The 64,310-nt window shown below is 39.8% G+C and overlaps 1 protein-coding gene and 1 long non-coding RNA gene across 4 annotated transcripts; both read right to left on the reverse strand.

Annotated features, from left to right (window-relative positions):
• Positions 1-17,633: 17,633 nt before the first annotated feature.
• LOC147638516 (uncharacterized) lies at positions 17,634-21,142 on the reverse strand. The gene is made up of 3 exons (XR_015265914.1): positions 21,005-21,142; positions 20,863-20,914; positions 17,634-17,767 (listed from the first exon to the last, which is right to left on the reverse strand). It is a non-coding gene; the product is annotated as an uncharacterized LOC147638516 (long non-coding RNA).
• Positions 21,143-21,853: 711 nt separating this feature from the next.
• LOC147638517 (peroxisomal acyl-coenzyme A oxidase 1-like) lies at positions 21,854-31,172 on the reverse strand. 3 transcript variants are annotated; one of them, XM_086798432.1, is made up of 13 exons: positions 30,869-31,172; positions 29,922-30,030; positions 29,474-29,535; positions 24,949-25,158; positions 24,721-24,808; positions 24,455-24,617; positions 23,867-24,263; positions 23,648-23,779; positions 23,296-23,416; positions 22,987-23,097; positions 22,822-22,891; positions 22,512-22,695; positions 21,854-22,413 (listed from the first exon to the last, which is right to left on the reverse strand). In XM_086798432.1, exons 1-13 carry the CDS (start codon positions 31,028-31,030, stop codon positions 22,195-22,197), a joined length of 2,028 nt encoding a protein of 675 aa, XP_086654558.1. In that variant the 5' UTR covers positions 31,031-31,172; the 3' UTR covers positions 21,854-22,194. The 3 variants fall into 3 exon arrangements, with proteins under 3 accessions (XP_086654558.1, XP_086654559.1, XP_086654561.1); XM_086798435.1 differs by having other exon boundaries at positions 22,036-22,413; positions 22,512-22,591; XM_086798433.1 differs by lacking the exons at positions 29,474-29,535; positions 29,922-30,030; positions 30,869-31,172 and adding an exon at positions 28,345-28,465.
• Positions 31,173-64,310: the final 33,138 nt, after the last annotated feature.

Genomic DNA, 64,310 nt, shown 5'->3' on the forward strand with positions numbered 1-64,310 from the left:
AAGGGTTATAGACCCACTAGGCTATGTATTTTCATAGTTTGGAAGGTTGAGACAAAACTAGACAAGGTTGAATATGTTGGTCATGGCCAAAAATCCACTGGTAGATAAGTGCAACAAGCTATCATAAAAACAACTTAAAAACTCATGAATTTCACCACTTAATGAGTTGGTCTTTACACTAGAGTATTTCCAAGTATAACAGATATATGCATGGAAATAATTAATACAAAGAATATGTTTAAACTTTGGTAAAATCGATGCTTAAACTATTGTAAAAACATGGTGATTTTTTTAGAACATGGTGGTTTTTAAAACAGTAAGGTTATGGGCATTTTAGAGGTATGAAAGGGTAAAATATCCCATGTACGAAGGTTGACATATAATGATATATACGGTTAAAAAATAAATAAATCAAGAGCCATATGATTAACATCATCCTAGAATGGGATGAAGGTATGAAGGGATTGGTGCTTTGCAACGTTGCGTTACATTCAAGAAAACAATTAACGGTAGAGCAGGTATAAAAAGATTGATGCTTTTCAATATACTTGTGTTACATTCAAGAAATTAATTACAAGAATTCAAGTTTTGAATTTTGTTAGAATATCTTTAGCATTACCATGTCCAAATAATTAAAACCCAAATTTAAAAAATAAACGAAACCATCCAAACTATGATTTTATATCATTGATGTGTATTTTTATAAAAAAACAAGATATAAAGACCCATAATAGTGTATAGCATATGTTTCCAAATATTGTGATATTTCCATGTAAAATAACCTCTTTGGACAATTATGTCTATGCTAGGTTGTAGACCAGCATTGTCCCAATTGTTGATCTAAGTGTGTGAATAACCCTATTTTGAGTTTGGATGTAGGAGGTGACCTTGAGAAACATAGCAACTCACCTCATTATAGAGCATGAAGAGGGATAATTCATTACATAACTTAACAAGGCTATCCAAGAGCACCAAAAGTTTATGCCATTATATTGATTACTAACTACAACATTTATCTTCTTTAAGCTCACCCCATCAAGGCTTGGATTCCAAAGATGAAACCTACTTCAAAAAAGGACATCATGTTTTGTACCCAAGCTTTTATAATATTGCATCATGTTATTATTTTAAATGTATTAAGTAGTGGGCTATTAACATAAGCCATGGTCATTATTCTATAAGATCCTTAGTCTCTACAAAGTCATTAGTCATGGTTATTAGTCTATAAAGTCCTCGAAGGTCTATAAAATCCTTGTAAGGCTGTGATTATAAAGCTTCTTCACTTTTTTGCCTTTTAAGTGGATGTTTAGCCAAGTGTGAACATGTGGATGTCTAGCCTCTTCACTTTCTAGCCTTTTAAGTGGATGTCTAGCCAAGTGTGAACATGTGGCCAAGTATATAGTTGACTTTTCACTTATCAATTGTAGACTTTACATATAATACAATTGAGCTCTTGGTAAACTCATGTGAGAGTGTGTGTGTGTGTGCCCTTGAGAGAGTTTCTTCCTATATGTTATACCTCTACTAACACTTACATTTGCTTGTGAGTGTCAGAGATAGAAAATCTAGACCTAGTTGAAAGCTAAGGAGGATTAAAGTAAATGACCACCTTCATAAGGAAAAGATTGGGTTAATTAAACTTGATTAAATAGAGTGTACACAATAAGACACTAATTATCACTAATGATTCAACGACCTTCACTTGCATTAGCTTGAGGCTCTTAAATAGCCAAGGATGGATACATCAAGGAGGGCCAAGTACATTCCTCAAATCATTTCCTAGAATCTCTCATGACCATGTGATTCCCCATGTGCTATCCATGTGGCTATGGCATCATTGCTTATATCATTTGAAATATTCCCATCTCCTTTTACATTCACCATTTCCCTTTTACCTTTGGACCATTTAACCTTTGATTTGTGGAACTTTAAGCCTTACATAATTTATTTTTCTCTAAGGTGCATACTCCCTCTCGCTCTCACAATGTACCCTATCATCAACTTGTATTTCTTAACACTCACCCTCAAGTGATGATTCCATGCCCCATACATGTGATTCATTGTGTCTATACTCCTAGTCACGTGCTAGAGTAGTCTAGCTCCGCTACCTTTGTTTCCTAGGCTCACTATGTTGGTTTTAGTTTGAGAATTTACACTTGGGTAGGAGTTAGGGTTACACATGGGGGTGAGAGTCATGCCCCTTTTCTCTTTACCACCTTTAACAATAATTGATTGTTGGGTTTATTGGCTTATTCTTTGCTTTAGACTCTAAGGCTTTGAGCTTGGTCTTCTTGTTCTTTTCTTTAGACTCTGAGGCTTTGAGCTTGGTCTTCTTGTTTGTGCAAACAACTTAGTGGTTGTGTTCCTAGACTTTCTTGAGAGCTATTTCTTTTCTCCCACACATACATAAACTCATTCCACATGTGCTCATTGTTTGGCCATGGAATTACATCACTTTTTGACTCATGGTTGATTCTCTGCCTACTCATATTAGTAGCATTTACAAATGTTATAAATTTTTGGTGACTTTTTTTTTTCATGTCAATGATGCACAAGATGAAGAACATGTTGAGTGATGATGTCCTTTCTAAAGACATGTAAATGGACCCCATGATACCCACGTACAATAGGTTTTTATTTCCCATGTGAACAAGGGCCTTTTTTTAAAAAAACCTTTCACATTTTTCGTTTACGATAATCTTAGGGTTAGTGAACCATGGAATGAAAGGGAAATAGCTTTGAAGGTTGCCATAATTGTATGCTAATGCAATTGTAACTTAACTATTAATGCAATCAAATTACAATTGGAGGGGCTCCACTATTGGTAAAGGCTCTAGTTCTCAGATTGTATGGAATCAATAGCTTTGGAGGTCAAGGGACTGTGAGCTTTGTTAGGAGGTGGTATGTTGCCACAATTTCTACTCGTAGAGCATGCTGTGGAAGAGCTTGCTATGCTATACACGAGCTAGCTTTGAGTGTTGTTGAAATGAGTAGCTTTCAACTTGGAGTGCTTGACTTGCACCAAATTTCTACTCGTAGAGCATGCTGTGGAAGAGCTCGCTTTGAGTGTCGATGAGATGAGTAGCTTTCAACTTGGAGTGCTTAACTTGCACCAAAATCCCCACTCTATGTGAACTTCTTTATTTGGAAGATTAACTACTTTATGATGTTTGAAGGCAAGCCTGCCTTGTTTTTATCCTCCATGATGATCTTAGCGATGGTGGTGGGCTGGCTGTTTTCAAGCCTATCTGCTTCTTCAAATCATGAATGGCATCTGGTAGAAGCTAGGGAAAGTGGGGAAGATATGGAGGATCTTGGATCTTTCATGATTCTTCTCCTTGAAAGCCTTTTTTGGGGTTGACTTGGGAGCTCACAGAGATGCACCACCCATGAATGTTGTAGTGAAGTTCCAAGTCTAGTTGTTGTGTGTGCAAGCTTTAGATGTGCAGATTGTTAATTCTCTCTTGAATTCAATCACAAGCACAATCATAAGCAGATGCTTAATTAAACCCTAATCACAAACCTTGGTCAATCCTAGGGGATCTAATTACCTCCTAACCTAGCTATGCAAACCCCAAGCTTTGATACCAAGATAAGAGATCTAAATCTAGTTACAAGCTACTAAGGGATTATTTGGCCTTATGTATACAAGCAACTGTGGTGAGTGACATGCCAATAGAGTGCACTAAGGGGTTAGAGTGACCAAACAAAAGTAACATCTTAGATCTTGTCTCAATGCGAGTAACAGAGATCTGTAGAGCTCTTTTATGCATATAGGTCTACCACTCATCTACCATCACTCTCTCTAACATGCACCACCCTTGTAGCACTAAGGGGTTAGAGTAGGTATACCACTCGTCTATCATCACTCTCTCTAGAACTAAGGGGCTAGAGTGACAAACAAAAGTAGCATCTTAGATCTTGTCTCAATGCAAGTGACAAAGATCTGTAGATCTCTTTTATGGATATAGGTCTACCACTCGTTTACCATCACTCTCTCTAACACACACCACCCTTGTAGACACAGAGATGCCCCATCCTAGTGGCTAGGGCCCACATGGGTAAACATGTCCCACTGCTAGGTATGGTAGCAGCTAGTTTGGTTAACATCATAGAGACCAAGGCCACATGCGAGGAGAGGACTACCCAATTATTTCACCTTGACCAACAAGTGCACTGCGGGGTTAAAGTGACCAAATAGAAGTAGCATCTTAGATCTTCTCCTGATGCGAGTGATGAAGATCTCCATAGCTCTTTAATGGATACATGTCTACCATCACTCTTTCTAACACATGCCACACATGCAAGCATAGAGATTCCCTAGACTAGTGGCCAAGGCCCACATGGTTAAACATGTCCCACTACCAAGTATGGTAGCAACTAGTCCGCTTAACACACACCACCCTTTGAGGCATAGAGATGCCCCATACATGTGGCTAAGTCCCACATGGGTGAGCATGCCCCACTGCCAGGTATGGTAGCAATAAGTCCTGTTAACATCACAGAGACAAAGGCCACATGTGAGGAGAGGACTACCCAATTATTTCACCTCGACCAGTAAGTTAACATCAGAGGGGTCACAAGCTTAAAATATATAGGAAACCCTGGGGTGGATCCATGAGGTAAATTTTCTCACATATAAGCTCTTTAATACACCTACACTACTCCAAGAGATGGTGGGTAACATCAACATGTACATAGATACACAAAAAAAGTAGTGCAATCTACATAGCAAGCCCTCCTTCTCTCCCAAAACATAACGTGAACTTTCTCACACATGAGCTCTTTAATGCGACCATCAAAAATACTCGTGTGAACTTTTTCACACATGAGCTCTTTAATGCAACCATCAAAAATACTCATGGGGCCACACTACTCCAAGAGATGGTGGGGAACATCAACATGTACATAGATAGACAAACGGAGGAGATGAGGTCTACATAGCAAGCCCTCCTTCTCTTCTAAGACACTTGCTACCAGTTGGAGCCATAAAGAATAGCCATTAAACAACCAACTATGAGTGTAAGTCCCAGAGGCCAAATAAAAAATTTCAAGCCTGAAATAAGTATAGGGAGAAAAAAGTACTACAAAAACAGAGCTTGAGGAAAACTAGGCGGCTAGTAAATCAAGCCTAAGATGAGTTCAAAAGGACACAAGATGAGTTCATATGCGGTTATCAAAGTAAGCCTAAGATGCATTCACAAAACACAAGATGAGACAGACACAGCAAGCAAAGCAAGCCTAATATGAGTTCACAACAAGGACACAAAGGTTGAGAAGTATACTAAACCAACTATTAGAATAGAAAGAAGCTCTTTACATAAACACTTTGAGGGAGAATGATAGAACTATCCAGATAACTTGAGGAGAAGCTTATAGATGCGAAGGACATCCAAAGAGGATGTGCTGATGGATGTGGTGACCAACCTCCTTACCCTCACTATTGAAAAGATACAGGGAAGAAGGGAGCTTGAGCTCTTGCAAAAGTACACACACACTCTCACAAACCCTAGAAGAACACACAAGGTGAGAGGCTAAAAATTCTTCTTCTTCTTCTTCAACAAAAGAGGTCTACAAAAGAGATAAAGTGACTAACACACATACTAGAGTATATACAATCGATCCATAATGTGAACACACTAAAGTGGAGTAGGTAGGTGTGGACTAGTCAGTGTAGTCCCAGCTGTAGAATCTCTGGCAAAGATATGTCAGTGCTGCCAACTACCAAACCCGCCAGTGATGTGAATGTCAAACGGTCATGCAGGTGCCTCGTGAGTGTCATCTCATGTTGAGCTTGACATCTCAACACTCCCCCTCAAGCTCAACTCCAACTCGTGAAATCCAAGCATATCTCAAAATCTGTGGAGCTTCTCAGCTCCCAAGGCCTTCTTCAAGATATCAACGACCTGATACTGTGTGCTGACATAGGCCAAGTCGATGTCACTGCCAAGACTCTCTCCCTGATGAAGTGGTAGTGAACCTTTAATGTGTTTTGTCCGCGCATAGAAAACTGGGTTCCTGGCCAATTATATATTACTAAGATTGCCACAATATATGACAGCCTTTCTCTCCATGTGCAACCCCAAATTAGCAAGTAGATTACGTAGCCAAACTACCTCACACGTTGCCACCGTAGCTCCTCTTTACTCTGCCTCTATACTTGGTAAGGCAATTGTGGGCTACTTCTTACCGCTTCATGTCACAGTAGCACTCCCCAATGAAAACATAAATCCACTGGTAGATCTCCTATCATCTGAGATGCTACCTATCCAATCTGCATCTGTGTACCCATATAGCTCCAATAGTACACCCGATGCATAAAACAATGCATAATCAATAGTGGCCCTCAAATACCAAAATGTGCCCCTTAATTACCGAAGTATGCGTCGCACACTGTCAAGATGTGGTTTGCGTGAAACCTGCATAAACTGGCTCTCTATGCCAACAATGTAACTCAAATTTAGCCTGCTGATCGTGAGATAGATCAAACTCTCCACAATCTTCTTATATATAGTGGGGTCCTCCAACACATAACTTACATCCACACTGAGCTTGCCATTTTGATCTAATGGCATCAATATTGGCTTACAACCATACTTGGTCAACATGTCCAATACATCCTCTCTGTGACACCCAAATACCATCAGGTGTGCAAATGACCTCAATGCCTCCAAAAAGTAGTGTAGATCTCCAAAATCCTTCATGTCAAACTTCCTTTTGAGATGACTTTTCACATGCTCAATCTCTTCCAAGTTGTCACTCCCAATAATAAGATTATCTACATAGATGGTGATGATCACAATACCCTTATCACTCTTGCGCACATACAAAGAGTGATCTACATCTGTCATATAAAAACCAAAAGTGACAAGATACTTAGCAATCTTGTCATGCCATGCTCGTGGAGCTTGCTTCAGCCCATACAAGGCCTTATGAAGCTTACATACATACTCTGGGTGACTTGTATCCTTAAAACCAGGTGGCTGATCCATATACACTTCTTCTTGTAAGTCACCATGCAAGAATGCATTTTTTACATCCATCTGATGTAAAAACCAGCCTTTAGCTATAGCCACCACAATCATAGCTCTCATAGTTTCCATCTTTGCAACCAGAGCAAACGTCTCCTCATAATTCCATGTGTCTATGCATATCATTTGGCTACCAATCTAGCCTTGTATCTACTTACACCACCATCACTGTTATGTTTCACCTTATATACCCACTTATATCCAATATCTTTCTTGCCTTCAATGGCACCAAATCCCAAGTCTCAACACTCTTGTTTGACCTACATAAACTGTTGTATTCTTTGCAAAACGGTACTATGCTAGACTCAAACTGTCACAACCAGTGATCTCAACTTGCATACATACACTCAATAGCACCTACTGTAAGGCGCCTCTTTATAGTACACACAGTGTCTGCACAACCAATCACCCTTCTTGCAGTACCAAAAATAGAATTCTACAGAGAATTGAAACTTACCCGCAGTGCCCGTGAACGCTTGCGAACTGAAAAACAGAGATCCAAACGCGCCCAAAACGCGTTTTCAGCTTGGAATATTTTATCCAAAAGACCTTATAGTTGCTCTTAAGCTCCGCTCCCGCAAAGAAAGTTTCTCAATTGGAGTTTGTTTTTGTCGATGCTTCCTGAAGAGCTCCCGACAAGGGTGTAGTAGCCAACACAAAGGGGGAAGAGTAAATGAAGTTCTTATCCTCGTACCGCTTCTTGTGCTTCTCTTGCTTGCTACTAAGATCTTAGCATGAACCAGACTCTAATACCATGAAAAGATACAGGGGAGAAGAGACCTTGAGCTCTTGCAAGCACACACACTCTCCCAAACCCTAGAAGAGAACACACAAGGTGAGAGGCTGAAAATTGTTCTTCTTCTTCTTCTTCAACAAAAGAGGTCTACAAAAGAGATAAAGTGATTAACACACATACTAGAGTATATAAAAGAGGTCCATAATTTGAACACACTAAAGTGGAGTGGGTAGGTGTGGACTAGTCAATGTAGTCCACCTTGTAGAATCTCTAGCGAAGATATGTCGGTGCCAGCTACCAAACCCGCCAGTGATGATGAAAATGTCAAACGGTTATGCAGGTGCCTCATGAGTGCGCTCATGTTGAACTTGACATCTCAACAACTATCCCTCAATAACCCCCTACAAACCTGCTTGACAACTACAGGTCCTTTGCAAACTACACTTCTTACATCATAATATCTTCACCAAAGATGGCATAACCTTTATTGCTTACACCCACATCCTCTCTAAGGTCCTTTACACCTCCTAACCTCCTCCACTATTACTTACAACCATATCCTCTCCAAGGTCTCCCCATATACCTCCTTACCCTACCTTTTCATGATTTATTATCTCCACCAACCCCACAACCCTCTTTTTATATGCAAAGCCATAGTCTAGCCTTTGCTTGGAGAGTTGGTGCCACATCATCACATATTTAAAAAATTTGGATGAGGGGTTCATAGTGCCGAAGGGCTATTGTATCTTACTTTCTTTGCCCATCTTCTCTCTATGATCATCAAATGGACCACATTCATCTTGAGAAGAATGTGAGGGAGAGGGTGAGCTTAAGCTCCTTGCAAGTAAACACAAGATTAGACAAGCATACAAGAGAGATGGATAGCTGAATTTTCTTCTATTATCTTCTCTTCTCTACATAAAGATAAGAGTATATACTATAAGGGAAAGTACTCTCCTCTTATAACATACTCTAGTAAACCAAAATGAATTTCACTTAGCTTGTAAACCATTGGTGGAATATCATCGATAACATAAAGATAAGAGTACATACTATAAGGAAAATTACTCTCCTATTATAACATACAAAGGTCGGTCCAGAGCGTGTATAGGAGCTGTTATCCTAGCGTATCACCCATATCTTCACTAGTTGAGCTCGATATATTAACACTTCCTCTCAAGCTTAACTCCAGTCCTTACACTCTAGGTAATCTCTTGAACCTGCATGAAGCTTCTCTGTACCTAATGCCTTTGTGAAGATATCAGCTACCTGATCCTCTGTGTGTTGACATACACCAAATCCACATCACCTACTAGAACCTTTGCCCTCACAAAGTGATAATACACCTCAATGCGCTTTGTTAGCATGATGCACTAGGTTACTCATATAATACCCATGTTGTCACAATAAATAACAATAACCCTATACATGGGCTCACCCATATCTACCCTAGCAGCTTTTACAAAATAAGCTACCTCACATGCTTCCATGATGCAGCACCCCTGTATTTAGCCTCTTTACTTGACAAAGCAACCATCAAGGTTGCTTCTTGCTGCTCCAACTAATAGCAGCACTCCCAAAAGAAAACATAAAGCAAATCCCATCATTTCATCTAATCACCTCTATACCCAGACAATATCGTACCTCACCCAAATCCTTCATTTCAAACTTCCTTTTAAGAAGTTCTCATCTTCACCTCATGAATGTCAATGTCACTTTTCCCTATGAATAACAATGAAGTCATTTTAATATAGATGAGTACTAGAACAATGCCCCTGTCAGTCTTTTTCATATAAAGTAAAAAATTTGATATAGATATATGAATGACAATTAAGTCATTAATATAGATGAGTACTAGAACAATGCCCCTATTAGTCTTTTCATATAAGTAAAAAAACTGATGTAGATATATGAAATCTAATAGCGATAAGGTATTCTCCTATCTTTATATGACCATATTGTAGGTGCCTATTTCAACCATACAAGGCTTTTCACAACCTACAAACAAAATTTGAATGTGCATGGTCTTTATATCCTAGTGGCTACACCATGTAGACCTCCTTCTCTAAACCACCATGGAGAAATGCATTCTTTACATCCAATCTAATATAAAGACCATCTCTTATATGCAGCCATATCAATGAGATTGCTCAAACCATCTCTTGTATGCAACCATATCAATGAGATTTCCATCCTAGTAACTAGACTTAGGTCTCCTCATGATCAATGCCATAGATCTATGCATATTCCTTGGCTACCAATCTTGCCTTATACCTGCTTATAAACCCATCTAAATTTTGTTTTATTTTATAGACTCACTTGCATCTAATTATCTTCTTCTCCTTATGTAGCAAAGGGACCAACTCTGATGTCTCATTTACATCCACCAATGCAATCATCTCTTCATTCATGTCATCTTTCTAATGTTTATGTCCAAAAGCCTCCTCAAAACATGTGGGCCCTATCCCTTGTATTTCTTTGAGTATGTAAGCATAATGATGGGCTATATATCCATTATATAATCATAATGATGGATTGTATACCCATTATATCTCAACCTATCTACTGGATATTTGATCCTCAGATACTTGCATGCACCTGGATCACTACCAAGTGTTCTAAACACTACTTTAGCTCTTTGTATACCTGGTATAACAACAGCTGTGATCCCATACTTCTTATCAATGCTTTGTTCTAAGCCACAATCCTTATCAACAAATGAATGACTCGTTAAACATCAAGTATTATGAAAGGCTAATCCACCTTCTCTTTTCCCTTACGTGATACATGTGAATTTATTGAATTCTCAGCACTTGTAGTATCACCAAATGACGCGACATAATTTTGGAATTCTTCCTCAACCTTCTTGACCAAGATCTAACAATAGACCCACTACTAGAGAGCTCTCCAAGTTCACTAAGTACATGTGATTGGCTGCTCTTATAGCCACATTATTGTTTACATCAACCTTTATGGAATCCTTTACTGGAGTATACCACCTACTCGTCTCATCAAAGATAACATCCCTGATCACTCACACCCCATGTGAGTAGTGGGGTTAAGTATCTAATAAAGATACATTTTTGTACTTTAGGACCTAGTTTTCTTCTCACTTCATTTGGCACATGTACATAGACAATGTAGCCAAACACTTTCAAGTGTTTCAAATCTGGTTTTTTACCGCAGTAAACTTTTGTTTAGGCATCATGCCATGAAATACTAGAGTGGGAGTCATGCTCATAATGTAAATTGTAGTTGCTATAGCTTCAACCCAAAAATAATGTGGCATTTCTTTCTCATTCATCAATGCACAAGCAACTTCTGTAATATGCATGTTCTTTCTTTCTGTAATTCCATTTTGTTATAGGATGTACTTGCATGTAAATTTTCTCTTTATTTCATGCTTTCTTAGATAATCATAGAATTAATTGGAGAAATATTCTCCCTCACTATATGATCTTAAGAATTTTATATGCATGCCTTTGTCTTTCTTAACCATAGCCTTAAAGATATAAAAGTGCATAAATACTTCACTTTTCTCTTTTCATAAAGTATCGCTCACATCTCTATCATGTGGAAATGTATACTTAGACTGTTTTTCCAATAGGCATGCCTCACATACTTTGTGCATTTGTCCACTTTGAACTTTAGCAAACTTGTAATAATGTTTTAGGTCTGCCTATTTTGAAGCCCTGCTCAGTATTGACATGGTCATTCTTACTAAGGAGCATTATTAATGGAAATGAGACTAGAACCATTACTCCTGCTATAGATACTCCAAAAGGCAAGTTAGTAAACCTTGGTGGAGTCTCTAATGGAGAGACTTTACAAAGTGCTACAGAGAGAAACAAAGAAGATTTGATAAAAAGAGATGCATACACTCTTTGAAAAGATTGGGAGAGTAGAGAGAGCTTGAGCTCTTACAAGCACATACAGGAAAGAAACAAAGAAGATTTAATAAAAAGAGATGCATACACTCTTTGAAAATATTAGGGGGGGAAAGAGATCTTGAGCTCTTGCAAGCACACACACACACACACTCTCTCACACAATAATGGATAAGAGATGGAAGGCTAAAATCTTCCTCTACCTATTGCTCTCAAAAGAGGTCTACAAAAGATAAGTGAAAACCAACATAAGTACTAGAGTACTATATGTATAAGCGGTCCATAAAGTGAACATGCTAACTAGGTGAGCCAGCGAGATAAGTGAAAACCAACATAAGTACTAGAGTACTATATGTACAAGCAGTCTATAATGTGGATACACTAAGTAGGTGACTTAGCAATATAAGTATGCCATAACTCGATTGGACTAAGTAGTCCAGTTGTAGAATCACTGGTGAAGATCCATTGTGTCAGCTACCAAATGCACGTGGTGTAAAGATAGAACAATCACCCAAGCACCTCATGAGTGTCAGCTTGTGTTGAGTTGACATACCTGCTCCTTTGTGCTGGCGTACATGATATCAACATCTTCTACTAAGACCTTCTCTCTAATGAAGTGATAATGGACCTCTATGTGTTTGGTCCGTGTATGAAACATTGGGTTCCTATGGCCAATTGTATGCTACTAAGATTATCACAATAGATGACAGCTTGCATGTCCACATGCATTCCTAAATCTCCAAGTAGCTTATGGAACCAAGCTACCTTACATGCTACTATCTCGTAGCACCCCTATACTCTGTCTTCCTCTGTACTCGATCAAGCAATCGTCAAGTGGGTCAGGCTGCTTCTTGTTGCTCCATGTCATAACACCGCTTCCAAAGGAAAACATAAGACCATCGCTACTAGTAGATGCTACCAGCCCAATCTCTGTATCAGTGTATTCATACACTTGTAACTATATATAACAGCCTCATAGAAGTGGCCATATTCCACTGTGGACCTCACATATAGCGTAGTGTGTAGCTCACACTATCCAAATTCATTTTCCACCGAGGAACCTCCATATTGGCTCTCCAACCCAATTGTGTAGTTCTTGTCTAGCCTAGTGATCATCATGTAGATCAAGCTACCCACTATCTTCCTGTACATAGTGGCATTATCCAAAATCTCACATGTGGTTTGCACTCATCTTGCCATTATGATCCAATGATACAAAAATGAACTTACAACAAGCCATGCCATATTTGGACAATATACCCAATGCTTACTATCTGTGTGAGACAACCATATGTCCTTACGTATCATGAGATGACCTCAATGCCAAGAAAGTATCTTAGCTCACCCAAATCCTTCATGTCAAACTTCTTAAGGAGACCCTTTACATTCTCAACTTCCTCTTTAGTGTCACCCCCAACAATCAAGTCATCCACATAGATGATGATGATCATAATCCCCTTATCACTCTTTTTGCACATAGAGTGAACTATTAACATCTACCATATAAAAGCCAGTGGTGATAAGATACTATGTAATCTTATCATGACATGCTCTCGGTGCCTACTTCAAGCCATACAAGGCTTTACATAGTCTACACACATAGTTTGGGTGACTCAAATCCTCGTAACCAGGTGGCTATTCCAAATATACGACTTCTTGTAACTCACCATGCAAGAATGCATACTTTACATCCATTTGATGTAAAACCCAACCTTTTGATACAGCCACTGCAATAACAGCTCTCATGATTGGCATCTTAGCAATGGGGATGAATGTCTCCTCATAATCAATGACATAGGTCTAAGCATAACCTTTGACAACCAATCTTACCTTGTATACCTACTAATGCTTCCATCTGAGTTATGTTTCACTTTATAAACTCACTTACTTCTAATAGCCTTTTTACCCTCAGGCAAAGGCATAAATTCCCATGTCTTATTTGCATCCAATGCAACCATTTCTTTCTTCCAATGTACATGCCTAATACCATCCTCAAAACATGTAGTTTAACCTCCTTTGCCATGTATGCATAATGGTGAGCTACAGAACCATCATATGTCGATAATTGAATAGGTTTTTGACTCTACTCAACCTACATGGTCGTGGATCTCTCCTTGGTGTCCTTGCGACGATTGCCTTAGTCTTCCTTGCACACCAGGTGCCTGATAGAGCTGGAATCCTAAACTATTTATCAAGGCTCTAATGTGGTCTTGGATCTATCCTTGGTGTCCTTGCGATTGTCTCAGTCTTCGTTGCACTAGGTATCCTGATAGCTGAAATCCTAAACTCCTTTATCAAGGCTCTACTCTCCATCAACTTATGAATGCCCAACTGACATGTCAAGCATACCAAGAGACTCATAAACCTTCTCTTTAGCTTTATGTGATGTACTTATTGAATCTACATGACTGATAGTTGGAATCCCAAACTCCTCATCAAGGCTCTACCTATGAGTCGCTAGACTCTCCATCAACATATGAATGCCCTGATCACATGTCAAGCATACCAAGAGACTCATCAATCTTATCTTTATCTTTATGTGATGCACTCATTAACCTTATCTTTACCTTTATGCACTTACTGAACCTATAGGATTGATTTTCTGATGCAACATGCCACTCCATGGTCTATCAATAGACCCATTGTGAGAGGACTCTCTTGGTCCACTTAATGACTGTGATTGTTAACCTGTATTCTATGCAACCACCTTCTCTACATCAGAGTCTTTTATAATACCATACCAATTGTTTATCTCATCAAAGATAATATCCCTACTCATCCTCATCTCACGTGGGACAGGGTTATAACATCTGTATCCCCTTTTGCTTAAGGAAGCAACCAATGAACACATATTTTTTAACTTTGCGTATCTCATCATGAATGTGTACATATGCAATGCATCCAAACACTTTTAATTATGACAAATCTAGTTTTTTGCTAGCATACTTCTTCTCTGGAATCACACGATGCACTGCCACACTGTGGAGATCTCGTTCCTAATGTAAACTACTTTAGCTCAATAATGGTGAGGCATGCTCTTCTTAGCCACCATCAATGCACGAGCAACCTCTCAATGTGCTTATTCTTCCTCTAAATAACACCATTTTGTTGCGGAGTGTACTCACTTTCTCAAGTACTCTCGCGTTGAACTCATTGAAAAAGTACTCTCTCCTCTCTCCATCTGATCTTAGGCATGTGCAAGCCTGTTTACTTTTTAGCAACATTTTAAAATTTTGAAAGTAAGTAAACACTTTACTTTTCTCTTTCATGAAATAGACCCACACCTTTCTTGTGTGGTCATCATCAATGAAAGATACATAGTAACAACATCCTTCTTGATACTATCTTTACATCTAAGTGCACCACATCATGTTCTCTTACTTACATTCCTATCATGTGAAAAATCATTTTTTGTTTGCTTTTCAAACTGACATGCTTCATATACTTTATGTATTCCATCCACCTTAAACTTTGACAAACCTGTAATAATTTCTAAATTCTACATAGACTTCAATCATTTTCTCCTCATTCACATGACTAATACGTTTGTGCCAAATATCTGTATCGGCCACTACACTTATATCTTGTGTAAATATAGCAACTTTCACCTCATGCATGCTTATATTCAAAGTAAACATTATGCCCACTCTTTTGCCTTTTACAAACAAACAACATCTGTTGTTGTTGAAGTCCTCAACATAGAAGCTCTTAAGGTTGAAGCTTACTTGCAATCATCTGTCCACCAACAAAAACCAAATTCTTTGTTATATTAGACATATGAAGTACATTAGCCAAGTATCTCATCTTGCCATCTTGATAGCCAATAACACATTCCCAATGTGAGTAATAGGATGAGCCATGTCATTTTCTCTCTACATAACTTGGTTTTTTCAAATTTTTAACATCTCTAAACCACTCACTATGATAGGTCATGTGATTAGAGGCTCTTGAATCCATATACCATACATCATTAGTGTTTGTGGATACACATGCAATCACAGTAAATTTAACATGTGCTACATAACAAACAAATGTTCACATGTATCTTCAACCTACTTGCTTAAAGATGCATAATTGTTTTGCAATAACTTGCTACTTTTTATGTCACTTTGCTTTGTGACATTCTATTGAAAAGTGAACTGGTTTGCCACAATAAAAGCGATCCTTTGAACTTGATCCTCATTATTTTTGCCAATTGCCTTGATCTCTCTAGCTTCCCTTGCCTTGAGACTAGCCTCTTCCACCTATGTGTGTTTGTTGCTGCTCTATGAGTCATTGGACTACTGCTATCTATAATTTTAATTTTTAAAATAGCTGTTTGTTGCTGCTCTACGAGTCATTGGACTACTGCTATCTATAATTTTGATTTTCAAATTAGCCACACCACCTTGGCCTCGACCGTGACCTGTACCTTTATCTAAATTTGAGTATAAGGCCTATTCTGAAGTGTTCTTGCTTTGGGACAAAAGGTCTTCACCCAAAGACTTCTCTTCTATGATTAACATAGACACCAAATCTCGAAAGTTGAGAACATTCTCTTTTATAACAATAGAGATCTTGAATGAATTGTAGTCTTTGCCAAGCCGATTTAGACAGACAATCACCAAGTCATCGTCTTCCATTACTAAGACATTAATAGATATAAGAGATTCAACAATACTCTACTCATTGAGACATGTTTTTCTTCTCCACTGTATACAACTCCTGCTTTAGCTACAACTTGCTTGCCTTTGTGTCATCTTCCCCAAGTTTTGTCATGCAACTGTTAGAGTGTTGACATCTTGAATATGTCTTATCATATTGTATGTCACACTAATTGAAAGCCAATACATGACTTTTCTTGCATTATGGTTCTAGTCTTTGAACACCTTTATCTCTACTGAAGTAGCGTTATCTTTAAGCAATCCCTAAGGCTTCTCATTGTCTCCTTCAACAGTCCCAAAATCCTTTTCCCATCAAGAAATTGATCATTCTGATAATTTGGTTGATGTTGTCGAACATCTTTGCTTACAACAACCAAAAATCTACATACAATTTCTATATACAACTTGTAATACAACACTATCTATTGTAACTCATATAGCAACACTTTTGTACAATCTATATGTCACAACACGTGACCAGAGAGTAAATGCACATACTCATAATTAACAATATATATGTAATCACTGTGTCTACACACCCAAAATACAATATTGTAATATACTCACCAGAGTTTGAATAGAGACAATTCCAAACTAAAACTTTCCAAATGTGTCCAAAAACACCTTGCAATGGATAAACAAAGGACGAAACGTGCTCGAAACATAAATACGACTGCATAACTTCAATACAAAGTACTACGCACAATACAAGTACCTTCGCACCTGTGAAGCTCCTCAATATTTAATGATTAATTAAAAGATAGTTATACAAGGTATCTCTTTAGTGACTGATTAGAAGGTAGTTATACTTGGTACCTCTAGATTGAAGCTTTCATATAACCCATGATCTCACATTTAATCATAATTTTTCTTAAACAAGCCCATATATTTTTTATGCCTCAACAAAGTAAGATAAGTATGATAAAATCTTGTGTTTTTTTAATTACTACTTTAATACATAATATATTTATATAAATTATTTAAAAATGTAACTTTTAAAAAAATCATGTGACTTTAAAAAAGCACTTTTTGTTTTTTTTAAATTGTGTTAAATCTTATTGAATTTTAAATACATTTTAAACAATTTTTTAAAAGAATCTTTTAAAAAAAACCTTCTCACAAGTCACCCACTCAACTTGCAACAATATTTTTATGAGAAATCCTTACAACCTAAGAAGTCGGGATCAATTTTTTTTTGGTACTCTTAGCTTACTCTATTATGTAGTCTATGTTTCGTAGTAACAATATTGAGAATGAATCAGGATTGATGAGTTTCGAAGAAAAATTCACCTAGAATGTCCTTGATAGGACATTGAAGAGGTTGGCAAGTGAGCTAGCAAGGCTTTCCTTAAGCTGAATTCATGTTTAAGGCCTTGGAACCTGACTCTTGATCAAGTTGTGCACCCCCTTTTTGTTTGGTCTTCCTCAACTTGCCAAAGGCAGTACGGTAAAGCTTTAAAAAAACTAATCCTATTCCAAAAACAATATAGTTTAGATATAATCAAAGTTAGCAAGATACATTTTCAGCAAGGTTAGAAGTCATTATTCCTAACTAAGAAACCACAGCTTTCCAAGCATTCTATCTTTTGAAGATAAATTGCATATGCTTATTTTGCTTACTAGTGGGGAGACCCATTGCTGCAACAGTGGTGATCTGTCCTCCCTTGTACACTCCTCCCACATGACAAAATGAGATAGCCACAGAGAGTGGCACGTGGGTGCCACAATAGCAACAACTGACCTCAAGATGGTTGGGGAGCCTTTCTCATGTAGGGGAGCCGACTGGCAACATTGCGCATAGCTAGCCTTTCTCATGTAGGGGAGACGACTGCAGCACCCAGTAGTTCTATACGCAGTTGTACTACACCGTACCTCGAGTATAGTTAGTTAAGTTCATTCTCAATCCACAGCAAAAGATCTTCGCTACAATACAACAGCAACACTACTGGCTTCAAGCTTCATACAAGCTTTAGAGGCAAGCTCTTCATGACTAGAGGTGGTCAGTATGGGTATGGGTTGGATGCCCTACCTGCTCTCGCTTTTGGATCCATGGAATAGATTGTCCACCTTACTATCTAGGTGGAACTCCCAGTATACTCACTTGTTGATGTTGCAACTGGGGAGCAACTACTGTACAAACTACTGAAATACCTTTGCTACATGTAGAGTCCAATCTTTTGTTGGAGCCTAGAAGAGCTCCTTGTTGGTGGCAACTCAAAAAACTGCTCTTTCTTCTAGAGGAACGAACCTAACGATATTGGCAAGGAGGCTTTCTCTCCATATAGCAATTGCCTGTAGCTCTCTCTCTCTCTCTCTCTCTCTCTCTCTCTCATCTAGATGCAACACAACAATAAAGAAAAAACACATAAAAGAAACACAAAACCCTAACGCAAATGGTAGATAATGAAACCCTAATTACTTGCTAATAGCCAACCTACCTTGGAAGACTCAAATACAACTTAAGTTTTGACACAAGTGTCAAACTCCACGAGTAACACACACTAACGACACACTATTCACACTTAATTTACCACAATAATTAGTATAAACAAGAGACGATTTCATATTTATTTTCCCACAACTCCACAAATCACTACATCTTCCCTTGATTATCTTAATCACCCAAATTCCCTCAATCATATGATTATCTCTACCTTTTACAATGTCACCAATCAATAACCTTGGGACAATCAATCTTTGCCCTTACACGATATAATTTGGCATTGCCAATTGAACCCAAATTTCAATAGGGTATGGTGACCAGCCCTAGAGCTCCAGACCGCAACAAGACCATGCTTGTCACCCAAACCCCAATGTCCCATACCACCAAAGCCCATTGTCTAGAGACATGGCCAAGGCCTTGCATGGATCTTGATCCCTAGGTATGGAAAGGAATATCCACTTATGTGCCTATATCCATGTATATAGATAGGGGCTATGACAAAAGCAAGGAAGCGCACTGAGGAATAAATATACCAACCCATGGAAGAGCTTGTGAGACTAAATACATGTAGTGCCCCTAGCCTCAAATAATTACCCAACACGTTATGACTTTTGAAGCCATAATGCCTAGAAAGCACCACATACCAGCTGCTGCCATTGTGAGCATAGTTGTTTCTCGTACGCGTACGAACCTATTCGTACGTACGAGTCGTACGGTACGATACCGTACGAATTCGTACGATATCGTACGGTACGAGTTAGGTTTTTTTTTTTTCCCCAAAAAATTTTTTTCCCTTGAAAAAAAATTTCCAAATGCTTAAAAAAAATAGAAACCCTGCTTTACGAAGATCCCAAATGCTCGCAATACTTCGCAACTTTCGTGTCCACTCAGTATTCCATATGGGGTTGTGGAGAGACCTAAAAAATCTGGCGAGGTAGACTGGTAGTGTACACTTGATTGGTAGGATGAGAGAATCTTGCTACATCACTTGGGGATCCCTGGTATAGGTAGGCTAGACAATTAGATTCTCAAGTTATGCACAAGGGAGAACATTTGGACATGGCCATTTTGATCTAGAGAGGAGTCCCTAAACTTATCAGTGATCACCCTAGATGCACTCCTCGTATTTGTGCAAGGACGGTCCCTTAGTCATAAACGCTACACTGGGAGACCTTTGGTATTGCATTACCCATCCAGGTTCTTTTTTGGAGACAATCGGGAGATCCAACCGGGAGAGACACATATCCATGTACTGGTTTCTCAAGCACTGTAGACTCCTCCCCTCCCAACCTTCCCTCACATTCAAGCTTGAAGCTCCATAGCTTGTAAGTGTAAAAAATAAAAACCGTATTTTATCGTACCGTATCCCAAAATTTCATATCGTACCGAATATTCCCGTACGGTATCGTACCGTACCGTACCGTATCGTATTTTCGTACTGTGACAACTATGATTGTGAGTGCAAGTTCGTTGATGTCTGCAATCAAGGGAGCAATTGTTATAGTAGCTACTGAAATAGTCAAATCTTCCTTAAGAGTTGTTGCAGCCTAAAGAGCCCCTTGCTGGTGTCAACTCAAGAAACCCATGTTCTCCTCGAGGAATGAACCTAATGATAATGGTAGGGAGGCTTTCTCTTCTTATAGGGATCGTGTCTACAGTGCTCTCTAGCTCTCTCACGCATGCGTACACACACACGTTTCTTTAAGAAGCTAGATGCAACACGGGAATCAAGAAAAACACCCAAAATAAGCAAATCCTAACACGAATCGGAGATAATACAGCTTAAATTGCTAAGAACCAGCTCTGATATATCGACTTAATTTTTTACTAACCTAGAAAAACTCCATAATTAAGACAATAATGGCACTTAATTTGACATAATAATTACAACGCATCTAGATCCAATTTCTACTGCTTGATTCACTCCACCAAAACTCCAGAAATCACTCATCTTACCCTGATTCTCTCAATTACCCAAATTTCCCCATTCACATGATTCTCTCTACCTTCAACAATGTCACCAACAAATAACCTTCGAGGACAATCACCCTTTGACCATACACCATATAATTTGGCATTGCCAAGTGAACCCAAATTTCAATAGAGAGTGGTGACTGCTCACCTCCCAACCATAGCTCGATCCGGAGGGAAACCCCAGATATCCACTTATCAGCCTATATCCATGTATGCAGGAAAATCAATAAATCAGGAAAGCACACTTAGGAAACTAACCCATGCAAGAGCCTTGAGTCACTTAATAATACCTGTAGTATCCATATCCAAGGCTAGCCTCAAATGATTAGCCAACACGTTATGATCTTTGAAGCCATAACACCTAGAAAGCACCAAGTGTGAACCACCAGCCAAAGAAAAAGATCAATTTTTCTCAGGTAGAAACTGCTCCACAGCCTTTTCATAAATAAGAGAGGACATAGGGTGAAATACCATGGGCTCTCCAATGCTGCGCAGCAACAGGGTGTTCATTCCATGAAGGTGAACTCTCCTTCCCAATCGGGAAGGGTACGAAAACAAGGGTAGCTAGAAAACTCTAGGGTAAGGCACTTGCCCACACGGATCCCACCGTAACCAGATCAAAGGGGAGTTCTCCCAGAGCCAAAGATGCGCCGGGGAGGGGGGGAGAGGGGGGGTTAATTCGTAGAAGCTTACTACTTGGGCCCACTGGAGGGAGGAGCTGCAATTTCCTCAGAAGGGGGTAGATGGCCTTACTGGCTGACCTCAAAAGCCAGCTGGGGGAGGGGATTGTACCTTTGCCAAGGCCTGTGTAGACAGAGCGTGATGATTCAAATAGGCTTCGCATCCCCTTAATTGCATGGAGTCCCAACTCTCTAAATGTGGTACATATTGGTCTTAGCCTTAGGGTTACAGGCCAAAGCTACATGCTATGGAGGATCGAACTCCATCATGTATGTGTGCTGCTGTAGAGAGAGAGAGAGAGAGAGACAGAAACTCACTGATTTGGAACGTCCAGCACAGTATCCTAGAACACCATCACGATGGTGCCATCTGCGCAATCCTCTGCCATGCTAAGACTGAAGTTAGGACTTCCAGTGCACCATGGTGGCCAGTCTCATGGTGTGTGTGCAAAGTTCAAATGAGCAAACAATCATATTTAAAAGAAGACTTTGGGGGACAGAAGTTGTTCAAGAAGCATTTCTAGCACTGATACCCTGAGTCATTCAGTGAGACTGCCTGATGTGACTGTCACTGTGCTGCTAAAACACCCCAACCATGCAAATTAGGCTAAGAAGAAAGTGACAACAGAGAGTTCTCGCCCTTTGGTCTAACATAAATGCATTGCCCTGTCAGATCTACACATTCAGGCCACCTCTCATTAGAACTTCCATCTTGCCATTAGTCCTCTAACCCATCTTCCCACACCAAACTCTTTGCATGGCCATAACTTACCAAAAAAACATGGCTATAAATTTACAATTCAAATTTTAGATGGAGGCAGTAGTGCAGCATGCTGTTTCAGGACTGGGCGAATAAGCTCTTCGTAACCCTCGGTAACAGGTGACGCATTCAGAGGATCCTTCCAAGCTTCCTTGTAAAGGTTGGTATAAACATCACCATCATAACGGCCTAATGTGGAGCCTAGAAAATGGTCCGTGTGATCAAAAGCATCAACCAAGGCAACAGCATTTGGCCGTACCTGGAGAAAAGCAGCTCCTTACAACATGTCAATGGACTCTGAAATAATTGAACAGATTAGCAAAAATAAAAAATAAAAAAGAGGTCAACCTACAATACCTCACGAAACAGAGCTCTTAGCTGATCTTTAGCCAGAGTAACTTGTTGACCAGATAGGTACCCGGTTGATAAAAAGTCCCCTGCATGAGCCGTAAGTAAAGATAAAGCATAAACTTTGCAAAGAATTTGGAGCTGATTTTTCACTCCTCTCCCTGGAAAATCTTCTCTCAAGGCCTCCATAAATCTGGGGGAAAAGGAAAAAAATGGAAGATTAATAACACATGCACACAAAAAGAGCTAGAAGCTTGGTTGAGTATTCTCTCAAAGCTAGCATATTTGTCATGGTAGATCACTAGTTTATGTTTCTTACCTTGTGACAACAATAAGCTCACAATGAGCCCTAGCAGCTGCGAGCAACTCAGCAGATAATTCAGCAAATCCTGTAAATGTTATCCAATCAAACACGAGGTTCAAGAGAGCTTTTGAACATTTTGTTGTCATAAGCACACGTAACAGAGTCTCGCATATAGCTTGCCTGTTTCCTGACTGACTGCCTCTGCAATCTGAGTGGCACAATTAACAGCAAGCCTAGCTGACCTTGCTTCAAAAGCATGCTGGAGTGCTATTGGCTCCATCCAGTCAGCTCCTACAGTCACGAGTGAGTTAACATTGGTTATGAAACGAAGGCATGCATGCGTGTGCGCACACTCACACATGCCTGCCCACACAGCCATGTAAGGAAGGTGAAACTATTCTTAAACCAGCATATTGAAAAGGAGATTTGCACAAGCATATTGAAAAGGAGATTTGCACAAGCATTCTGATAGGTCATTGTAATGCTTACTTTTGGTCACTTTGCAGTTCTCTATCATGAGAAGTCTCATGTTACCCAAGTAGGCAGCAGTACCAGATGGCTTTTTCCCTGATCGCAGTTGCGAAATAGTCTTCATTAAAAACCTTGCAACCTGTCCAAAATCTCATTACTGGAAATGTTGAATTCACACCCCTCCACACACCACACTACATGCAGGCAGGCAGGTGTGCGTGTGCACACACACACACATACATGCATACAAACATACAAAGATATACAACCACGACCGACTGCCCGATAGACATGAAAAATTATGCTAAAACAACAGTATTGTTCCTTTGGTATTCAGGCTGTGTCAAGCAAACCAAAAACAAAAACTCACTTGTAGCAATAGGATAACATTGTCACCCTCGTATGTGCAAGCAGGTACATACGCAGCATACATTTCTGGAAGACCACTTGCACATAGATAGCCATGGCCTCCACATAGTTTCCTGCACTCCTCTATTCCATCCTGATACCCCAAAAAAAAAACCAGTGTAAAAGTGTTTACTTTTGATGAAAATAACATTATGAATATAACTCACACCAAGCAACTTACGGCTGTCACTGATGTGGTTATTGACTTTAACCCTGCAGTGCAGGCATGCACTTCTGGCAATGTTGAGAAGTCTTTATTCTCGAGACGAGCCATTACATCTGAATACAACCATGCCATCCACACACCCAAAAATCGATATGCATATGCTGTTGCAAGCAGTGGGAAAAGTCGATTTTGCTGTGTCATGTAATCCAACACCTGGATCTCAGGTTGTCCTCCTTGAGACCCAAATTGTCGTCGCACTGCACTATACCTCACTGCTATGGTCACAGCCCTAGAGAGGTAATTAGAAGCATCTAGAACGATGGATTTGCGCACATACACCATGGCCCCATATACCAGTTGCCTTGGCACATTGGATTGCACATATTTTCCTTCTTTTGTCACTGTTGCCAACCTGTAAATATAACATGTTATATACCCATAAAGTTCACCCTGATTCATGTTGTTTACATATAACTCCTAATAACTTCAAGCCAGACTTTAATAGCGTGCACTTAAGTTCATTAAACTGTCCTAGATCTTCCTTTGGACTAATGCCATGTATGAAGCAAAACATAATAATATTAAAGGCCCCAGGAATCAAACCTCATAAGCATATTATCCCGTGGAATTCGGACGTGATCAAAACGGAGAAGGCCGTTATCCATGGTATTGTACCCTCCATTTCCAAACTTTACACCAATATCAGCAACCGTCACACCAGGTAAAGCTTGATGGTCATCAAGGCTTCGAAGTTGTGCAATAAAAGCTGTTTAACATGAATCAGCAAAAAGTACAACCAATAAGTCACACCACACCAAGGAAACTTTTGTCGCACTGATAAGAGAATGTTTACAAATTGTAACACTCACCATGGACACCATAGTCAATCCCATCTGTTAGCAGACGTGCATAAACAATAGCATGTGTTGCAACCTTCCCTAGACCTCCTGGCCACCACTGCCAATTTCCAAGATCAAATAGCAATTGCCTTAACATGAACTTTTCAGGAATCATGAGGGGAAAAGAAAATGATGTGCGTATGTGTGGTGTGTCAGGCATCAAGGGAAGTAGACTTGCACTGTACGCATAAAACTTACTTTCGTGGCTGTTAAAGTTGGAGTATGCAGGACAAACTCATTGGTAGAGGGTTCAAAAGTAGCTGTAGTTTCCAACCCTTGCACATTTGATCCATGGCCAAGCTCTGTTTGGGCATAGCATCCAATGATTGCTTGCTTATATGCAAGAGGTAACCACTTGCCCTGTTGTGCATCTGTGGCCTGGCCTTTGATCGCAGGAATGAACATGCCCTGTGAAAAAACAATAAGTTAAAATTTTGCCAAACTTTTTCATGATTTTGCATAAGTTCAAGATAATCCAAAAGCATCCAATTGCATGAATCAGAGCAGGGCTTTCAAATTCCACCATATCAAATGCCGTATATATGAGCTCAAGCCTGCCACTTTTGAGCAAGCCCCTTGCTTTGGCTTAGGAATATGAGGCTTTTGTGCTCAAAAAGAAGGGCAGTTCTCTTATTTAAAACTTAGTACAGAAGGAAAAGATTACAAAGAAACAGATCAGAAATCTTTTTCCAGACATAAGAAAGATGCTTCGATTGTCATGAAGCGGGACATTTCAAAAGGATTAACTCTCTCAGGTACAACACACATCAGGCACAGATCGCACTGTCAGCATCATGTCCCTGTGTGTTCCAATTCAGGAGGAGGGAATCCATAATCAAGGCGTAGTGCTCTTTGATCCATGTGGTACACAAAGTGATAACCCTCCCCGTAGTGCAAGCCGGTGCACCTGCGCTGGCTCCAAAGCCACCATGGCCATATTTTCACCAAAGAACTCAAGTTTTAGGAGCCAAATCTTAATCAACAACGTCAATGAGGTGTCGAGCTCTATCACTGAGGACCCATCTAGGGTAGAGGACTGGACTGCTAGTGTGGGCGGTGGACTGAGAGAGAGAGAGAGAGAGAGAGAGAGAGAGAGAAGTTTATCAATATCTACTGGCTTTCCATGATTATTGACCAGAGCAACCAGTTAGATCCTCCCATAGCTATCATTTTTTACAGCCCATAAGCAGTTTTTTATTCCCATAGGCGATGCCGCAGAGGAAGCACCTTGTGGGGTGTTGAACCAAGGACCTCCTAGTCCTTATAGACAAACACCTTTACCATTTGACTCTTGAGCTAAGGCGTAGATGAGGCACACTATATGCTGCCCAGCCTACTATGAGGTAGGGAGGAGATTCCACTGCCTTTTCCTGGAGGGTTTCAGCCCACTCACACAAGTGATACAAAATGAGAATAAGTGATGCCTGGGCATGTATTGATGGATGTCAGACAACACTCAGAGAGAGGCCTGACACCTCTGAGAGAACCATCACAGATTTCTTCGCGACATAGGTACCAACATCCAAGTCCACCACCCATATCAGTGCCTCTTTTCAACATGAAAGGCCACCACTCATACCTGCACTTCAGCTCCCTCCATCCGACAGAGACGGATCCACGAGATTCTTCATCGATATGACATGCTCCCATCATAAAGACTTGACATTCCCTCCGCCATCAGATCAGTTCTAGCCCAGGCGGGTATCGTCATTAGCTGATCACGGCATCTCTCACCACACAACCATATGGTGTTATAACTTATCGCATGCACATACGCTAATGATAGTTGTTGATCTCTCTCTCTCTCTCTCTCTCTCTCTCTCTCTCTCTCTCTCTCTCTCCCCAAGTGCCATCGGCATTTTTTGTATCAAAGATAGTTGTTTATCATCCTAGGCTTTTCATTAATCCTTTGCTTGTGCCTAAGTGCACACCGAAGTACATTGTAATCACTGTGAGGTACTGGTTTTTGGTCCCACATGCCTTCAAGGCATTCCGTGGACGTTAATATGACTCTCTCTCTCTCTCTCTCTCTCTCTCTCTCTCTCTCTCTCTCTCCGAGTTATATTAGATAAAACTCCTTGGAGGAGTCTTGAGTACAAGTTCTTAGAGCTAGAGAGCTTCTCGTCTTTTTACATGTCTCAACACTGAGAGAATAGTTGAATTTATAGTTCTTGCCAAAAGCACTTGTGAAAAGTGCTTTAAAACTCACTCATAGCACAAAAAGCATTTTTTTAAAATAAAAGCTCTTCTCTTTTTAGTATTTAAAAAGCTTTTAATCTTTTGCTTTCCAAAAGCTAGTCGCGTCATTCCAAGCTTGTAAGGTGGCCTTGCATTGCTATCCTGCAACGTGTCAGTGCCACGTCACTTTTTTTTTCCAAAACTTTTTTTTTCAAAACCTTTTTTTTTTTTGCGCGTTGCGTTTTTGCATATCAACCTGTATTTTGATGCTTCGGTGACAATTTACACATCGATTGTAATTGATCAGCGTAGAGTCATATAGAGACTTATAGAGGAGACGAGAGCTTTCTCCAATAAGCACGGGTGTTCTATCGTTTGAGGTTTTTAGTTTTCTAGGCGATCAAACAGCTCGTAAGCTTCCGCCACCCTGCGCATACGAAACGTCTTGGTACATTTAGCGCAGTTACTGGGGATCAAGCTGACTTCGAACAGCCTCTCAGATACCTGCGCCCCCTCGTGGTACCAGGGACGGCCGAGGGTCTCACTCAAGAGCACACGATCTACACTCTGCCACCAAGGAGTTGAGACAAGAAGCACTACGTATGCAGATGCCAAGCATACTATGAGATTTGTAGGCAACTTTATTGCCTTTCTCGGGACAAATTTGGTCTCCTCTCTAGGATCATGGACTTCCCAGTTTAGTAATGCCTAGGGATTTACTGATGGAGTTGTCGAGACACCGAGACCTTGGATAGGGTCCACAATACCCCCCAAGCCTTCATCACAAGCTTCTTTATTGTGGCGCAAGGACAAGGCAAGAATCACCCATCAAGCAGACCCAATCCCCAAGGACTCCCAAGCAACACACCATATCGACTTTGGAGCTCCCAGGGGTCACATTGGGACGAAGCACTCCAGCTACATCGCACTAGACGCTCACAGCCCAACAAAAGGCACCCATCTGCATGCCAACTTCAGATCCAAGAGATGCTCCAGAGATTTGGAGATGCCCCCCAGGAGCAATGGATGTGGAGAGTCACCATGAGGTCATTGATTTGGCTCCACTAACGGTTCCTGGATTACTGCTACCATGTACTCATACCATATTACAAGCTTCAGCCACATGGCTATTGTGTATTCCTTTTTCATTCTCACATGTTCACATCATAAGTAGCTAGTTTCTTTTTTTCAGTTTTATCCATGACTCGGTATTCTCATGAATTCATTGCATGGTTACCACGCGTTTCAGAAAATGTGTTTTATAAACCATTTATGCCCCTGCCAAACATTCCATAACGGTTGGGATGCAAGCTCCAACAAGAAACTGTCTATGCATTATTGATTGCTAGACAACATGGAGAACATTCAAAATGTTCATGAATTATTCTAAAAACATGAATAGATCCCAAACTCTACCTGTATGGGGGCTGGGGCCTTCCACCAAGCTCCAGACTCTAGCTTGCATGCTTACTTCCGTAACCAGTTGCATGAATCATTATCTAGATTTCAAACTGAAACAAGCCTTCATACAAGGTTGTGGCACAAGTACTTATCTTGAGAAAATCTGAATATAAACAAAAGAGAGAGAGAGAGAGAGAGAGAGAGGGAGAGAGAGAGAGAGAGGACACCACACTAGGGGTCGAAATAGCCTTGCCCCCACTCCCCCCCCCCCCCCCCCCCTCCGAGTTATATTAGATAAAACTCCTTGGAGGAGTCTTGAGTACAAGTTCTTAGAGCTAGAGAGCTTTCATGTCTTTTTACATGTCTCAACAATAAGAGAATAGCTGCATTTATATAGTTCTTGTCCAAAAGTACCTTAAAAGTCACTTAAGGTGACCTTGCACTGCTTTCCTACCACATGTCAGTACCACGTCACCATCTCCACACCACGTTTTTTTCCCCAAAAAAATTAAATAAACTTTTTTTTTCAATTATGTATGAAAAGAGCCCAAAACTCAATTTCTTTTTTAAAAGGGCTTGTCTGAGAAATACGCATGAAATAGTTACAAAATGTTTTTGTATGAGAAATACGCATGAAAGTTACAAAATGTTTTTCATACCTCAGCTGAGGTATGAAACATGTTTCATTGCAACTATGGTTCAATGTACTACTTTTTGATCTCCTAACCCTTTGGGTCTTTTGTACACGTTTAATATAACTCTTTCCTCTCTCTCTCTCTCTCTCTCTCTCTCTCTCTCTCTCCCACACACACACACACACTCACACAAAAGAAGGTAGTATCTCAAGTATGAATTAAGATAATGTACCCAATGTAGGTCTATAAGCTAGTTCATCTATAAAATGACTCAATTTACGAAATGTTTCATACCTCAGCTGAGGGATGAAACACGTTTCACTGCAACTATGATTCATTGTACTACTTTTTGGTCTCATAGACCCTTTGGGTCTTTTGTACACGTTTAATATAACTCTCTCTCTCTCTCTCTCTCTCTCTCTCTCTCTCTCACACACACACACACACACACACACACAAAAGACGGACATCTACTAGTAGTATCTCAAGTATGTATTAGAATAATGTACCCAATGTAGGTCTGTATAAGCTGGTTCATCTATAAAATGTCTCAATTTGGAGGCCTCTTCCTCTGCAAGATGGAGATAAAAGAGTCAATGAACATAAGCTCCAGCATGGAAAATTAGTAATAGCAGTAAAACTTTATGACGGAAAACAAGACAATGAATTATTCCACCTCTAAGTTCTTAATTTTTCTTTCAAAAGAATGCTGTGAAGAACGCTGTTTTAATGTCGTAGGAACACTCCCAAGAGACCTAAGAAGATCTATCCGACAGGAGTGAGATTCGAACACAAGACGTGTTGAATAACAACTCCATGAGCTAACCGATCTACCACACATTGGGTGATAGAAAGGTTAGCCCATTTTGTTTATTTACTCACACACCCAATGAAGAACGCTGTTTTAATGTCGTAGGAACAATCCCAAAAGAGAGTACTATAAAGCAAACATTATACCTTTTAGATGCAAAGTCTGTATAAGATTCCATGCATGCGCTGCTTTCCTCAAGGTATTCTTGAAAAGCTCAGTCCGGCTTAGTCGTACTCGGTCATCTTTTCGAAAGACCTAACCAGCCAGCAAACACAACAAAATTGCCTTTATCAGTACTTGAGGGCAAGCAGTTTCAGGCTCTTTACAAAGAAAGACAGCGGGCTCTTGCAATGGCCCAGCCTGCTGGCTCCAGCTGAACTGTTGGCGTGAATGGATTCCCTAGAGACAAGGGCTGCCTTTACTCTACAATTTACCCCAGCAGCTTTTTTGTTTTTGCAAGGCGAGTGTGATTGAACCTAGCATCTGTGCATCAGCCCCCCTTATCTGTACACTCTTGGGAGGCTGTGCTGCCAGTGGAGTCCCTGAGCCCACCATCAGCCAGCTTCCCTCTCTAAAAGCCGGAGTGAATGTATGCGGGATACCTAAGCAGCCTTTGTAGGCCTTCCATCCACAGGCCCCTGCATGTGGGCTTAATCAAGCACCTCCCCAGAGCCCGAATCCTGCTACACCCATGTGAGATTCACAACTCTCAATCTGGAAAAGTAGAATACGGTCTTTCTTTGTAAGGCCATTTAGCTAGCAATGGAGCCATGGTGACAGCTCCAACATGATTTTCTGTTGCTGTCACCTAATTGCTGCCGACCTTACATCCTAGTCATTTCCAAAACTATAAGATAACTTATCCTGATTAGTGGCTGCCATGATTTCATGCATTAGAATATTATCCAAATCAATTTAATCCCTAACTATGTAAAATTGATAACATGATTTGAACCGGATTATATAAATTCTGATTAGATTATTGATGCGTAATTTTTATGAATATATATTGGCTATGATGGGTCATGAGATTATCAATGCTTTTTTGCACAATTATTAGTAGCCTAGGGTTTTCATAGGTTACAGATCTTACAGGATCATTGGCAACGAGCTGAGCGATACGCTGCGAGAGATCAAGCTCTCTGGGTCCACCGGCCCACACGACCTTCATGGCCTGCACATCGAACTGGGCCTTACGCCGCTCCTGCACCAAGTGATCCGCAGAGGGTACCTCCTTCTCCGGAGTCATCGCCATGGCTTGTAACGGTAAGGGTTTGCAGGTTAGGGTTCACAGGGCCTTGTCAGGGGCTCGCTCACACGCACACAAGAAACGAGGGAAGTTGGTGGTGAGGCGACTACGACGAGACTGATTTTTTGGACTTGCCTGAGTCTGGTTTGTTTTCCATCCGCCACTTCTAAATATTTATTAGCGTGCTGGTTCTTTTTTTTTAAAAAAAAAATTGGCGAGAAACACCGGTTTATATATACTCACACACCCAACTCCGGTTACAAGGATGCGCAACACCGTAGAGAGTACGGATCGAACCTGCACCACCGGCTGGGACTTCGTCTACTTTAACCTGTTCGCTCCGCGTGCTGGTTCTTAAAAAAGCGTCACTCCTAAATATTTATTAGCATGTTGTGTTTCATGTTCTTACTAATACAAAAGCGCCCATAGCCCAGTTGTAAGGTGTTTGAAGTCCATGCATATCATTTTAAACCTGTTGCATGCTTGACGTGGTGCCTTGTAAAGATATGTGCGTAGTAGTTTTTAATTCTTCAAACTTTTAAAATCTAAATTTTAAAAAAAAATCTATGTTTTACTTTATGGGCAACATTCATGTGTTAGACCCCAGTTTGAAAAACAAAAAGAAAAAAATGGTCTCAGCCTGTCAAGATAGAAAGAAAGAGCCCCGCTCTGTAAGAGGGCAGTAGGGATAGCATGCGTTTGATGTGGTAGACGTCATCCCACAAGAAGGCAATAGGGATACATACAAAAATTATAGCTTAGCATCCTAGTTTTTCACAGGTTTAAGCTATTCTTTAGGAGGCTTGAAAATACACACGAGATGTGTGGAAACCTTATTTGTTCTTCACAGGTTTAAGCTATTCTTTAGGGGGCTTGAAAATGCACACGAGATGTGTGGAAACCTTATTTTTGAGAAAAAATAAAGCAACCCTTGTTAACCCTGCTACTAACGCTAGCGAGACATAGCTCTAATCTTGTGAGAATAGGAAGGGTCAGAAGCTATATTTACTATCTAAAGCCTCTGGCATTGATTTTCGATTCCCTCTTGCTAATTAAAAAGCTTGCAATTTCTGTTCTAGTAGAAGCAAAACCTTGTTACCCGTGTAACACCTTTCACAACACATCTCTTACCTTACAGCCATTTGCCCCTAGTAGGACGGGGATCCCATGGAGTGCAAGCAAGCTTGACATTTGACAACTCTGTCATGCTTGTTTTTGGGCATTTTGGTCATCTAATTTGGAAAATTTAAGGGCTTTATTTAGAATTAAATAGGCATTATAATAAAACAATACCATCAGAATGAAGGGTGAGGGCATCCATCAAAAAGTCACCTTAAGTATAAGTGAGATAATGTGCCTCTCAATTGAATGGCATTGTTACACTCGCGACTTGAATTTCTTGCAAATTGACACCCACCCACCACCAACTACAGCCCATTCACCTAAGGTTAAAATGGTAAAGATAAAGAGCAAATAAAGCGGGTCGTGACTTGTCTTAGAAAATTAACAAGTCAAATTTTACATTTTGCGACGTATATTATGGTCGACTTCTCATAGGTGCATCAAGTGAAACCCAATGGACTAATTCACATTTTCCATGTTATAGCTAAAAATCGAGAGATTCATAAACTATGAAGCACTTTTAGCATCTCTGTTAGATAACCGTAACGCCGCTACGGGCGTTACCACGAGAGGGGACGGCCTCTGGCTCACCACCCAGCCATAGAGGAAGAATGAGGATTGCCCCTCATCCCCCAGGCTATATAGTGTGTGGCCTGCCGTCCACACTAGCCTGGCCGCCCATGACTCCGCATGGGCGTCCTCTCCCACTGAACCCCGGATATGGCCATCCGGTCTGCCGTCGGTCACAGGCATTACAGCCTACGTGACAATCTCTGTACTTAAAGGGGAAATGCTTGAGCTACTATGTTAGAAGCCCCGAGTTCTTTGACTAGCATCACCCCATTTGTCCGCAAAACAAATCCATGAAGCAAGTATAGATTGAGTATTTGCCTTCATTGGTTGAAGCTATTGGCAGCATATGTGCATACATCAATGTGTGCATGTGTACCCATTTCTTTGAGCATTGCACTTGAGATATAGACTTGAGTGGGTGTGGGTGTGTGTGTGTGTGTGTGTGAGTTAAACTTGAGTGGGTGTGGGTGTGTGGGTGTGTGTGGTGTGTGTGAGAGACACAGAGAGAGAGAGAAAGGGAGAGGGAGAGGGAGAGGGAGAGAGATTTTTTTTAGGTTTCTTTTTTACTTCCATCGGGGTGTGTGTGTGTGTGTGTGTGTGTGAGAGAGAGAGAGAGAGAGAGAGAGAGAGAGAGAGATTGTTTTTAGGTTTCTTTTTTACTTCTATAAATCGATTCAACACCTTCAATATGTGCATACTCATTTCTACCAAACATGGTGACAAGTTCTTGCTAGCCTTATCTTTACACGAAACCATAAAGAAAAAGTGAGGATAGTGAAGGATGCAAAGGAAGCTCGCATGTAGTCTAATGTCAGGTTTCAAGAAATTGACTTTGCAACAACCACAAACCTTTTAACTTGGAGGCTCAACATAGATTATAGTGTGCATATATTCCTATGAACTTCCCCTATGAGGTTACCAAATCAGTTGCTTATAGGGGCTAGGTGAAACCATTTTTGATCCAGTACTCCAAGTAAGCCTTGAAGTCTAATGTTAACTCATTTTTATCTTGCTTCCGTCTCCAAATCTCCTCAAACCTTTGCATTTTAATGTGAGTGAGAGAGACAATACTATCTTTAATCATAAAGAAGATCATCTAGAGACAAGTACCCATTCAATTAGCTGGTCTTCACTTTCCATGGGAGTATCATCTTTTCATCCCGCCAATCAGTACGATGAGCATATGTGTGAACCTTTCATTTATCCTTCCATATATGTATTTTTGTCAGATGTACTGTAAAGGCATCTCACTTTTTCCAAGGTGTTCCAAGGTCTCTGACATGGAAAGTTATCACACACATATTCCAAGGTACATGTTAGCATATGTTTATAACACTCCTAGATAGCTCTTAAAGCATTTTGAGATTAACAATGTCCTCATGGTAAAAAAAGCCACTAGAACATTATGTGAGTTCATGTAGCTAGCAAAAGTCCATAACTGGTGTTATGAGAATGTATTTTAAGCTCTTTTAAAAATATTATTCTACTCTTTTAGATAATTCGGGGACGCTTGGATTATTTTTGCATCATGCACAATTATGTCAATATCATGGGTGAAGTCATTGTAAATATTAATATGTTTAGTATACATTGACGTATATTTGGGGCCTCCAATGTTTGTTACAATTGGTTTGTATGGGGCAGGGTGATTCTTGGATTACTTACGCCTGGCGAATATGTGTGTGGTGACGGTTTGTATGCTTCTGAAATATTTGTCTACCAATTTACTGTTGGATATTTTATAGGTGAAGAGGATTCATAAGATTGAGGAGGATGTGCACATTATTATTTGATGGCACACATTTTTAGAAACAAGCTTTGTATATATTTGTGCTAGCTTGTGCACATTTTGATTTAATTTAAAAGCTTAGATTTATCAAGCTTAGACTTGAATATTCAAACTTCAATACTTTTGCAAAGCATTATATGCTTTAACTTTAGCCTCAATTTATAGACACTCTATTTTGAGCATAAGAGAGTGCCATGCAAAGAAAAACATCTTTTTGTATTTTGGAGACTATGGCCTATTCTTGGAATGAAATTACGAAAATACTCATGTGGGGAGAGGCCACACACATGAAGGGGGGAAATTGCACCCGTTGTTGTATTGCTTTCATGAGCTAAATGTCTCGTAAGTTATTTATTCAATTCTTGAATGTGTTGAACTTGTGGTTTTTGATTGAGTAATTTGGGTTGCATAATATATTTTCTTGTAAGTCTCTATTTTTCTAGAAGTGGATCTATGTCAATGGTATCAAAGCTATGGGTCTAGGAAGATGGAGGCAAGATTTAAAAGCTTGAAGGATTAAATCAAAGGTTTGAAGAGTTGCAAGTTTTTATCCAAAGGGCAAAGACCACAAGGCAAAGAAGGTGGTACCACTTTGCATAAACCAAAACCACCCTTCTGCATGAAAAGTGGTTTTTTCCAACTCTTAGCCTCTCCATGATCCGATCATACAAATGGAATCGGCAATTGATAGAGGCTTAAGCTCAATTTTCAGATTGATAAACCCATGGCAGTGTCAGATAATGGATGGCTATGGTGGGCTCTCAAGTCAATTTGAAGAAAAAAAAAAGAGAAATCATTTTTCTTCACATATTTGATTTCTTTAATTAAAGCTTAATTAAGCTTAAATTCCAAGCATTAAAGTAAAGAGGAGACAATTTGGGTTTTTTTTCTCCTCCTTTCCTTCAACGAATCGACGTTGGCGAAACGAAAATCCCTCATAAGCTACCAAAAAAAAATTAGAGAGTTCTTCGTTTTCCAACCTGCATAATATATGCAGTAAAATTTCAAGAAGATTTACATTCACCCTTTAAAAAATTGTCAAGCCTCTTGTAACTCGGCAGGCAATACAAAAGGAGGTTAAATCAAAGGTTTTGGAGGCGCTCTTGCAAGTTCTGTTTGAGATAATCCTTGGAAGCTCTCCACCATGTAAAGTTCCTTATTATCGAGTTAACATGCTTATGTAGAAAGATATTTAGAAACAAGTAGAGGAATTGTTAGAAAAAGGACTGATTAGACACACCATTTAGTGCTCCAGTTCTTCTCATAAAAAAGAAGAATGGGACATATCGATGAATGTGTATCGCCCACGATGGCTTTCATATTATTGTGTGTTTCTAACTCTGCATATGATTATGGGTTAAGGACTTGATGGAAACCCATAGTATGCTCTGACCATAATATTCATGTTATCAACCTTTGAAGGATGATAGGATACAGACCTCTCGGGGTCTCCTATCTGGGATTAATATTTGGATGATGAAAATATGTTCTTTGGTTTCTTTTGAAATTATTTCAATTTTGCATGCTGCACTCTGACTGTTATGCGTGATTAACATTACACCTGCTCTCCTAATATGGGCATATCTTGATGTTATGGATGCCCTAAACCCCCTCACACATGGAGTGTTGGATTATTGATGATACTACAGGGTTGCGCTTAACTGGGAATTATATATGATGCCCTGGCTATTTTTTAATACAAAAATAAGTTTTTAATAATCTCTTTTTGTCTTGCATAACTATGGGTTTTTGATGGTGACTCATTGGGCTTGCTCTATTGAGATGCTCTCTCCGTCCTATAGGTTACACCTATGGCAGAGTAATTAATGGCTATTATGAGATTAAAATTTCACTTGACCCTTGCTGACAGGAAGAACCGGGATCTTAATCTTGACATAGGACACCCTAATTCCTTATGCACACATATTGTGTGATTATTGAGGATACAAGGTTACGTATAATTTACTTTTGGAACTGATACACGATGTCTGGCAATATGATTTAATAGCGGCTTACTGCAATGATACTGTCTAAATGGCATTTTGATGTTTTATTTTCATATGGCTTTACATGGATGATTGCATATACTGTTGATAATATAGCTCCTATTCTAGTATGACAAAATGGATGCTTTTACGGGTTATAACACCACAAATGCTCATAACACGACATTTTCAGATCTTAATACTGCCTCTTATATGGGCATACATGCCTCATGGTCTCTTTTTTGAATATTTTCTAGTAGGATAGTAATACGACAATCATTTGTCTAAATCATTTGTTTATGAGTTAGGGTATTCTATTGAGATACACGAAATTTTGAGATAAACACATGCTAGTTTCTACTTACATGATAGGAGATATATTGAATATCTACTAGGTTATTGGGATTACTATAAGGCCAATTGTCTTGATAGTATCTGGAAGCCAACTGTCTTCCATACTTATAGATGGAGATAGGGTTTGATCCCTTTACTTAGGGATGATACTAGGGTAACAATCCTAATACATATCAAGGGACTAGATCCCATCACCGCATAAATCATAAGATATTTTGGGTGACATCTATAATATGTTGTAGATCTTATGACACCTGCAAGACACACACGAGCTAACTCTTTGTTTGTATGTTTGGATGGATGCAGGTAACAGGATCTATTCTCTCAAAATAACTATGGGTTTATGCTCTACACCAAATGTTTGCAAATATTAGAGTCACAGGCTCCATGGACTTGTAACATGATTATTGTATAAAAATCTGTTGTTATATAATCATGTTTAATATTTTATTGGTAAAGTTAGATAAGGTTCTTGGATGTTTCCGACTGTGGATATAGAAGACTGAAAACACACACTATAATTGCAGTATATATATCTCCTTTTTATGGAGATATATGGAACCTCTAGCTTGATATTACTGACCTTAGAAGTCTAGCTCTCCTCACTATCATTGTTGTCTTTGAGCCAATAGATATTAAGTAGGTGGCTTTACTTTTAAGGTGAGATCAGGGCTCACATCAATTTTGTGCTGTATGCTAGTTGAATGAAATCCTCATCTCATTCTTACTACTCCTTGTAAAAGTACTCACCACAAAGGTTAAAGATAATCCTAAAGCTAAACCATTAATTCCAATACTCCCTCTTGGATTAGCTTGACCACATAGGGCAAAAGCTCTCACACCAAGTTCAAGTTCTTTGAAAACACACAAAAACATAAAAATTTCCACTGGCTAAAAATATTTACAATGTTTACTCAGCCCTTTGCTAGAAAGCATAGTCTGAATCAATCATGATCGTGTTGGCCTCTTCCTTGCCTTTGTCCATGATCTCCTTCAGCTTTTCTGAAAGTAGTCTTTGATCATATGACCTTTGAAGTAGAAGCAAGGTTTGGGTCCCTTCTTCTTCTTTTTCTTCGCTTCCTTGGACATCAATGGTAGATTTTGTAACATGTACTTCCACACTTGAGGACTCAATGCTATCAATTGAAATTCTAAGTCGAGCTTCTTCCATGACCAAATGAGATGCTGCACTAACAAGGGTTGAGTTTGGTTGGTTGGCAATAACACCAACCACATTATCAAACTTTGGGTGCATTGAAGAGAGCAACACAAAGACTTCTTCCTCGGTAATGATTATCCCCGTCCCTTAAAGTTGATTCATAAGACTTCTTATATTGCTTAAATGGGTTGCAAAAGCCCATGCTTCATTGGCTGAAGCAGCGCTTGCTACCTATGGTATTTGAGTGTCATCTAATCCTTTGACAAGGAAGGCCAGAGCCTTCATGTCAAGTGCTTCCTAGACTTTTTGTGCCTCTGCATCCCTGGTTGGTTTCTTGTAATCACACTTTGTTATGGTCCAATAGTCCTTCTCTATCATGGGGCCATTTGCATTTTTATGGACCATGTGTGATACTTTGTACCAAATCTATCACTCTTGTCAAAGGAGTCCTTCCCCATCACTAAGATTTTGAAGAGCAAGATTAAGCAAAATCAAATAACTTTGGCTATATAGAAATAACTGAAAGATTAATACAAGTCAAACGGTGTTAACCCAATTCTAGGATTAACAAGAGCTACAGCCATTATCTTACATCAAGGAGTCGCGGTAGATACACCAAAGGGTCATACATTCAAGATATGAAGCAATGGTGTCCAAAGCTACAACTTGGATGGGTGCCCGTAATGGTGTGACAGAGTATTTGGTGATTCCCACTTCAAGAGCGTGTGGTAGCAAGTTAGGATGAAGTCCTAAGTGATGTACTTCATGGATATATTATGAGAGTAGTCATTGTAATAGCATGAGAGTAGTTATGGGCGCCCGTAATGGTGTGAGAGTATTTGGTGATTCCCACTTCAAGAGCGTGTGGTAGAGCAAGTTAGGATGAAGTCCTAAGTGATGTACTTCATGGATATATTATGAGAGTAGTCATTGTAATAGCATTAGGCCTCTTATGAGCCTAAAGTGCCTGGTCGGCCACAGTTTAAGTGAGTGTGAACACTTATGGCCATGTATATAAGTGAATTTCTCTCATAATACAACATACTCTCCCATTTAAGTCTTGCTCTTGCTAATCCTCTTGCTAATCTCTCTCCCTAATGCATGCTAGTGAGTGTGTGTGAGTGAAGTGAGGTGAGAGGAGGGACAAGGACCCGTAGTGCAAGGCGACGGTGTGACAACGCTCGCGGGAGACGCGGTGGAATTGCTTCTCAAAGAGTTGTAGAGTTTGGAGACCTCAAGGGTTACAAGCTCGGCCATTGGAAAGATCCTCCACGACAGTTGCAGTTCACTAGGTAATCTTTTTTTGGATGTGTTTCAAGGAGGGTTCGGGTGAGCCATAACAAACAGTAAAATAAATGTTTTTAGAGTCCATCACCACACCCATAGAGCTTTATATTAGAAGCTAAGAAATCTCCAAGGCCTTGAGCTAAGGCAGCCTTGTAATACAACGGCTTGTCTTCTGATTCTCCCTTCGCTCTCTTTTTGAATTTTGATTTTTAGGTTGTCGAACTCGAAGTGTATAAAAATGACTTGTCCTTTTTTTGGCAGTTTGTTTTACTCTAGAAGTCTGCTTCCTTCTTCTAGATGTGACCTCCTCTGTGCTTTGAGCTACAAAGTACTCCCTCTTGATCCGTGCTCGAGTATTTTGAAACTCAATAGATGAGTTTGAGGATACTTCCACCATCCCTTGTACTCTTGATTCCTTGGTATCTGAAGAAATTTCTATTATGTTCATTTCATCATACCCAGTAAGAACTCTTTTATAAGTGATTTTACTCCTTCCACACAACATTGAGTGTACACAAAACTTGCCCCAAATAAGACCCTTACATAAACACACTATGGTTGACCCACCTACCAAAAAATACTCTATTGAAACCAAGCCGTTGTTTTTTTAAAACAAATTTTGGAAGACCTTCTCATGGATTTTCGAATATTCTTCCCACTTTTGGACTTTCCTTTTTGGTGAATGATTCCAACTCACCACTTGTCAGTTGGCTGATTTCACCCTCACCGTCTTCAAGACTTGTGCCTCCTACCAATGAGCGCTAGTTTAACTGTTAGAGTGTTGGACTCTAATCCCCAAGGTCGTGAGTTCGAGTCTTGTGGGGCCTCATGTGGTATCATCTCCCTCGATGGGAGATTTATAAGTCCAAAGTTGATATGTGGGCGGCCTCGGCCCCGGCTTGTGCCAAACCCGAGGGGGTGGGGGGGTGTGTGAGTATTTCTAAAAAATTTCCTGTACCTGCTTTTTTTTAAAAAAAAGGACTTGTGCCTCCTTGTCAACAATGGGCCCACGCTCCACTGCCTTGAGAACTTGCACCTCCTTGTTAGTAATCGGCCCATGCTCCACTGCCTTGAGGACTTGAGCCTCAACCTTAATGGAGTAGCCTTTGTGGACTGGTTTTGACAGTCATTTGGTTGTCGTTGGTCGCCTGATTTCAGTTGCCATGCTACTGCATCTCGGCTATAACTCTTAGTCGCCTCTCTCAGTCGCCTTGTTATTGCCACTTGGTTGTAACTCTCACAGTCACCTTACTGCTTCACAACTGCCTTTGACTGCCTTTATATGGCCACCATGCACAGAGCGCTTTAGCATTTTGTTGGCCACGACGAAGCACTAATCCTCGATAGTTCGTGGTGGAGAACCATAGCACACCAACCTCAAGCTTTAAACTGTGCTTTTACTAACCAGAGCACACAATCAGCCAATCAGCCACCACTATGCTTAGCAGTGTTGGACACAATTAACAGCTACACTTCAATGGTATCAGTAGAAGCAGAGTATGTAGATGACCAGTCGAAGAAGAAACCAGAGAAAAGCACTTTGTAGATCTCCCCCTTCAGAGAAAACCCACCATCTTGTCATTCTCCCTCTCTCTCAATAAAAGAAGCTACCGTTCTCTCTCTAAGAGTAGAACTCTCTCTCACTGAAAATTCTCTCACTCAGAGTAGTAGAAACTAATCTTGTTGAGAATGCTTAGTAGAATATTATCAATAATGCTTCTAATTATGTAAGCCTCATAGGATTAGAAAAGCATGATTAGAGAGACATGAATCTTAATGAAGGAGTTAATCATTCAATTAGTCCCACACACACATAGGATACTTCTTTCATGAGGATCCCACTCAAAACATGAATTAGGAACTTAACACAAAGTTAATTTCTACCTCACATAGAGTTTCCATGAAATATGGCTCTGCTACCATATTGGAAATAGACCCAAAAGTTGCAAGTACTTTATAAGCATGTTAAGCAAAATAATAACCCAAGAAGACACAAGATGTAGTCTATAAAGAACTAGGCACATATGTAGCCCTTTTACTCAAGTGCTAATACAAGGGTTATACAATGGTTGCAAGGAGCTAAGTGTAACCTCCCAATTTATAGGGAGAAGGAGAAGGAGAAGAAGGCGCCTACTTCAATGACATCATCCATGATGTCTAGTGCCCCCTTAAGAGCATCTAAGGCCACCTCCAAGACCTCTTCAAATAGGGTGCCCACTTGACCGATGCCATAGAACACCCATGCCACCTAGACTACTATTTTTGACTAGCATATCTAGTCCTTTTTACTCCTTGTAAAAGCACCCACCACAAAGGTTAAAGATAATCCTAAAGTCAAACCATTAATTCCAGTATGGCACACCTAGTACTTTTACCTCTTTTCTCTCCCCCTCTTTTGGCTATGTCTCTGCTAGAAATAGATCAAAATCTTTTACTTCAAAAAGTCGCGGGCGTGGTTTTCTCGTCCGAAACTTACAAGACATGTAATTGCGGATTTTGGGTCCACAGATTTAAAAAAGCCACACCGGAAGAAGGATTCTTTGTATCAAGGATGATATGCAAAAGGATAATTTCTCTCATTGCCTTTTTACTAACAAATTATTGGAATATGCATCTGCAAAAGGAGTATTGATTGCACCTTTTGACTTAGTTTTAGGAAATCATAATGCCTTGCTAAATGTCAAAATCAGTTGGAGATATAGTGCTAGTCTAAAGAGATTTTTTGTAGACATTGATAGAATGTGCATTGGAAGAAGGGAAAGTGGAAACACAGGAGAGAGAGAGAGAGAGAGAGAGAGAGAGAGAGAGAGAGAGAGAGAGAGAGATGGAGAGGAAACACAGGTGAGCACTTGATCTCAATATCATCACCAAAAGGAATATATGTCCCGAGCAAGAGGGCAGAACCTCGTATGTAAGGGATTGCAGCTAAACAAGCAGTGAGATATGAGGGAGGCATGCTGGCTATATATATGCCTACATAAAGGCAGTCGACTGGTGATAAAGTGCCTACATGACTGGGAAAATACCCAGGACCATAAAATGGGAAATAAATATGGGTAAAATATATGTGAGGGGTGACCAGCCCCTCTGACTAACATGGTCAGCCCTAGAGGCTAAAATAGGACACCAGCAAGAAGGGGATGATGTCTAACACCCCCTCTCAGCACCGGATGCTGAGTGAACTCCAAGAAGCTAGAGACATCATCCTCAATCAAAGATGAAAGACTATAGAATTAAATAGGTACCAAGAAAGCTCCACAAGCAATCTCATCAACAACTCAGCTACAAAAGCTACAGAACAAGCTGCTACGTACACCACTCCTCTCGAAGAAAACAACCATATAGGCTACAACGTGTTGCTCCAAATAATGGTTCCAAACCCAAGTGTAAGAACACTCCTCGAAGTTGAATGTCGTGTATCCAGCCTGAAGAAGGTATGAAAAACCTTATAAACAACCAAGATCAGATCTTGTATATAATCAATCCTGGGAGAAGCAAGCTGCTCCTCACTAGAACCCTCAAAAGAAAAAGAGTCAATCTACTCCAACTCTGTACTAAGAGTAGCCGAATGCTGTACAAAAGCATCCTCTGAAAAGGTCGGCATCGCAAGATGTAAAGACTCTGTAGTAGAAAAGATGGGGTCCATTTGCTCAAACTCAGTACCATGAGTTGCCTAATGCTATACATAAGTACACGCCACGGAGGTGGGCATGAAAGGACTCCACATCCCCCTTTGAAAAAAGATACGGCGGACTAATATAAGCCCAACTGATCCAAATCCAAAAAACTTTGGGAGTACCACTGTGCCCCAAGCACAGTTAGCAACCACAGATCCAAAGCATCCCACCGGGTCCAAAAAACCATCCTCCAAAACAAACCTGTAGAACTGACAGGGGGAGGGGCATCCTCAAAAGCATCACAAAGAGAGGCAGAGGTAGACTCCTCATAATGAGGAAGGGAAGCAGGAATATAAACTGCAGTGGTAACAAAGTCCTCAAAAGCATCACAGATAGCAGAAGACTGTTCCAGTAGTAGAACCAGATCCCAAGAATCAGCAAAACAAATAAATGATTCATGTGAAAGGATCACACCACAAGGGTAAAACACCCTCCTTGTTCTGCAAACGCTGCAAAGAACACAAGCTGGGACAAAATAAACTCTGATCAGGATCTCTGAAAAGATCACTGCTCTCCTCCAAAATCTATAAATTCCTGTCACACAGAAGACAGTCTCCACAAAAACAAAAGAGCTCCCAAAACTGATCCTCAAGTGAAGTAGCTGGAGATAGGCCCCCTCTGAGTGTAGAAGACTCCCGTGGGAAGCAAAATGCAGCCAAAACATTGCTATCCAGCAAAAATAGCACTCCATTGCCAACAAAAGGCAAGGAACATGTAGAAACCGGGAAACCGTGTAGGCTAGGAACAAAACACAGGTATAGATGCTCCAAAATCAGCAAAACGTTGATTGAAATCTGAAATTCAGAATCCTCCTCAAGGACCAAATTGCCTCCAAAGCCACAATCCAAACAAGAAACCCCCTCTCAGCCAAACATTTGGCCATTGGTGCCATTCTTAATTGTCTGGCAAACATTGCCAGTAAAATCCAATTAGAGTCTTCACAACTGGATGCAATTGTAGAAGTTGTGCCTCACTTGTTCAAAAAAAAAATAAATGGATCCCTAGAAAATGGTTATTAAAAGAAAGCTCCTAGATCAATCTTGGCTTTTTACACTCTGTAAAAACATTACTTAACAAATTTATGATGATTGGGTTAGATAAAGCACCCAATAATGTATCCATCATTTGTAAAAACTTGCCTACATAGTAGGTAGTAGAAGGCGGTTAAGTGAAGAAGAGTTTTACAAACTCACTGACAATTCGTTCAAGATTGCCAATGATCTACTGAATTAAGAAATATGAATATTGATACGCCTAACATTAGGATACCAGTATTGGTCCCTATGTTCAAAATCCATAAAAACAAATTTAGATGGATTTCTAATGCAGCTAATTGTATCTTCATAGACCTGGTACTTGATGACTTTTATATAATCTGTGGCATAAAGCAACACGAGATTAAAACCTCTTTAAATATATAGACTAATCCTTTTTGGATTACCAAAAACTCCATAGAAGTAATCTTAAATCTCCCAAACTCTATCTTTCACATCTTAAACTGCGGACATCACACAATGCTATGAGAATATCCCATGGATTGGGGAAACGAGACTCATGAACATACTATACAAAGTATGTACCATGATTTTTGAAAAAAGAAAGAGGAAAGGATTTTCTAAAATATCCCTTAGCCATAACTGTCCTAGATGGGTTAAAAGCCCATCAGTTAAATTCTTGGTTATAGTTGATGATATTGAAATACAACATTTGCTCTTTTGGCTCTTTAACCATAATTTTATTCAACTAGGGTCACAAGTCTTTAAACAAACTAAAGGCATTCATATGGGGTTCTCATGTTTCCCAGTAATGTGTTACATATATTTTGCTTATTTTGAATATTGCTTTGTTACATCTCATGCGAATATTACCCATAAATCCATATGGTAGAAGGTATCACACATTCCTTCCGATACATAGATGATATTCTGAATCTTAACTATCATGTGTTTGCTTCTTTGCTCAAAGAAATTTATCCAACTAACTTTATCTTAATAGAACCCACTGGATTCATGGGATAAATACCAATGAAACACTTTTTATCACTAAAACTAACTATATGAATATTAAATTCTCCTTGGTAAGCCCTTATACGGGTAACTTCATCACGAGATATACGTGGAAATGTGAAAAACTCCCTATCATACCTTTCGAGTTTGTTAAAAGAAAAAGCAACCGTCCTTTCGTCCAAAGCCTTAAAATGATCCTCGGACCCTTTCACCTAATAATTTATTCTTCAAAACTAACCCATTTGTTGCCTTTGAGGAGACATCCAAACTAATCAATAAATTTTGCAACAATGGATTCAGGAAGAAAGATGTGCTTAAAGTTATCATCACTGAGAGTCTAGCAAGTAATGGAGTGGGGCCAGATTCAATCCTTCTTCACTTAACAATATTTTGAGGTGGTAGGCCCATACTCATGGGGCCTATTGCCTCAAACATCTATGAGTATGGTGCCTCGGAATGGGTGGGTGCACACACACACACACACACACACACACACTCCCCATCTATCATAAAACTCACATGAATAATCTCTCTACTTTTCACTTACTCACACACATACACACACACACACACACACACACATACACACACACTTACTCTCATCTAGGGTAAATCTCTTACTATTGGTGTGTACGGGTAGGGTATGGTTTCACACAAACACCTAAAAGTAGGGTATTATTCACACATGTACAACTACCTAAATCATATCTCTAACACCCTGCATGCGATTTCTGCCCGCTTGACATTCATTCACTCTAAGCATAGCTGGCCATGGCTAATTGTGGATTAACATTTTGTGTATTGGAATGACGCATGACATGAAATTCATTGTGGGCATTAACCGGCTATGGCTAGTTATGATTAATACACTAAGGAGTGGAACGACCTCGATGAAGAGCTTTCATGGTGATAAACTGGCTGCATCAGCTTGACTCCACCTATAAAAAGCAGCGCATGGTGAGTGATTTCATGCTCACTTAGCCCATGTATTAGTGTTCTTACAGCATGTCTATTGTGCTTGCAAATAGTAGGGAGTTCTTCTTCCTCTCAGGTAACTCATAGTAACTTGCTATTGATTTATGGAATCCCACAATGGCTTTCATATTATTGTGTGTTTCTAACTCTGCATATGATTATGGGTTAAGGACTTGATGGAAACCCATAGTATGCTCTAACCATAATATTCATGTTATCAACCTTTGAAGTATGACAAGATACAGACCTCTCGGGGTATCCTATCTGGGATTAATATTTGGATGATGAAAATATGTTCTCTGGTTTCTTTTGAAATTATTTTAGTTTTGCATGCTGACTCTGACTGTTATGCATGATTAACACTACATCTACTCTCCTAATATGGGCATATATTGATGTTATGGATGCCCTAAACCCCCTCACACATGGAGTGTTAGATTATTGATGATACAGGGCTATGCTTAACTGGGAATGATATACGATGCCTTGGCTGTTTTTTAATACAAATAAGTTTTTAATAATCTCTTTTTGTCTTGCATAACTATGGGTGTTTTATGGTGACTCATCGGGGTTGCTCTACTGAGATGCTCTTTCCGTGTCCTATAGGTTACACCTACGGTCGAGTAATTAACGGTTATTATGAGATTAAAATTTCACTTGACCCTTACTGATGGGAAGAACTAGGATCCTAATATTAACATAGGATGCCCTAATTCCTTATGCACACATACTATGTGATTATTGAGGATACAGGGTTACGCATAATTTACTTCTCAAATTGATACACGATGTCTGGTAATATGATTTAATAGCGGCTTACTGCAATGATACTGTCTAAATGGCATTTTGATGTTTTATTTTTATATGGCTTTACATGGATGATTGCATATACTGTTGATGATATAGCTGCTATTCTAGTATGACAAAATGGATGCTTTTACGAGTTATAACACCACAAATGCTCATAACATGACATTTTCGGATCTTAATACTGCCTCTGATGGGCATACATGCCTCATTGTCTCTTTTCTGAATATTTTCTAGTAGGATAGTAATACGACAATCATTTGTCTAAATCATTTGTTTATGAGTAAGAGTATTCTATTGAGGTACACAAAATTTTGAAACAAATACATACTAGTTTCTACTTACATGACAGGAGATAGATTGAATATCTACTAGGTTATTGGGATTACTATAAGGCCAATTGTCTTGATAGTATTTGGAAGCCAACTATCTTCCATACTTATAGATGGAGATAGGGTTTGATCCCTTTACTTAGGGATGATACTAGGGTAACAATCCTAATACATATCAAGGGACTAGATCTCATCACCACATAAATCATAAGATATTTGGGTGACATCTATAACACGTGGTAGATCTTATGACACCTGCAAGACACACACGGGCTAACTCTTTGTTTGTATGTTTGGATGGATGCAGGTAACAAGATCTATTCTCTCAAAATAACTATGGGTTTATGCTCTACACCAAATGTTTGTAAATATTAGAGTCACGGCTCCATGGACTTATAACATGATTATTGTATACAAATTTGTTGTTATATAATCATGTTTAACATTTTATTGGTCAAGTTGGATAAGGTTCTTGGATGTTTTCGACTATGGATATAGAAGACTGAAAACACACACACACACACACACACACACACACTTAGAGGCTTCCCATGAAACCTGCTAGAAGAGAATAGGTTAACTCTCCACCCAACCTGGATATAGACCCTATTCGGCTAAATTGGGTGAACCTTGGAATGTTCTAGGAGAGCTAACTTGTAGGCAACTTCACCTACACGCTTAAGGATTGTGAAAGGTTCACAATACCTCGGCGATAACTTTGGCACTTTGCCCATCCTCAAAGTTTCCAAACTCGGGGGGGAACCTTGAGAAATACTTCGTCACCTTTTTGAAATGTGACCACTCTACGGTCTTTGTCCACATAATATTTGTAACAATCTTGGGCCCGTTTAACATTTTCCTTAGCGATTTACAGCATATCATGACAATCTTGCAGAAAATCTTTAACCTTTTGAATTCTTTCAGTAGTAGTAGCTAACCCTATAGCTACTAGAGATTAGGGTTGAAATGTTGAGATATCGAGCTCGTATAGTGAGGCGGTGGACATTGATGACCCGCCTGGGGGATAGGCCCCACACTTACACCACTGGCATGGTTGGTGAGATCTTGGGTGATATGCGGCCAGTGGGATGACAGGCTGTGTGACAGCCATTCTAGAGACTGGCATAGTTATAGCACCAGCTCATTTAGTCGGGTTCACACTATAGAGAACCCGTGTATGTACTGGTTGAGTACCTTTCATATTATGTGTACTCTTATCTTGTATATGGTGTGTTGAGTGTTGAGTAGAGAAGAAGAAGATTTTCAGCCTCTCACCTTGTGTGTTCTCTATTAGGGTTTTGTGAGTGTGTGTGTGTGCTTGCAAGAGCTCAAGCTCTCTTCCCCCCTGCATCTTTTCATGGTATCAGAGCCTGGTTCATGCTAAGGGCTGAGCTGCAAGCAAGAGAACCACAGGAAGCGGTACGAGGGTAAGAGCTTCAACTACTCTTCCCTATTGTGTTGGTGACTACACCCTTATCGGGAGCTCTACGGGAGGCACCGGCAAACGATCTCTGATTGAGGAGCTTTCTTCGCTGGAGTAAAGCTATAGGGTAACTACACAGTTTTATCGGACTAAGATTTTTAGGCTGAAAACGCGTTTCGGGCGCGTCTGAACCTTCGTTTTTCAGAAAGCAGGCGTTTTCGAGCACTGCGGGTAAGTCATCGATTCTCTGCAGAACTCTGTTTTAAGAACTGCAGGAAGACAGATTGACTGTGCAGACACTGTGGGTGCTGCAAAGAGGTCTACAGTTTCCATCGGGTGTATGTATGCACATTGAAGTCACTGGTTGTGACATTTGAGAGTACTACAGTATTGCTGTGCAGAAAATACAGCAGTTTGTGCAGAAAAACCAGAGTGCAGTTTCTGGTGAAATTGTGTGTTTGGCAGAATGTCTAATGATGGCATAACACAGATTGTGGGAGAAGCTGGATAAGAATAACTTCCATGCTTGGAGGTTCAGGTTGACGAATTTCCTGATGGGAAAAGGCTATTGGGACTACATAGAAGGTGAGCATGAAGAGGCACCGGAGATACCGGATATAAATCCAACTGCTGCAGATGTGAAAGAGTTTAAAGATTGGAACCAAGGAGCCAGGAAGGTTATGTATTGGCTATCCATTAGTATACAGGACACCATGATTGGGCACATTCAGGATGCCAAGTCCCCCAAGGAGGCGTGGGACACCTTGGTAAAGCTCTATGAAACAAATACCAAGGCACGTAAGATACAGTTGAAGAATGAACTTCATACTGTGGAGAAAAAGAGCATGTCTGTGAATGACTATGCGCTGAAGATAAAGGGTATTGTGGAATCCCTTGCATCTATTGGTGTGTCAGTAGATGATGATGACAAGGTGGAAGTCTGTCTACGTGGTCTCGGGCCACAATACAAGGCGTTCAAGACGTCCATTCAGACTCGGGAAAACATTCCCAACTTTACAGATTTGGTGTCTATGCTGATTATCGAAGAGAAGAGCTTGGGTGAAGACCAATAGTCTTCACAAAGCAAGAACAGTTCAGAGCAACAGGCCTTCTACACGAGTTCAGGAAGAGGACGAGGTAGAGGAGGCCGTGGACGCGGTCAAGGAGGTGGCCGAACAGGTAATCAGAATTATGGCCAGCAGCACAGCAGCAACAACAACAGTCCTAGAATCAACAACAACAACAACAACACGCAGGTGGAAGAGGCAAATTCAGAGGCAGGGGGAGTCAAAGAGGCCGTGGAAATTGGCAAAGGTAATATAATGATGCACGTGAATGCTATTATTGTGGTAAGCCTGGACATGTGCAGGCAGAATGTTATAAGAAGCAGGCTGACATGCAAAATGGGAAAGTGCAGCAAAACAACTATGCATCCTCAAGCAGAAATAATGAGGATAATGAAAGGTTGTTTGTTATGCAGCATGTCGTGAATGCCATGTCTGAAAATGTTGATGCAGCACAAAAAGATAATGTATGGTATGTGGATTCAGGCGCTTCGAACCACATGACGAGTCATGGGGAGTGGTTCAAGGAGATGAAAAACCCGAAAAGACCAGGTTTTGTGGAAACAGGGGATGACACTACTCATCCAATTGCCCACATTAGAGATGTGCCATTGTCTATGCAGGATAGCAACAAAGTGAAGTACCTTGCAGATGTACTTCATGTACCGAACATAACAAAGAATCTGGTTTCAGTTGGCCAGATGATTGAGCAGGGTTTGCAGGTTCGGTTTAACCCTGATGGGTGTTATGTTGAAGATTTCAAAGACAAGTGCAGGTTGGTTGCAAAAGGCAACAGAGTGGGCAGAATGTTTACATTGAATGTAGACATGCCTGAAATGAGTGCTGCGATGTTTGCAAATGGTTTAGGAATTGTTGCAGACACAGACATTTGGCATAAAAGGATTGGACATGTAAATGTGCAGAGATTGAAGTCTATGCACACAACAGGAATTGTGACAGGGCTGCCTAAATTTAAAGTGGAAGGTATGCAGAAAATATGTGAAGCATGCCAATTTGGGAAGCAAACAAAGCATGTGTTTCCACGTAACAGATATGTGAGCAGAAATGCACTAGATGTTGTGCATTCAGATGTATGGGGTCCTACGAAGACCATATCTATGGGAGGCTGCAGGTATTATGTGACTTTCATTGATGACCACACAAGGAAAGTGTGGGTATATTTCATGAAGGAGAAGAGTGAGGTGTTCACTCACTTTCAGAATTTCAGAGTTTTAGTTGAAAAGCAAACAGGGAAATATGTAAAGTGCCTAAGGTCAGATGGAGGGGGAGAGTACTTCTCCAATGAGTTCTCTGAATTTTTGAAGAAGAATGGTATTCGGAGACAGTTTACATACAGATACACTCCGCAGCAAAATGGAGTTGCTGAGCGGAAAAACAGACACATTGCAGAGATTGCGCGAGCATTGATGGAAGAGAAGAATATGCCGCATTGCTATTGGGCTGAGGCTGTTTCTACAGCAGTATACATCATGAACAGGACTCCAACTGCAGCCATACATGATGTAACTCCAGAGGAGAAGTTTACTGGCAGAAAACCAGATTTGTCTCATCTGAAAGTCTTTGGATGCATTGCATATGTGCATGTGCCAGATGAGCTGAGAACTAAGCTGGATCCGAAAGTTAAAAAATGTGTGTTTATTGGATATTCCCTTGAGCAAAAGGGATACAGGTGTTATAACCCTGCTACACGTGAGTTGAGGGTAAGCAGGGATATTGTCTTTGATGAGATGAGCAGCTGGTATGCTGCTGAAAAAGAAGCTGTTGGGGCTGATGTGAGTGGAAGTGTGGTTGCACAGACTGCAGGTCAGCAATCACAGTCTTTGAGTGGACCAGGAGAGTCCTCATCTAGTGGGTCTGTTGATAGACCATGGAGTGGCAGGCTGCGTCATAATACCAGTCCTGCAAATGTGATTAGTACATCACGTAAAGGAAAAGAGAAAGTGGTTGAGCCCCTTGGTATGCCTGACATTTCTGCAGGGCATTCTCATGTTGATGGAGAGTCTAGTGGCTCAGATATGAGCCTTGATGAGGAGCTTGGGATCCCACCTGGTGTAAAGAAGGCTATGGAAGCCATGAATGAAAAGTTGCGAAGATCTGGGAGAGTGAAGAACCCTGTGCAGAGGTATACTTATGATGGTTATGTGGCACATCACTATGCATATATGGCAAAGGTTGTGCAGGTTGTAGAGCCCACATGCATTGATGAGGCTGTTGGAAATGTGTGTTGGGAGAAAGCTATGGATGAGGAGATGGATGCACTATATGGAAATGAGACTTGGGATTTAGTGCAATTGCCTGAAGGCAAGAAAGCCATTGGATGCAAGTGGGTGTACAAAGTTAAACATAACAGTGATGGAAGCATAAACAGGTACAAGGCTAGATTGGTAGCCAAAGGATATGCGCAGACATATGGGATTGATTATGAGGAAACTTTCAGCCCAGTTGCCAAGATGGCAACGGTGAGAGTTGTGATAGCAGTGGCTGCGTCAAAGCAATGGTCTTTACATCAGATGGATGTAAAGAATGCATTCTTGCATGGGGATTTGCAAGAAGTTCTCGCTGTATGTGAGACATGGTGATAGAGGGGTTGTGCTTGTTGTCATCTATGTAGATGACTTGATCATTACGGGGGACCATGATGCAGAGATCTTTGATGTAAAGATCTTGCTTAGACAGAAATTTGAGATGAAGGATCTGGGGGAGCTCAGATATTTCTTGGGCATTGAGGTGATTAGGTCACCACATGGTATTGGATTACTGCAGAGACAATATGGCTTGGACATGTTGTCCAAGTATGGTATGACAGGCTGTAAGCCTATTTCTGTGCCATTGGATCAGAATGGCAAGTTGAGTGCAGATTCAGGAGAGATCTTGGAGGATCCTACTATGTACAGGAGCATAGTAGGAAGTTTGATCTACATGACGATCACCAGACCAGATTTGAGCTATGCTGTTGGGTTGGTGAGTCAGTTTATGCAGGTTCCACGGAAACCACATTTAGATGCAGTGAGACGCATACTGAGGTATGTGAGGTCTACTTTGCATTGTGGACTATTCTATGAGACTGGGATAGAGATATGTGTACATGGGTACACAGATGCTGATTGGGCTGGTAGTATCTCAGACAGAAGATCTACCAGTGGCTTCATGTTTTCTTTGGGGAGTGCTGCTGTGACTTGGAGCAGCAAGAAGCAGCCTACAGTTGCTCTAACGAGTACAGAGGCCGAGAACAGAGGAGCTGCTATGGCAGCATGTGAGGTAGCTTGGTTGAGAAAGCTACTTGCAGATTTGGGTCTATCAGTGGATAGACAAGTTGTCATTTTCTGTGACAACATTAGCAGTATACAGTTGGCCAGGAACCCAGTCTTTCATGCTCGTACGAAGCACATAGAGGTCCACTACCACTTCGTTAGAGAGAAGGTCTTGGCAGGAGATCTTGACCTTGTTTATGTCAGCACAGAGGATCAAGTAGCTGACATCTTCACGAAAGCATTGGGTACAGAGAAGCTCCGCAGATTCAGGGCTTCGCTTGGTGTACATGAGATGGAGTTGAGCTCGAGGGGGAGTGTTGAGATATCGAGCTCGTATAGTGAGGCGGTGGACACTGATGACCCGCCTGGGGGATAGGCCCCACACTTACACCACTGGCATGGTTGGTGAGATCTTGGGTGATATGTGGCCAGTGGGATGACAGGCTGTGTGACAGCCATTCTAGAGACTGGCATAGTTATAGCGCCAGCTCATTTAGTCGGGTTCACACTATAGAGAACCCGTGTATGTATTGGTTGAGTACCTTTCATATTATGTGTACTCTTATCTTGTATATGGTGTGTTGAGTGTTGAGTACCTTTCATATTATGTGTACTCTTATCTTGTATATGGTGTGTTGAGTGTTGAGTAGAGAAGAAGAAGATTTTCAGCCTCTCACCTTGTGTGTTCTCTATTAGGGTTTTGTGAGTGTGTGTGTGTGCTTGCAAGAGCTCAAGCTCTCTTCCCCCCTGCATCTTTTCATGAAAGCCATACATAAGCATGGAAGGACTAAAGCCTATAGTGACATGCTTCGCACTATTATAGGCAAGTTCTAAAATTGGTAATAAGTAATCTTCCCAATTTGTTGGCATTTAGTCACATATGACCTTAGCATATCCTCGAGTACTTGGTTGATCCTTTTTGTCTGACCATCACTTTGAGGGTGCTCAGTAGTGCTCTTACTAAGCATGGTGTCCAACCTTTTTAACAGTGCTCACCCCAGAAGTGACTATTAAACTTTTGATCTCTATCACTGACTATATTGGCTGGCAGCCTCAGAGACGATATATATTCTCAATGAAAAGCCGAGCTAACTCTGGCGTTTTCACCGCGGTTTTAGTCAGAATAAAGCAAGACATCTTGGTCAACCTGTCTACTACAACTCAAATGACATCATGGCCTCTGCTAGTTGTAGGTAGACCTGCAATAAAATCCATAGAGATGCTTTCCCACTTACCACATCAGGGAGCTCTAAGGGTCGTAGCAGCCCGCCTATCTTAAGATGCTCAGCCTTATTGACCTGGCATTTTTGACAATGCAAAACATATACTTGGACGTCCCTGTGAAGTCCAGGTCAATAGAATTTCCTTCTCACTAAGGCATAGGTTGTTAAGGATAACATGCTACCTTGCACACATGGGGGAAAGAAGAGAGGAAAGATGCATGCAAGAGTCAAATCTGGAGAATAGCACTTGGCCAACCTTCTGAGGGTTAACTCCTCGATGTGAAGCCGCTGGGGGCTCACTCCACACTCTCCTTGTGTCACCCAAGAAAAGATCCAATGCTAGGTAGAGAGCAAGAGGGAAGGAGCTATGGAGAGCTCAACCTCTACCTCATGCCACTAGTTTGCAAAAAGGACATGGTAAATAGTAATGAAAAGGTAGAGAAGGAGAGCATTACCATTCCTACTTACATACATCGACAATCAAACATGCAAGCAAGCAAGAACCCAAGCAAACATGCAACCACAAGCTTACAATGAGAGAAAGAGAGAGAAGGCAAACTCCAGTGAGACAAATGATATTGTCCCTTTTCATATTCCATAAAATGTCTTATATACACGAGCTCATATTTACAATGTCTGGCTGCCCATTTACAAGTAGGGCCCCAAAACTAGTCTTCCTAGTTCTCTAGTTCTATGTATATCTATTCCTCACATGATCGGCATTACACAAGCCATAAGCTCGGTCATCCCATGTCTCGTATAAAATTAGCGCATTGCGCGGTTACAAAAAGATAAAGGACAAGGGGTGTAGCTGCGCGAAAGGTCATGTTAACCGGAGTGGTTAACATAGGTCTTCCTAATGCCAGGATGACTTGCACTTGGACTATCATGACACTGATAAAGTATTTAGCGCTTGGTGTCGGAGTCCGAGGGTACACACACTCTTCTTTTGTGTAAACAAGTACCCATTATCGATAGAAAAATGCTTCCAACGATTAAGCTCATCCCTAGAAAGAGAAGAGCTGGATGTGGAACTATCATCTGCACTCGCTACTACTGCGGAGTGGGAGGGATCCCTGCGTGTAACACATTTCCATACCTTTGCATTTGACTGATCATATTTGCACTTTCATTTGAGTGAATCTAAAAATTAACTTTTCAACTTCGTGAAACTCAATGAGTTGACTTGAAGCATGCGACTTAAGGCATCAACCACGGCATTGTATCGGCCCTTGCAATACCTTAATTGAAAGTCAAACCACCAAGCTTAACAACCTTTTAGATTAGTTTGAGTTGTCAACCATTTGATGCTCTCATGATCAAATAAAATCTTAACTTAGCACCGTAGGGATAATGTCTCCACTTTCCTAAAGCATAAATGATGGCATATGCTCACGTTCATACGTAGAATAATTTCGTTGAGCACTATCCAACTTCTTACTCTTAAAAGCTACCGGTCTTCCTCCTTGAAGAAGCATAGAACCAATTGCATGATCACTAGTATCCGTTTCAACCACAAATGGTTGATTAGGATCTAATACTGCCAAGCCAAGTGCGGTAGCTATGGCAACCTTAAGACGATCGAAACTTTGTTGTTGATCAGCACCCCAAACAAAGTTGTGACCCTTAGATTTTAATTGGTCTGTCATTGGAACCACTAACTTAGCATAATCTCGGATGAATTTATGATAGAACCCTGTATTCCTCTAGAGTGGTTGGATGAGGCCACTTAAGGATTGCCTCTACTTTTGTAGGATCCATCTAAATGCCTGCTATCGAGATTATGTGACTCAAATAATGGATCTTTGAGACAAAGAACTCACACAGTGCAGTTTGCCTTTGCAAGTCAAAAACTAATCGTAAGTGTTGCAAATACTCTTCCTCTCGGTGCGACTAAAGATCAAAATATCATCAAGAAATACTACAACAAATTGACCAAGGTGGTACGGGTGTAAGACGTTATCCATAAGCGTCATAAACGTAGGTGAAGCATTAGTTAGACCAAACGGCATAACTAAAAACTCATAATGCCCAAATCTGGTACGAAAGCTTTCTTAGGCACATCCTCCATGTAGATGCAAACTTGATGATAACCGGATCTTAAGTCAATCTTGCTAAAGCATCGTGCACCTTGTAGTTGATCAAAAAGCTCATCAACTCATGGTAACAAATACTTATTCTTTATCTCGCGATTGCATTCAAACCATGATAGTCCATGCATAAAGGCATAGACCCATCTTTCTTCTTCACCAATAAAATTGGTGATGCCCATGGCAAATTGCTAGGCCTAATGAAGCCCCTGGTGAGGTAGTCAGCAAAAGCTGATGCTCTATCTCAATGGCTTCACTAGTGCTAAGCCGATACAGAGCCTTGCAGAGACTACTTTAGCATTCTTGAGCACTTCAATGGCAAATTGCTAGGCCTAATGAAGCCCCTGGTGAGGTAGTCAGCAAAAGCTGATGCTCTATCTCAATGGCTTCACTAGTGCTAAGCCGATACAGAGCCTTGCAGAGACTACTTTAGAATTCTTGAGCACTTCAATGGCATGCTGGACATTGTGCTAAGGGGGCAAACCATAGGGCAAGTCGCTTGGAAACACATCATGAAATTCAAGCAAAAGACTTTGCAAAGAATTAGAAACTTGTTGAGTGAGCTTATGAAAAATGTGAGTTTGTTCATTATTATGCATAGCACTAACATGATTTTCACATATGACAGAATTGAGAGATTTAACACTCAAACTAGAATTAAAATCACCGCCACTAGCATCATCATGAGACAAAATTGAAGGAGACATGTAACATAAAAAGAGATTTTCTATTTCATGAGCATGTACAATGCGGTCCACTTCAACAGAACAAATGAGTGGAGATGGGGGCACATCGTGTTCACCTTGCAAACAAACATGTTTACCATTGACCTCAAAATCAAAAGTATTATCTAGATAACGAGAAAGAGATGGTCCTAAATGAAACAACCATTTACGACCCAAAATAACATCAGCTCTAGTAATATGCATAACCTAAAAATCTAAGTGCATTTCATGTCCCTGAATAGTGAGTGGTACTTGCTTAACCACCATGTCCCATACATGCTTATCATGCCCATTAGCAAGAGATGCCATGTATTTATGATCACTAGGGCTTTGTGGCAATTTTAAATTTTTAACCAAGTGATAATTCAGAAAGTTATGTGTAGTCCCATCGTCAATCATGGCATGAACTCTTTGTCTGTTGTGTTGATGTGTCTATGCATCATGTCATTAGGCTATACTTTAATCACTTCTCTGCTAAAGCTAGGCTGTTTGTGAGAATTTCTTTCGTAGATATTCTTCCCTCTCTTTATGTTTTCTTAATTTTCAATTAGCTTAAGCATGTATTTTATGCTTTTAAGAAGATTAGATATAGTCTACCTTCCCTCTCTTTTTGTTTTCTTAATTTTCAATTAGCTTAAGCATTTGTTTTATGCTTTTAAGAAGATAAGAGATAGTCTACCTTCCCTAATCTCTCAAATAGCATAGAGTTATTCCTATTATGGTTATTGTTTTATAGTGCTGTGGTTAGAGGTTTGCATATGGTTAATTAGGGTAAGGGTTTTGTCACTCTTTAAGTAGAGAAAGGCTAATTTTAATTGTAAATTGTGAATGAGAGATGATGAAACATGAATTTTGTGACAGTGTAGGAGATTAGATTTTATTTCTTCATTTAGTAGAGAGCTTGGTGTCCATTGAAATGGATTGTCTTCTCTTAATCTAAGTCTTCTGATTCCTGATTAAAGAACCACAGTTTCTCTTTTGAAAGTAAATTGTTGAGTGAGTGTGTGAAGGAAAATTTAAAAGAACATGCAAATCTTACTTATCATAGCTCCTCATCATCATCAGAAACCACATTTGGATGGTGTGAGGTGCACACTACCCTACGTGAGGTCCATAGTGGATTATGGTCTCTTCTATAAGGTTGGTACCAAGTTGCAGGTGTATGGATACACTGATGCAAATTAGGTTGGTACCAAGTTGCAGGTGTATGGATACACTGATGCAAATTAGGTTGGTAGCATCTTGGACAGAAGATCTACTAACGGATTTATGTTTGGATACACTGATGCAAATTAGGTTGGTAGCATCTTGGACAGAAGATCTACTAGCGGATTTATGTTTTCCTTTCGGAGGGGTGCTATTACTTGGAGTAGCAAGAAGTAGCCACCAACAGTTGCCTTGTTGAGTATAGAGGCAGAGTACATGGGTGTGCTGTGATGGGCAGCATGGGAGGTAGCTTGGGTACGTAAGGTACTTGGAGATTTGGGGTTGCATGTGGACAGGAAGGTTGTCATTTATTATGACAAACTTAGTAGCATACAATTGGCCAGTGGCCAGGAACCCAGTGTTTTATGCACGGACCAAACACTAGGTTCACTATCACTTCATTAGAGAGAAGGTCTTGGTAGCCTTACTAGCATGCAGGAACCCAATGTTTTATGCGCGGACCAAACACATAGAGGTTCACTGTGTTATTGGAATCAAAGTTATGGTTAAGTTGTTAAAATAAAGGTTAACTCATCTATTAAACATGTTATTAAGAAGGAATAACCCTCAATTGAAAAAAGTCCAAGGAATAAAATTGTTAAGAACACTCTTCCTTCAGTATATTTTCTTTTAATTCCAATGTTGAATAAATAGATTTTTGTTTAGTTAGTTAAACATAGTTCTTACCAATAAGACTAGATCTACGTAAGTGACAAAGATTTATTTTAGTTGATTTCTGAAGTGAAGATGTTTAAACATAATCATGGTAGTATATTGATGTTAACTACATATATTAATCAAGTTCTGTTTGATCAAGGACAATGGATTCGCAATGTTTAGGTATATGAAGGGTTGGCAACAATGATTTAGACATAGGAAAAGATTTATGCTTCTAAGTCAATAAGGATTTAGAGAAACTATATCATGAAGTTGGGCTTTGACTCGTTTAGATGACTTTTAGATTGGTTAGACTAGCCTAATATATTGAAAGGAAGATTGATCTCATTTTTTTGTAGTAAAGTGTGGAATAAGCTAACCTCTAGATTAAGTTTCTTAAACACAAACCTACTCTTTACTCACATTAAGTTTTTTTATTATAAATATAGAATACTTAAACCAATGGTCCTAAATCCTCACACTTACCTAAGAAAAATCGTTCTTAGATAAAGAGATTAGAATTAGGAAAAAGTAGATATTCATTCTAAAAAACTATAAACTACTAAGACTCCCATGTGAATCACCGTATTCTAATGTCTCTAAAGTGGTTAAGACTTACAGCTAGAGAGAAGGAGGTAACTTCCTCGAACAACTCTTGGAAAACAAGGCTCACGAGAGGAAGCGGACCAAATTAATTATGGGTAGTGCTAAGGATACTATTGTCCCTTGGAATACCAGGTTAGATTCTTACTAAGTATTGTGGAATACCAGGTTGGATTCTTACTAAGTATTGTCGAATCTAATTTGAAATAATAGGTGGTATTAGGATGAAACTAGAATCAAGGCTAGAAACCTAGCTAAGCATGTAGACTCCCAAGCTTACCGAGCTAAAATGAAAGTGAGGAAAACCTAGCATGGAGCACCTCAGTGAAAGATAATTAAGTTGTCAAGAAAAATTTGATCCCATGAAAGTCTTAAGTAATAGGCAACACCTAGCTAAGAGACTATAAGAATATAGTAATGATGGATTCATGAAAAGAATGCTAGAGGGTAAATTTCATTACACCCTAGGAGATGATCTCCAAAATCAATCCCCTAAAAAGTTGAGACCTCCAATGTAAATTTGAAAGTCTTGGTCGCTTGGAAACACATCATGAAATTCAAGCAAAAGACTTTATAAAGAATTAGAAACTTCTTGAGTGAGCTTATGAAAAATGTGAGTTTGTTCATTATTATGCATAGCACTAACATGTTGTTCACATATGACAGAATTGAGAGATTTAACACTCAAACTAGAATTAAAATCACCGCCACTAGCATCATCATGAGACAAAATTGAAGGAGACATGTAACATAAAAAGAGATTTTCTATTTCATGAGCATGTACAATGCGGTCCACTTCAACAGAACAAATGAGTGGAGATGGGGGCACATCGTGTTCACCTTGCAAACAAACATGTTTACCATTGACCTCAAAATCAAAGTATTATCTAGATAACGAGAAAGAGATGGTCCTAAATGAAACAACCATTTACGACCCAAAATAACATCAGCTCTAGTAATATGCATAACCTAAAAATCTAAGTGCATTTCATGTCCCTGAATAGTGAGTGGTACTTGCTTAACCACCATGTCCCATACATGCTTATCATGCCCATTAGCAAGAGATGCCATGTATTTATGATCACTAGGGCTTTGTGGCAATTTTAAATTTTTAACCAAGTGATAATTCAGAAAGTTGTGTAGTCCCATCGTCAATCATGGCATGAACTCTTTGTCTGTGGATGTGTCTATGCATCATGTGATTAGGCTATACTTTAATCACTTCTCTGCTAAAGCTAGGCTGTTTGTGAGAATTTCTTTCGTAGATATTCTTCCCTCTCTTTATGTTTTCTTAATTTTCAATTAGCTTAAGCATCTATTTTATGCTTTTAAGAAGATTAGATATAGTCTACCTTCCCTCTCTTTATGTTTTCTTAATTTTCAATTATAGCATTTGTTTTATGCTTTTAAGAAGATAAGAGATAGTCTACCTTCCCTAATCTCTCAAATAGCATAGAGTTATTCCTATTATGGTTATTGTTTTATAGTGCTGTGGTTAGGGGTTTGCATATGGTTAATTAGGGTAAGGGTTTTGTCACTCTTTAAGTAGAGAAAGGCTAATTTTAATTGTAAATTGTGAATGAGAGATGATGAAACATGAGTTTTGTGAGAGTGTAGGAGATTAGATTTTATTTCTTCATTTAGTAAAGAGCTTGGTGTCCATTGAAAGGGATTGTCTTCTCTTAATCTAAGTCTTGTGATTCCTGATTAAAGTACCAAAGTTTCTCTTTTGAAAGTAAATTGTTGAGTGAATGTATGAAGGAAAATTTAAAAGAACATGCAAATCTTACTTATCATAGCTCCTCAGAAACCACATTTTGATGGTGTGAGGTGCACACTATGCTATGTGAGGTCCATAGTGGATTATGGTGTCTTCTATAAGGTTGGTACCAAGTTGCAGGTGTATGGATACACTGATGCAAATTAGGTTGGTAGCATCTTGGACAGAAGATCTACTAGCGGATTTATGTTTTCCTTTTGGAGGGGTGCTATTACTTGGAGTAGCAAGAAGTAGCCACCAACAGTTGCCTTGTTGAGTATAGAGGTAGAGTACATGGGTGCTGTGATGGGCAGCATGGGAGGTAGCTTGGGTACATAAGCTACTTGAAGATTTGGGGTTGTATGTGGACAGGAAGGTTGTCATTTATTATGACAAACTTAGTAGCATACAATTGGCCAGTGGCCAGGAACCCAGTGTTTTATGCACGGACCAAACAATAGGTTCACTATCACTTCATTAGAGAGAAGGTCTTGTTAGCCTTACTAGCATGCAGGAACCCAATGTTTTATGCGCGGACCAAACACATAGAGGTTCACGATGTTATTGGAATCAAAGTTATGGTTAAGTTGTTAAAATAAAGGTTAACTCATCTATTAAACATGTTATTCCGAAGGATTAACCCTCAATTGAAAAAAGTCCAAGGAATAAAATTGTTAATAACACTCTTTCTTCAGTATATTTTCTTTTAATTCCAATGTTGAATAAATAGATTTTTGTTTAGTTAGTTAAACATAGTTCTTACCAATAAGACTAGATCTACGTAAGTGACAAAGATTTATTTTAGTTGATTTCTTAAGTGAAGATGTTTAAACATAATCATGGTAGTATATTGATGTTAACTACATATATTAATCAAGTTCTGTTTGATCAAGGACAATGGATTTGCAATGTTTAGGTATATGAAGGGTTGGCAATAATGATTTAGACATAGGAAAAGATTTATGCTTCTAAGTCAACAAGGATTTAGAGAAACTATATCATGAAGTTGGGCTTTGACTCGTTTAGATGACTTTTAGATTGGTTAGACTAGCCTAATATATTGAAAGGAAGATTGATCTCATTTTTTTGTAGTAAAGTGTGGAATAAGCTAACCTCTAGATTAAGTTTCTTAAACACAAACCTACTCTTTACTCACATTAAGTTTTTTTATTATAAATATAGAATACTTAAACCAATGGTCCTAAATCCTCACACTTACCCGAGAAAAATTCATGTTGTTCACATATGACAGAACATAAAAAGAGATTTTCTATTTCATGAGCATGTACAATGTGGTCCACTTCAACAGAACAAATGAGTGGAGATGGGGGCACATCGTGTTCACCTTGCAAACAAACATGTTTACCATTGACCTCAAAATCAAAAGTATTATCTAGATAACTACGAGAAAGAGATGGTCCTAAATAAAACAACCATTTACGACCCAAAATAACATTAGCTCTAGTAATATGCATAACCTAAAAATCTAAGTGCATTTCATGTCCCTGAATAGTGAGCGGTACTTGCTTAACCACCATGTCCCATACATGCTTATCATGCCCAATAGCAAGAGATGCCATGTATTTATGATCACTAGGGCTTTGTGGTAATTTTAATTTTTTAACCAAGTGATAATTCAGAAAGATATGTGTAGTCCCATCGTCAATCATGGCACGAACTCTTTGTCTGTTGATGTGTCTATGCATCATGTGATTAGGCTATACTTTAATCACTTCTCTGCTAAAGCTAGGCTGTTTGTGAGAATTTCTTTCCTAGATATTCTTCCCTCTCTTTATGTTTTCTTAATTTTCAATTAGCTTAAGCATCTATTTTATGCTTTTAAGAAGATTAGATATAGTCTACCTTTCCTCTCTTTATGTTTTCTTAATTTTCAATTATAGCATTTGTTTTATGATTTTAAGAAGATAAGAGATAGTCTACCTTCCCTAATCTCTCAAATAGCATAGAGTTATTCCTATTATGGTTATTGTTTTATAGTGCTGTGGTTAGAGGTTTGCATATGGTTAATTAGGGTAAGGGTTTTGTCACTCTTTAAGTAGAGAGGCTAATTTTAATTGTAAATTGTGAATGAGAGATGATGAAACATGAGTTTTGTGAGAGTGTAGGAGATTAGATTTTATTTCTTCATTTAGTAGAGAGCTTGGTGTCTATTGAAAGGGATTGTCTTCTCTTAATCTAAGTCTTGTGATTCCTGATTAAAGTACCATAGTTTCTCTTTTGAAAGTAAATTGTTGAGTGAGTGTGTGAAGGAAAATTTAAAAGAACACGCAAATCTTACTTATCATAGCTCCTCATCAGAAACCACATTTGGATGGTGTGAGGTGCACACTACGCTACGTGAGGTCCAAGTGGATTATGGTCTCTTCTATAAGGTTGGTACCAAGTTGCAGCACTCCCAAATGAGAACATAAAACCACTAGTAGATCTCCTGTCTGCATTTCCTGTCTGCAATACTACCAGCCCAATCAGCATTTCCTGTCTGCATTTCCTGTTTTCAATACTACCAGCCCAATCAGCATCTGTGTACCCATGCAACTGTATCTCTGTACCAGCGTCATAGAAAAGTCCATAATCAACTGTGGACTTTATGTACCTGAGGATCCGTCTAGGCGCATCCAAGTGTGGCTTCCTAGGGGCCTACATAAATTGACTCAGAAGTCCAACAGCATAGCTCAAGTCTGGCCTTGTAATGGTCATGTAGATCAAACTACCCACTATGCAAATGTATGTAGTGGGGTCCTCCAAAAGCTCACCTGTATCTGTGGAAAGCTTTGTGTTCTGCTCCAATGGCATTGAAATAGGCTTACAGCCTGTCATACCATACTTGGACAACATGTCCAAGCCATACTGCCTCTGCAATAGCAAAATGCCATGAGGTGATCTCACCACCTCTATGCCCAAGAAATACCACAGCTCACCCAAATCCTTCATCTCAAACTTTTGCTTAAAAAGCATCCTGACATCATGTATGTCTGCATCACTATCACCAATGATAATCAAGTCATCCACATAGATGACTAATAGCATGATCCCTCTATCTGTCTTTTTTACATATAGTGAAAAATCTACATTGGATATCTGAAATCCAATGGTAACAAGAGACTCCCCGATCTTGTTTGACCATGCTCTGGGTGCTTGCTTCAAGTCATACAAGGCTTTGCATAACCTGCACACAAA

The sequence above is a fragment of the Cibotium barometz genome, chromosome 5, assembly GCF_041138505.1.
Source record: "Cibotium barometz isolate CiBa-2024 chromosome 5, ASM4113850v1, whole genome shotgun sequence".
In the NCBI taxonomy this organism is placed as follows: Eukaryota; Viridiplantae; Streptophyta; class Polypodiopsida; order Cyatheales; family Cibotiaceae; genus Cibotium; species Cibotium barometz.

Excerpts from the sequence above, each read along its gene's own strand:
- LOC147638517 (XM_086798432.1), bottom strand. The coding sequence starts at position 31,030 with ATGGCGATGACTCCGGAGAAGGAGGTACCCTCTGCGGATCACTTGGTG. Across the intron at positions 25,159-29,473 it reads CTTATACAGACCTACATTGG|GGCATGTTCATTCCTGCGAT; the intron begins GTACATTATTCT and ends GTTTTTTCACAG. Across the intron at positions 24,809-24,948 it reads CAACTTTAACAGCCACGAAA|TGGTGGCCAGGAGGTCTAGG; the intron begins GTAAGTTTTATG and ends GGAAATTGGCAG.